Consider the following 72,089-nt stretch of genomic DNA (forward strand, 5'->3'; position numbering starts at 1 on the left):
TCTATCCCAAAAAATAATCTGCCAGAAGCAACAATTTATTGAAACAATTAATGTATTCATGGATATAAATCTAAAATTTTAAAAATAACAAACAGCCTAAATGGAAGGTTGTATAACTTTTAGCACAAAAAAATGAAATGTTACACAATTATTAAAAATGGTAAAACATACAGATAATGCAAAAATAAAAAATATTGTGACAATGTAAATACAAATAATATAGTGAGTTCTATATCATGATTATGACTATTTAAACTGTGTATGTATGTAAGATAAATTTAAATGAGAGAATTATAAGCAATTTTTGCAATCACAATTTTAAAATATATTTTTACCTTTGCTTTTTAATTATTGAGAAGTGAAAATTAAAGTCTGATCTACTTTGTTAAGGTTTCCCAGTGTACTGAAATTATATGCATTTTCTTCTCTTCCTAAAAATAATACAGTGCCATTTAGTTGTAGCGCTTATTCTAGAATTTACATTATATTGTGTGTTTTTTTATCACTGCTACTTACTTCCTGAATGTTAATCTCTTCCCAGAAATCCTCTAAAAGCTTTGAGAACAGAGGTTTGGTAGTTTCCATTTTAAAAATGTCTAGCTATACTAGCCCAGATCAGAAATTCAGTAAAGATAATTTGAAGAGAACTGGCAGAAAATGTGAATGAATCACAATAGTATTACTATTATACAAGTTGATCTTGTCAATTTGAGAACTGTTAATTAAACCAGATTGTTTAGTGAGCACCTTCATTCACTTCCCAATACAGAGTACAGATAGGAAAAGACCTTGGGGCTTGGTTCTCCTGATGGCTCTGAGGTCCACCTTCCTCTCTTTGTTGAAATCTTCTGTCACTAATGCATTGCCTCCTATAGCTGTTCTTTCTGCCCTATTCATGTTCTTATTTCCCCCAAAGACCATTTGTACAGGTCATTCACATGCGTATCAGACTAACTAAAGATTTGGCAAAGCAGATGCACACACACAGTGGAAACTTTTCAAACAGAACATTAGCCATTCCTTGTATCAGTCAGAGTCTAGTCAGTAAAACAAAAGCACACGAGACAGTTTAATGGAGAGAACTTAATGTAGGGAATGAGCTGAACAGGCATTGGGAGAAGAGCAACTGAATATATGAATGAACTATGGCTTGTCCATATACAGCAATAGAACTCTGACCTTCGACCTCTGTAGCAACCAGAACAGAATGGCCAGGACTTAAGCAATGGCTACCAGCTTCCTGATTATTTTCACCACCTGCTTTTGGGAGTGTATCCCAAGCCAAATATGCTCCCCAAAGCAATTATACAAGACACTGTGTTTCTAGCTAGCCTGCCTCCAACTTCTTAACTCCAAAAACCTCCAATTGGAGCACACCTGAAACCTTTCCCTTTTACCACTATGAAGATTTTGTATTCCCCAGTCTGCCTTTGAGTCTGCCAAATGCAAGGGATGGTGGCCGACTCCCTAGCTATAGCAACCTGGGAATAAATAGCTTCTGTTTTATTGTTGGTTCATTTTTTTTTCAATTTGGGTGTTTTTTTGTTATTTTCACAGTGGAATTTAAAAAGAGGGAGGGAGACAAAATGAGGTAATGGAAAGTTAATGAATGCTGGGAGCAGCCACCACACCTAGGGTTAGAGGAAGAAAAAGTAAGGAGGAGGGGACAATATCAGAACCTGAAAGCTCCGCCTCCACAGAGTTGGGAGAGACCTTCAGGTGGGTGTTGCCATCTGGCTGACACCAGCAGATAGGGATGTGGGAAAGAGCAGGGTTTACAGCTGGGGCTGAACCTTCTGAGGGAGGGCTGCTGCCCTCTGGTGTTGGTGCATTGCAGAGGGTGCAATGAGGCTGGCAATAAGTGCCCAAACACACAGAATGAAGCCAGCTGCTGCTACTGGACTGAAGGGCTTTCTCAGGGCAACGGTTATAAGAATAACAAATGGGCTCCAGTGACAGGAATAGCAAACAAAAGGAAAGGAACAAATCCCCAGGCTCATTCTGGCAAAACCTAGCAAAGGCAGCTGACACAGGAAAATGTACTTGACAACATCCAGACATCTGTGTAGCAAAGCAGAGTATGGGAGGGCAACAAAGAAGAGGAACTATTACTTAATAATTAACGCACTTCCGTCCTTAAAAGAATCTAGCCACCCTCACTACCAAAAGTCATTCTTTTGCTTTGACCTTGTTTTCTCCTCATGCCTTCCTGGATCATCTTTATTTTCTGCAGCCTCACAAGAAGCTTGATTATCTCTCTTGCATTGTATCTGTCTCGGCTGTGCCCTGGGAGACTCAACGTTTGCAAGCCAAATCAGCCTGTGGAGGTGTTTTGCTTTACCCAAAGCAAGGGGCTACAGAGGGAGATTATGTCCCTCCCTTGGAGCCCAGGAACAGCTGCTGCCTGTTGGGGTTTTTAAAAGGCGTTTTGTCCTTGTGTACTCTGTTATGCATGTTTCCATGCTATCTGTGCATATGTGCTGGCAGATGTTAGGGTGACTGCACAGGTGAGCTTTCTAGAAGGAGGTGGGCATTTGGCAGTGTCTCACTGTGGGAAAATACATGTTTAACAAAGGTGAGGGCATGAAGATTCAGTGCCTGGGGAGGGGAGATGTATGTAGATACAGAGGATCACGTGAAGGTGGGAAACTCTTAGGGATCCCAAACCTGCAGGAGAATGTTTTCTTCTGTGTACTTTTAAAGCGATATAATTTCAAAAGTAATACATGCTCATTAAAACAACAACAAACCAAAAAAGGCATGATAGTATGTGAGGAAGCAGAAAGCCTTCCTCTTCCATATTCCTATCGCCCAGGTGTACCAGTCTTTATTGCTTAGTGTGTACTCTTTTAGGTTTTTTCCTATGGGTAGGCCCCTGCCACAGAGTCCTGGGATTGTTTAGTCAATGAGATGATAGCAAATCTGACACAACTAGGAGCCAAACAAGCATTTGTGCATTGGGATTTACTCTATCTTGTGGCTGGTAACCTTTTGCCATCCTGTGAACAAGCCTAGCCTGCGTTTCTGGAGGACCAGAGACCCCGTGGAAAGAGGCTGCAGCCACCCTAATGATCCCTGGCATTCCAGCAGAGGCCAAGACATGTGACGGAGGTCCTTGTAGACCACCGTTCTTCAACCGAGTCAAACCGATTTTGGAGTGGTTTGTTACACAGTAAAAGCTCATAGAGGTAGATAGATTGGGATAGAAAGATAAATATAGGGACATAAAAAAATTTGTCCTTATGCACATAGATAATATAGGTCTTTAAAACATTTTTATTTATAACCACCTGTATAATACATGACTACATTCTTTAAAAATTCCAAGACTTACTGGTAAAGTGAAGAAATCCTTCACTCCGTAGCTACCATTCCTATCCCACTAGTACTGTCTATCATCAGTGGGTATGCATTCTTCTGTTCTATTCTGGCTTTGTGAATTAGAAAATAGAAAATTTGACTTCCCTCACTTTACTTTCTCTACTCAACAGCATGTCTTGGAAATAACCCCATGCCAGTGAGGATAAATCTATTCCTATACACACACACCCCAAACTTGCTTTACTTCCTAAATTTTTATGATTCAAAATCTGTTAGATCAAGTTATTGAATTTATTCCTTTTCAAAACTGCCTTTTCCTTTTTTCACATTTTCTTACTTGAATCTTAGACTCAGCAGTCAAGATAGATGTAAAATATTGTGGGGGATTTGGGGGGAAGACATTGAATTCATTAAGTTTGAAACAATTAACTTTATTGTGTTTCATCCTTTCATTTATGAATATGTTATGTTTCTCTTTTACTTAGGTTTTTAAATCACTTTCAAAAACTTTTATAGTTTTCCTCTTATTATCATACATTTATTTCTAGATTTCTTCCACATTACTTTATATTTATTGTATTGCCATCTGGAAAAAGATGTCTAAATCTATTATGTTTCACAGGTGTACAGAAAAGTTTTAGATTTTTTAAAATAACTTACCTTTTATCAGGCCACAATGCTGAGCTTTTATTCATTCTAATAGAAAAACTAAGACAGTCAACTGACAAACTGTATAAATAATCTTATCACATAGAAATAATAACAATTTTGCCTTTCTCTTTCAATATGTATACTTTATATATTTTCCTATTAATTGGGAACTCCAAGGCAATATTGAGTATTAAAAACATTGGCAGGTATCTTTATCTAGTTTCTTACTTGATGGGAGTGTTTTCAGTGATTCACCATTGACCATGAGGTTTGCTATAGGTTACTGATAGAAATCTCATATCAAATTTGAGTTGTTTCATTCTTTTAAATAAAGAATGGATGTTGGATGCTATCAAATGCTTTTTTATTATTACTGAGGTCATCATATAGTTTTCTTTCTTATTTATATACTAAATTCTTAGTAAATTATAATATTAAACTATCTTGCATTCCCCAGATAAACCATGTTGTATTATTTTCTAATATATTGTTGTACTCTATTAGTAGTATTTTGTTTTAGATGTTGCACCTCTGTTGACAAATGAAATCATTCAATAATTTTATATACTTATTCTCTCCTTGTCTAGATTTGATAAAAGATTAATACTGAGTCTTTTATCCTTGATGGGCTAAGTCTGAATATATTTCTAGATAAAAGGTATTGTGTTTGTATGTGTCTGTTTATTTGCGTGTGTTTTGTTCTGCCAATGATATATCTATATTAAATTCAGGCAAAATTCTTCTCTTATTTTCTATCTATCCATGAAATCAATCTATCATTTATCATATATCATGTATTTATTTTATAAATATATATTGTCTATATCAATCATCTACCTATTACTATGTCTGTTTTCATCTTCTAAAACAGCTACTAAAATTTCTAGATCTATGTTCTCTCACTTTTCTTACCTTTTTCTCAGTTTTTGGAATTAGCATTTGATAATGAGAGCAAATACTTATATAGCTCTTTGCATACAGGTCCTCTTCTCTAAGCTCTATATGTACTAACTCAATTAATTTTCATAATCACCCACTTCTGGCTGGATATGATAAACTCTGTCAATCAAAAACACCCAACTATTTCAACAGAAACAACTTACATAGAGAATTAGTTAAGCAGGTATGGAAACAATGAAAAAACAAACTGACAACAGAGTTAAGCTAGACACACATGGAAGTAATTGCAGTAGAAATGGCTACCATCCTTTTGTCTTATGGAAGATCATCAGAACCTAGAAACTCTGTAGAATTGGAGTGCAGAACTGTGAGGAAGGGATGTCCGTCTAGGTCGGGTTGGGTTAGAAGGGGTCTCTGGGAGATGAGGCAGTGCCCACTGCACTGATCCTGGTGAGGGAAGGTAGAGAAGACTGGTCTGGATGCCAAGTGAAGACAGGGACGGGAACCATGACTGCTGTTGCCAGATGACCTCCTGCTGTCAAGACGTGGACAAGAACTGCAAGCAGAAGTTCCTACCCCTGCCTCCTGCCTCTTAGTTGTGATTTTTGTGCCCTCTGTTGGCATAACTTTGTAGGAAACACAGTGACAAAAGAGAAGTAAAGTTTTCAAAGTGCTAGCCTCAGTTTTACAAATAGTAGGATATATTAGGAATTTAGAAAGGAAGAAAAGCTTAATAAGGAGGACAAAAAATGTAAATAATTTTCCCAATGTCACACAGCTAGTTAAGTACAGACCTAGCATTCAGACCCAAGTACTTTGTTCCCAGATTCTTTGCTCTTAAACACCACAAGATGCAGCCTCTCCAAATATTTGAATTCTAGAAAATTCCTTGGTGCTATATCCCAGCTCATTATTTTCTCTTGAACTATTTCCTTTCTTCTGTTTAGCCCAACTACTGAGTTTTATTTCAATGATGATAGGCTTTTTAAAAAAAATTTATGGTGGCAAGAACACTTAACGTGAGATCTGCTCTCTTAAATTTTTAAGTGTATAATACAATTCAGTCACGGGCTACATAATATTACAGTCAATGACAGATCATATATATGATGGTGATACACCATAGAGCCTAGGTGTGCAGTAGGCTATACCATTTAGATTTGTGTAAGAACACTCTATGATGTTCACACAATGACCAAATTGCCTAATGGCACATTTCTCTGAATATATCCACATTGTTCAATGATGTATGACTGTATTGTTGTCTGTAGGCACAATGCTGTAGGGCAGATCACTCAGACTTACTCATCTTGCATAACTGAAACTTTATTCTCTTTGAATAGCAGCTTCCTATATTCTCCTCCACCCACCCACTCCAGCTCCTGGCAACTGCCATGCTACTCTCTGCTTCTCTGAGTTTGACTATTTTGGATACCACATATACGTGGAGTCATGCAGTATATGTCCTTGAAGGTTTATCCATGTTGTGGCATATGACAAGACTTCCTTCTTTTTAAGGCTCAGTAAAATTCTATTTTGTGTGTAGAACACTTTTTCTCTACTCATTCATCTATCAATGGACATTTAGGTTGTTTCTACATCTTGGCTATTTTTGAATAGTGCTGCAATGAACATGGGAATACTAATAACTCTTTTGAGATTCTGATTTCAACTCTTTGGGATAAATACCCAGAAGTGAGATTGCTGGATCATATAATAGTTATATTTTTAATTTTTTGAAGAATCTCCATACTGGTTTTCAGGGCAACTGCAACATTTTACATTCCCATCAACAGTAGGCAAGGGTTCCAGTTTTTTCACAATAGTGACAGCTTTAATGTCCATTATATACTAGATTAATTGTATTATGGGTCAGATCTCTCTTCACATTTCTAAGGATATAAACTATATTTATTTGAAACTTCCTGTTATGTTTATTCTTCTGTGTCCTCAAGATTAAGTTAATCTTTTATTGAGGGGCAACACAGCATTGGCCTTCCTCAAATGATCAGTGACAATTGACGTGCTCTCGTCCTTGTAGCTGAGATACCCTGCTGGGATGACTCATGTGTCCCCTTTTGAAGAGAGGTAAGATGATGCTCTATGGCGTGTGCACTGAGTGCTTTCCTTCAGAGAGAAAGGCTTGCAGTACGTCACTGGTGCAACATTAGAGCTCTTAGCACTATCACAAATCTTTGACCCCAGTGCTCACAGCACATCTCCTCCTATGTCACCTGAAGTCTGACACCCTGTAGCTTCTCTCTGCCCTAAGAAAGTGGGGTTATTCAGATCCTGCTCTGCTTGGTTCCCCTTCTGATTACCCAGTTGGATACTCTTAGGACCTCCAGATCCTAGGATTCACTACTCTTGGTTATAAATCTCCCTTGGTATTGCTCTCAACTTTTGTAGCAAACACACACAAACACACACACATATACACATACACACACACACACACACACACACACACATATATATATATATACACACACACACACATATATATATGTTATATAGTTTAGAAACATTTTTCTAATTTCATTTCTTTCACTTCAATTATTTCAAATCTTTCTAAGAATTTTTCATAGGTTTGGTCCATCCGGGTTGTCCTTGATTTACATACTAGACATGAGTTTTAAAAGGAAAATACATTGTCACCTCTAGACATTTTGTATGGAATGAGGAAGCTATATGAATGTGAAGTTTACCATCTGGAATAAAAATTACTTATCATCTTAGAAACAAAGTAAGATTCTGCTACTCATAATGTTTTGCAAATTGTTTTTTTTTAATGTATCAATAAAACACAGGTACCTTTACATGAAACTTGGTATATGTTATTTTAAAGCTACAGTACTATTCTATACATGAAAAGACCTCATAGCCATTTCCCTATTGATGACCATTTTAATTTGTTTTCATATAAATAGTACTACAATAAGCATTCTCATACACTTTCAAAATTATTTCTAAAGAATAGATTTTTCAATGTAAATTTGTGTTGTCAAATGGAATGTTCATAGGGTGTGGTTTTCAAAAAATAGATAAATCTTTCTTCTCCATGTTTTAGATAATACTCAATTGCATTAGCTGAAGGTTCTCATAATTCTGGCTTTTTTCAGTCCATGTCCATCACTCATAACTTAGAGTCATGTAATAGGACCAGGACAGAGGAGATTATTCAAAGGCATGGAGAAACATAAGGCCACAAGAGAAGTATCACTTATGTATTTCCTTAACATTAAAAATAAAGCTGCAATATATTTTGATAAATAATTTTTTCATAAAAAGATTTACATGGAAATATGTAGAAAAATAAAGATCATGTCCCGAAGTCAAGTAATTTCTAAAACTCCTCAGAAGCTTTGCATATACCAAGAAGCATTTAATTAGTGTCAGCAAAAAGATCTTTCCTTCATATGTTAAATTCCTCTTCTTAATAAGACTCAAGTCCCAACATCTGTCTTCACTCTACTTTTAAATACTTTCCTATCTCTGTATTAGACTTCTGTCCAACAATTAACACTTCCAAATTCTGTTCCCATAATTTATCCTCAAGTATAAATTCCAAAATGCCTGTGTTAGAATGAACATCTGGTAGAACTACCAGAATAACTCTAGGGACAAAAGTTATTAATCTACAATGAGATGATTCAGAGCAAATGACCAAAATATCACTAGAATTTACTAGAAATGTGCTCTCCATGTATGACTTGCTGTTTTCCTTAGAAAGTATAAGAAAGCACAAACAAGACAAAAAGAAAGAGAAAGAATAAGAAAAAGAAACAATTACTGTGATAGTCTGTTTTTCAAAAATGTTCACAGCCATATTTCCAGTCCCGTAATCTCAGAACCTTGATATTTTTCCTATGAAAAAGGTGGATTTTAATTTCCACCTCTAGAATATAGGTCAGCCTTTGTGACTGCCCAATAAATGGAATGAAAAAGAAGAGACACTGTGTGACTTCTGTGGTGAGGACACAAAAGGTGATTGAGCTTCCTTCTGGCTCTTTCCCTCTAGGGACACTCACTTTGGATCCCAGCCACTGTATTTTGAGGAATTCCAGGCCACACGGAGAGGCCACTCACAGGTGATCTGGCGGACAGTCTTAGCTAAGTCCCAGCTGGTAGCCATTATAAATCTTTAGGCCTGTGAGTGAACAGGCTTCAGAAGATTCCAGATCCCAGCCTCCCACAGTATCTTCCAGTTGAGGCTTCAGGCATTTGGTTCAGTGACAAGCCATTTTTCCTGTGCCCTGTTCAAATTCCTGACACAAAGAAACTGCAATAAATGGCTGTTTATACCACTAAATTGGGGGCAAGTCTTTTACACAGTAATAGTGAAAACCACTTATATCCTTAGACAAATGGAAAACTTGCTATGTTTCATTGAAATCAATATTGGGAGATATATTTTTAAAACATTAGGTGTTAGCAGAGTTAGGTAAATGCATAGCCTTCCACTACTGATGCTAGTTCTAGTCTAGAATTAATTCTCATACTAGAGATGAGAATCAATATCGATAGATCTTAAAAGTTTTGTATGGGCACTTTTTCCCTTCCGTTAGCATTTTCTGTAGCCTGTAGTTGGAAATGTTTAAAATTGCAATAGAGTCCATTAATGTTTATTTAAACATTGCCTTCCTATATTTTAAGGCATTAACTTTGAGGTTCCTGTCTTATGACTTTTCAGTCTGGACCCTCCCATTGCATACTATACACTCTGCTGAGATTAATTTCTCTTTCTTGGTGTCTGCAAACACTTTTGGGTTTGGTAGAGTTGGATGAGAATTAATAATTGATTCATTTGTAAGAAATTGATGTTTATTATTTAGCAAGTATATTTCAGAATGCCTTAAGCTCTTCTATTGGTGATTCCTTCTTCTTTAGCTTGTAAACAAACAAACAAACAAACAAACAAACAACAACAGTAAATGTTTTACCCAAGCCACTTATTAGGTCAACTCTTCAAAGAAAAGTGAAATTGGTTAATACCTGATTTTCCTTTTAGTTTGACTGAGCAAGAATTTTTCTTGAACTAAAAGCTTTTTACTAAAAGCTTGATGTAACAGCTAAGGATAAATTCTATTTCTTTCTTATAATGTGCACATAGTTGAGTATGAGGCTTATATTCAATCAAAGATTAAAGCCCATATTCATTTATGGTGTCTTCAAATATGTTTTGATGATGAAATTTAATACTTTAAGAAAACTATAGTTAGCTCTAATACAATTGCTATCTAACTACATTTATAACCCCTGCTGTAGCATTTATGGATAAAATAATAAAATTTCACAGAAGATTAATTTAATGTCCTCAGAGGAATTTTCTGTATCTGCTTTTCCTTTAATTACTCAATATGGCTGCATGAAGGAGGGTGGAAAGACTTCAGAAACTAGATTAATTCCATTGCTGTTAGAAGAAGTCATCAAAAGGATGTGACTATTGGATGACCTAAGAACTGTACTCCAGCAATCTCAGGTTCTTTACCCCTTCCCCTGCCTTTGATATGTACACTCTGCCCACCATTCCTACAGCAGGAGCCTTCTAAAGGATGCAGCCTTAAGAGAGCAATGTGCTGTTGAGACCAACTATACTGAATACATTACTGGACCCAGTTAAGGCCTCTATATAATCTGTTAAGATTCTGGTGAGAAGAGTTTGAGTGACTTCTGGTCAATACAGCAGTGTAGGTAAACACAGCTCATCTCCTCACACAACCACACCGAAATTACAATTAAGCTATAGAACAATCATCATTCAGAACCATCAGAATTGAGCTGAGTTGTGGTCTTATGACTACAGAATTAAAGAAGAAACTAACTACAGAACTAAAGAAGAAACCATATCAAGACTGGTAGGAAAGGTGAAGATGCAGAACAGGCTGATTGCACATGTGGCAGATAAAAATCAGGAGAGATATCTGAGGAGTGGAGGCTTCTAGTCCCACACCAAGCCCCCCAGCCTAGGGTTCCAATACCAGGAAGATTAAGATCCCATGACTTCTGGCTATAAAAACCAATGGTATCTGAGGACAGAAATTTCTGGAGTCACAGGTAGTTCCTCTTAAAGGGCCTGCACACAAATTTACTCAGACTCACTCCCTTTGAGCTCCAGCATGGAAACAACAGATTGAAAGGCATCAGACAGATACAGGGAGGACCTGAGTTATCTGGTATCAGGGCAAGTACTGAGGGGGCAGCATTCTCCCATACAGAAGTGCTGGCAAAGACCCTTATTTTTTTTTCTGAGCCCTACCCACACAAAGCCACAGAACCAGCAGGAAGAGCCATTTTCTGAAACTCTATCAACCTGACTCACACTGTTTGCCCCATTCTGGTGATTCCCTGAGGCCCTACCCTACCCAACTTTCAGGCTCACCCAAGCTATTTCCAGTGGTTTTTCCATATGAATGGCTTGTCCTAGCCCATGCATCAGATTTTCTTAAATTCTCTCAATCAAGCAGTATCTAGCTTCAGAGAGCCCCCTCTTGCTAAGTTGCCCTAGGCCTGGCGCTGGCAACAGCCAGCCTTGGTTCTCAGCTTGGCATCACCTGGGCACCTCCAAGCCAAGTACAAGTGGTAACCATCTGCATATTACTTTGTAGCTTATGCTGTGTGACCCCAGATAGAACACAGTGGCTGGCTGACCTTGGATATGCCAACAGCAATCAAGGCTCAACTACAATGGGAGGATGTACACAATCCACATTGTGGGTGCACACTGAGTACCCAACTTGGGTGATAAGGGAGGCTGTGACACTGTACTCTACAGGACACCTAATACATTAGACCACTTTACCAAGTCTGGGAGATGTAGCAGCTCTAGCTAATACATAGAAACAAACACAGGAAGGCTTCCAAAATGAGGATACAAAGAAATATCGCTCAAACAAAATAACAGAACAAAACTCCAGAAAAAGAACTAAACACAGTAGAGATAAGCAATCTACTAGATGCAGAATTCAATAAGGATGCTCAAGGAACATAATGAGGACCCCAACGGCATAAAAATTCAATCAGAAATGAAGGATATATTAATTGAAACAAAGAAAAATTTACAGGGAATTAACAATAGGATGGATGAAGCCATGAATCAAATCAGTGATTTGGAATATAAGGATGCAAAAAATAACCAATCAGAACAACAAGAAGAAAAAAACATTCAAAATAATGAGGATAGTGAAAGGAACCTTTGGGAGAACTTCAAACATACCAACATTTGCATCATAGGTGTGCCAGGAGAAGAGAGAGAGCAAGAAATTTGAAACCTATTTGAAAAAATGACAGAAAACTTCCTTAATTCGGTGAAAGAAGTAGATATACCAGTCCAGAAAGTGAAGAGAGTCCCAAACAAAATGAACCCAAAGAGGCCCACACTAAGACCCATCAATATTAAAATTCCAAAGGTTAAACACAAAGAGAGAATCTTAAAAGCAGCAAGAGAAAAGCAGTTAGTTACCTCCAACACAGCTCCTATAAGACTGTTGGCTGATTTCTCAGAAGTAACTTTTCAGGCAAGGAGGGATTTGCAAGAAATATTCAAAGTGATAGAAAGCAAGGAATAAACAACCAATATTACTCTACCCAGCAAAGCTATCATTTAGAATTGAAGGAAAGATAAAGAGCTTCCCAGACAAGAAAAAGCTAAAGGAGTTTATCACCACCAAACCAGTATTAAATGAAATGTTAAAGGACCTTCTTTAAGAAGAAGAAAAAAAAATATGAATAACAAAATGGCAATAAACATATATATATAAACAATTGATTCTAAAAAAAAGAACAAAATAAAAAGACAAGCAGAACAGAAACAGAATCATAGATACAAAGAAAGTTTTGATGGTTGCCATGTGGAAGGGGGAGGGTTGGGTGGTAGAAGGAGGAGGGTTGGGTGGTGAAGTGATTAAGAACAATCTGACAGTAACCAGAGGGGAGGTGGGAGGGGATAATGGGAATAAAGGGAGGAAGGGTTTTCAGGAACAACTACAAAAGACATATGGAAAAAACCAAGGTGGGGTGCAATCAGGGGAGGGAGATGGGGATGGCTGGGGTGGGGGGAGAGCAGTGGGAGGTAAATGCAGAAAACTGTATTTGAACAACAATCAAATAGTTTTTTTAGAAAAAAGAAGTATAAATTGGTAGTTGCAGAATAGTCATGGGGATGTAAAGTACAGCATAAGGAATAGAGTGGCCAAAGAACATATATGCAAGACCCATGGACATGGACAATGGTGTGGGGATTGCTTGAGAGAGTGGTGTGGGGAGAGGCTAGGTAGAGAAGGCAAAGGGGGGAAAACTGAGACAACTATAATTGATAAACAATAAAATTTAATTTTTAAAAAAGAAAGAAAAGATTCTGGTGGACTTGTGTGGAAATCTACTGGTCTTGCAGCCACCCAAGACAAGCCTTGTATGTAAGTTCCCTCATTTATTACACCTGCCACCTACCTGTAATGGTCTGCCTCTTCTTTTGTTCTCTCCTTGGCCTCAGTGTATTGGAGCCAGTTTCAGATTTCAAAAGGGAGGCTCCTGAGGTGTTGAACCAACATAACCTTCTCTCTAGTCCATCCACCTCAGGATGTTTCCTTCAGATAGTTGTAGAGCTTAAAGTGTGGGACAGAACCCGTAACAGGATGTTACACCTGCTTCTTCTGCCCCTTCAGAAGTAAAAACCATTGTAAGCTTCATTTGGGGAGAAGGAACTTTCCTCTACGGTACAAAGGTTCTATCAGCTAGTCTAATAATTAAATAAATGTGATTCAGATTAACAGGAGAAAAACAAATTTAATTTTTTATATGCAAGAACCCCACATACATGAGAGGCTCAAAGAAAGAAAGGTGAAGTAAGGTATATAGACTATATTCAGCCAAGGAATGGGATAGGGCCCCAGTGAGAAGGATAATTTACAACATAAGAAGAGCAGGTGTTTAACAATTAGATGTTTGCCCTGACAGACAGGCAGGCCATAAGAATTTATCTTTGGTGATGATTCATTATAGGCAAGGCCATCAGTTTAATTTAAGGGAGATGTAAAAGTTTCTCTGGAGGGTCTCATTTACTGTTAGTTCAAAATAATTCTCCTGCCACAGCAGCACATCTTGAGGAGGCTTGTTCTGAACCCCTTTGCTTCTCGTCTCAACCAGCCTTTCCCTTTGTCAGTTACCAAGCTTTCTCCCACTGCCATGACACAATCATGTCAATAAGAGACTCAGCAGACATTGTTGGACATAGTGGACACGGCTAGAATGTCTTTGTTTACTAGGTGCTAAAATATAAGTGGCTCATACACATACATGGGCTTATATGAAATGTGTTTTTGTATTGGTGTTTAGTTTAAACTAGGTTTCCTGGTTCTGATAGGACTTTATATTCTAGCCCATGTAAGGAATTTTCAAGGTACATGTTTCAGGCAATTAATCTAGTGCTTGCTAGTCATTATGATGGAATTTTTAAGAGGCTATAATTTTTCTTCCTCCTTGTGCACCACCACAAAATACCATCCACCCAGTCAACACTTACCTGTGATCTATGATGTGTGACTAAATCTATTGGTGAAGCTATCTTTCAGGAAGTAAGTGCATGCAGGGTTTGGAGATAATTAGTTTGCACTCCATAGTCGCAGTTTTGTTTTGTTTGGTTTGGTTTTTAAGGAATGCAGTGTATTATTCTCAGACATTCAGAAGGCAGTATTTTCTGACACTTTTTCCTTCGTAGCAATAAGCACCATCAGTACTAATACCATCACACTTTTTGTGGATACCTACCAGATGTCTGACACTGCTCTAGATGATAAGCATATGTTATCTTCTTAATCCTTGTGAAGTGGATATGAGCCCTGCTTTCCAGATGAGGAATTCATAGTCACATGCATAGTGTGAAGAACAAAATTATTGGTGTCGATTAGATTTGGACTCACTCTCTGCCACTTTGGGGCTATATTATGATTTTGTAAGTCATTGGTTGGATTTCTTTGAATCTCAATGCAATAAAAGATAAACATGTTAGCTCTGAGGCAACTGCAAAGCAAAAAGCCAATGAGAAAAAAAACAAAAATCAAAAAAACAAGCATAAAAAACAGTAACCTAACTTTAAGACTTCCCCCCTCCAGGTACCTCAACTGTTGTGAAAATAAACAACAATTATGTTGACCAAGTGAACTTAAAGTTCTGATTTGGGTGGAGGGGAGATTTTATTGTATTGGTCATTCTCACTGATATGCTGAGGCTTTCAACTAATCAAGGAATCAAGGAATGAATTTTATGTGTGTGTTTCTATGTAAATTTAAATTCTTAACTGCCTAAAATGTGATTTATGTTCTCATTTTAAGCTTTCTAGAAGTGATGACTAAATCTTTAGCTAATCAAGAATTTTACTCATTTCACTTCATATTATTCTCTTATTGAAGAAAACCTAAGTATTAAGTGCATTGAAGTTGGTTTTAAGTCATTGAGTCTCTCGACACCCTTCCTTTTCAAATGGAGTTCTTTTAGCTTTTTCACTGACACATTTAACTGACATTAACCAAAAAATAAAAGACACTATGGAAGTATGCAAGGCAATTTTTACATCTCTGCTATGAAAAGACAATATTCATATCCAGTCTTCCAGGATTAATTCATGGTCTGGAAGACATCAGTCCAGATGTTCAATGCTCCGTGGTAAGATTTAAAGCCCTCATGTGGCCCTGGGTGTGAGGAACCATTCAAGCCTCCTCTGGGCAGAAGTACAGGCAATAAAAATATCACCTGTTCTCCCACAAGAACTGCCTAATCTTCTAATTTTGTCAGATCTCTGTGATATCCAGTGTCCAGAAAGGATGAGCTGTGTATTGATACATAATAAACAGCTGACACTACCAAAGAGTCATCTCTTTCCATTTTGTTTTCATCTTCTGTTTTCAGACGATCATAGTAATCCAGGGAGAACATTATTTTGTGCTCAGGGTATCTTTTTTTTCTGAACACTTCAAAGTGAAACACTATCATTAAACCTGCATGGAAGTCATTATTTGCCTCCAAAACCAAAGTGTGCAGATGAGTGGTAACTGTGTAAATGGCAAAGGGCTTGACCACTGATAGAATCTGAAGCTGGATTTTGAACACATCCCTTGTCATGAGTCTAATGAGATGAAGATATATCTCATACTAGGGAGGTTCAGTAAGAGAGATATTCTCTAACTGTGGTCAGGTTCTATTCTTTCAAAGACACTCAACACAAATTTGTTGACTACTTGTGCAATGCTGTCCTGAGCCAAGTCACTCCCTGGGAACTATTCCTTCAAAAGAGACAATAAGCCCACATTCATGAGCAAGTCCTTAACAGCTCTAACTATAAAGGATAGACATATGGCTTCTTCTTCTCCTCTTCCTCCTCCTCCTCCTCCTTCTTCTTCTTGTAATTCTTCTTTGTGATGTTTACTTTTTTTTAAAAAAGATTTTATTTATTTATTTTTAGAGAGGGAAGGGAGGGAGATAGATAGATAGAGAGAGAGAAACATCAATGTGCGGTTGCTGGGGGTTCTGGCCTGCAACCCAGGAATGTACCCTGGCTGGGAATCGAACCTGGGACACTTTGGTTCCCAGCCCGCACTCAACCCACTGAGCTATGCCAGCCAGGGCTGTGATCTTTACTTTTTTAAAGCAATTTTTTAATTGCACAAAATGTCATTGGAAACCTAAATACTGCGCAGAAATTTGGTTATAACTGTTCTATTCTTTTAATCTAGGGAAGGGAAAGCCTTTTGCTGTAGATGAAAGTTATTCCACATGTTAAATAAGAAAATAGAAATGTGTGCAATATTTCTAATTTTTTTTAGAATAACAGAGGCAGCAAGGTTCGTGGAAAGAGTTCTGGATTAGAGATCAAGATATGTAGGTCCTGACCCTGCCACCAACCGAGTGACTTTGGACAGTCCATTTCTCCTAGCTGGGTCTATTTATTCACCTGGAAAATATAAACACTGCATCATCCCCCACCTCCTTTTACTCCAGTATTGCTTTCCATAAAACAGATCTGTTCCCCTGGTATTTAAAATGTATTTTATCACTTTGTGGGGAGTATTAAGAAATGGTTTTAGGTTAAATATTTTTGTCATTGTATGAATAGAAATATATTAAGAAAATTTTAATAAAACCACTAATACCTGAGGTCTGTCCAGAAAGTATCAAGCCATGTACTATGAAAAATAGAGGCAATTATTGAAGAATATACAAGGAACATTGTACATAGGACAATGATGCCTCAGTACCCTCCAAAGTAGGCACCTTGGGGTCTCCCACAGTTCTCATAATTGCCATCAGCTGCCCTGTTGTATTTTCCTGAATCTCACTGGAGTGTGGTTTCACACTAAAGTTTCCCATTTGCAATTAAATTCTGGAAAAGGCATAGGAGTCAAGGACACAGCTAATTCCATACTCTGTAGACAGATATAGAAGACTTAATTAGAAAAGAGTTTAGTATAAACATGGTTCACTCTAGTTTGAAGTGTCTCAAAGGGAAACATTCACCATTTCCCATGGAGGCCCAAATCGACCGTCTGTTAGAAGTCACTATCTTCCTCTTTCCTTGAATGTTAAAGAGAATATTTCTTCTCTCCCTTTTCAAAGAACATTTCACTTCCGTTATTTCCTACTAGGGTAAAGCTCATTCTATTCTATTGTGATTTTCACGTAACTGTGGTTTGGAAGTTGATTCCTAAACAATTCTAAAGAGTTGGCAAAGTACCTTCCTTTCCTTGGAAGGTACCTTGATTATGTCATAGAATGTCTATGATTTATCATATACATATTTAGGATAACCGTTTTTTGAGATAAAATACAGAGCTGAGAAAGCTGTATTTAAATAACCCTGGGTCAGCCTCTTTTGTAATCAATTCTCTAAATTATTTCCTTATTAAAAGTTGAGATAAATGAATGCACCAAGGTTTTCTGCCACTTTGGATCATTAATTATCTGTTTTCCTTTGCTATATAATAAAAGGCAGGTTTTTGCCTTGGTTTCCTTTCATTTATCTATTGAAAGAATATTTTGCCTGCATACCTTTGGCACATTGCATTTCATATCCTGCTTAACCTTTCCTATTCAAGAGACTTTTTTTTCTTAAAATCTACATGTATTTATGTAAGAGACAAATGACATGAAATGATCAACAAATGTGGCCTTGGGTGATTAACATATGCCTGTGTTATTTAGGTTCATGTCCTTCCACCCAGTATGAATTAATTTTTAATCCATCAATTAAATCATTAGTTCTTTAAGTATGGAGAGCACCTCTCTCTCTCTCTCTCTCTCTCTCTCTCTCTCTCTCTCTCTCTCTCTCAGTGCCTTGTAGAGTGCTATATACTTTGTGATTGCACTGGGGGAAATGTGCTGGCTTACTTTGATGACATAGTAATGGAATAATAATAAAATCTTCCATTCTCTTTTTTAGTTTCCTAATCTAAACTCTGTATCTTTCTATCAATCACACTTATGGTTCCCCTCAGCTCCCTTCATTTCAATTGCATTCTTTCCATAAGAAAATGAACAAACCAATGTCAATTTTCAGGTGGCAATCTCATGCATTTCCATGGCTTTATTTACCATGTATGCAGGTGACAGCCAGCTCATTCCATCAATCACAAAGGCAAATTCCCATGAGTCCCCAAGACGCCTCGATTTATTATCCCTGGACTGTTCTCTTTGAGAAATTTATCAAAGAAAGGGTGTTTCAGAGAAACCTAACAATCCTTGCATTGAGGTGTACTCAATCATTCAGACAGTGTAAGGAATCATTTTCGTGAAGACTCTTGATGCATAAAATAATGCAAAGAGAGGAATGGAGCTCACCCTGAACTTGCACTAGTGGGAAAGCCATGACTCAGAGTGATTAAGAACACAGACTTTGAGTTCAGTCAGTCAGGGTTCAAATCACAGCCCACCAATCACTGGCTGTATGATAAGGACCAGTTCTTGAACCTCAATTTCCTTCCTCATATGTAAAAAGAAGTGAGAATGTCTATATTATAAGAGTACAGAGAAAGTCAAATGAAATTATGATTATAAAATACAAAATCGAGTGAATTGTCTGGAATAGGTTGCATTCTCCTAAGACTATACATACAGTGATGTTTAAAGGCTGCAAAATGATTGATCTCATTATGAGAAGGTTTGTCAGTTCAGTTCCAGAGAGTCTTATAGTTAAATCACATCTTCTAAAGTATCTCTGTTGTGCATGGTGGGCCAGCACATGTTATCAGTCACCAGCACCAGCAGTCCTATCTTGTCACCTGCAGCATTATCAAGGGGAGGGGTGCCACCTCATCACATTATTAATTTGGCAGAAGGATTTATACATATACATATATATATATATATATATATATATATATGTATATATATATAGCTTGAAGAAAAGGTAATATTAAAGAAATGAAGTTTCTATGTGGTTACACTGTCATGACAGCCCAGCTGGTCCCTGGAAATCTGTATTTGAGTATAAAAATCCACTGAATATATATATATAGCTTGAAGCATAAGATATGTGTTAATTAGTATAAAAGCCAAAGGAGTACTTTGTTTTAAGTCCAACTTGAAATTTTCGATTTATTTCTCAGTTCAGCAGAATAGTAACATTAATAGATCATATTAATGGTGTGATTACTCTGTGCCAGACACTACATTCTCTAGCACAAATGTTTCTCAATTTAGGGGAATGTTCTATGGAGTCCTTGGGGCGTCAATGCTTGGCTAGGCATTAATTATCATGCTTTCTCTTCAAATGAATCAAAATTCAAATCAAGTTCTCCTTTGACTTTGGATATGCCAACATCTGGCTGTTACTTTGACATCTATGCCTCACCAGATCATTTATAACTTCCTGATTTTCACTTTGCTCTGAAGGCTGCATTTTTCATGAATTCCTCATCAATGTATAAAGGCTTTCAAGTTCAGTGGATTTTTACACTCAAATACAGATTTCCAGGGACCAGCTGGGCTGTCATGACAATGTAACCACATAGAAACTTCATTTCTTTAATATTACCTTTTCTTCTTTTTTCCACGATGATTCAAATGGCATCATCCAGCACCTCTTTTCTCCTGCCTCCTTCTCTCTTGTATGTCCACTTCCTTAATCACTGGGCATTCAGGACAACAAGACCCTGGTCAGAAATAAATAAAGCCTTGATTCTCTCAACCAGAGACAGAGTTTCAGTCAAACTAGAGATAACATCTAGGCCTCAGTTGTGTTTTAGCTCAGGCCCAGAAAAGCAGTGAAAACAGATGAAGCAACACCATGGCCGACATCAGGGCCAGATGCACTGAAGGACTACCCCTCCTCTAGCGCTGACCAATCAGTAGAGACCACGACCCTGACCACAACCCTAAATCCCATAGTCCCCTCTATAACCCATCCCCTCAGAAGCCATTGCAGACACGAGTTCACCTGTGCCTGTAAGTGTGGAGCAATTTTCTCAAAATAAATGTCATTTTCTTGGCTGCAAATTCCTGTTTATGTTCAATTGGGCTTTGATGCACACAGGCAAATAGACCACTTTAGTTCGTTAACAATGATCTTTTGCAACACCACTGGGACATTTTTTACTGTCCAGTTTTTACTTATGCAATAAAAAAGCAGAGGAAATACTGGACAGTTAAAACTGTTGACACTGAATGATAAATCTGAACAGCTTATAAACAAGGTATTGAAAGGGGCTACATGGGCTTGAAGCAGTAATTTCATTGTAAGGAGAATGCTTAAAGGTCTTATTTGAAATTCTGATGATGCAGCAGATCTAGACACCAGAATTTGATAGTAATGCCTGAACTGCCAAACAGTAACCAGAAATCATTGCCTGTGACACAGGTGGCAATCTATCACAGCAAATGTCACTACAGGGAAGATCTTAAAAGCCAAAAAACAAAAAAAGATCAGGCACAAAGCTCATCTAATTGGACTTTGCACTCTAGAGGAATTATAAATTATGATTATAAGTGGGTGGTCTCCGCTTTTACAATTTCTCAAAAATGGCCTCTAGCTCTGGGTGGTGTTGTTTATGGCCTGCATGATTACATATCAAATCCCCTTCTGCAGAGGCAATCTTTGCATGACAAAGAGATTCCCAGGTTCTAATGATGGCCTATGTATTTCAAGCTACATTCAAGTAGATAAATTTTCAAAGTAGCACCACTGATGGAATAAGATCCATCCTTGAAATCACTATTAACAAAATTTAACTCCCAAGTTTATTTTTTTGCAAATAATGATAATAATCTTTCAAATTAGTGAAGTCATCAAATGATGTCAAGTTGAATATATCAGCTTTCCCATTTAGATATGAGATGATTATTTCTACCAATGGTATGACAGAAATCTTCTATTAGTATGTTTTAAGCATAAAACTTAAATACAGCACTCAACTAATTTAAACTTTTCTAGGACACTTGTTTCAGGAAGAAAGCCTAATTCATTGGCAGAATATGAAATCTTTCTAAATGAACCTCAACCTAACTTTCCGGTATTTTCTCCCACCATTTCCACTTAGCTCCAAAATTCTCCTAAATGATTTCTACCTAAGCCATAGCCATATGGCTCTATTGCAGTTTCTTCAATGGGTTGTGGACTTTTACCTCTCTGTTTCTTCTGCTTAAAATGACTCACTTCCCTTTTCTGTGTGAATAGTTCCGAACTAGCCTTCAAACTCTACCTCAGCTACAACCCAGAGCTGATTGCCTCTTCCCTATCTGTGCAGAGTGGCTTCTACGAAAGTACCTGACACATTGTGCTGGCCTCTGACCTATCGCAGGAAGTAATTAACTCTGGTTTGCTTTCATATTTCCAACAGTCAGAATGTCATTTGAGAGTTAGTGGACAGTAAATAATTATTTTTGTTCTGATAAATTATTCCCAGGGCTGCTGGGTGCATCTGTACAGGTTTTACACTGGACGGCTCAGGGGCCACAGTCTAGAGAGACTGTGACACAGCTGGGAGCCCTATAGTTGTGAAGTACACACTATTAACAACCACATGTAGCGGCCTGTCAGTCACTCCATCTGAAATTGTAATACTCCCTCATGCTAAATTTTCATATGTTCTGCTACTCATACTCTCTGCCATCAGCTGCCAAATCCTGATAAATCAAAATAAGCTACATTTTGCTGCAGCAACAAAGAATTCCAGAATCTCATTAGTTTGACACAACAAAAATTAATTTCTCACTCACATTACATGTCAAATACAAGTTGAAAGGGAAAATTTGCACAACATTGTCTTTCAGAGAACCAGACTGACAGAGGTTCTATCTTGATCTATGGATCCGTGATCAGTGAGGCATTAAAATCAGGCTGTGGCAGATCACGCACTGGCTCTTTGAGCTCCTGTTCATAGGTGACACATATCACTTCCCATCTTAGTGGCCAGAGAAAATCACATGTCCAGGACTAACTTTAAAGGAGTCAAAGGAAGTACCTTTCTACCATGTGCTCTAAAGATGAGGAGCATATTTGTAAGTAGGAGGATCTCCTATTTCTGTTCTATATAACTAGTTTAACTACTTCCTACCTTATGTTTGGGCAATTACAATAGTCTACTTTGGTTCTCTGCCTTCTTTTTCTTTCCTCCATGTATTCTCAGCCCTTCTCCCATCATTCAGAGATAACACTCCCTAAAGTACATCTTTTCTTTTTTTAAGAAGAGATTTTTAATTAAACTACCAAATTCAGTCCCAATTTCTTCATTTTTCCTCTTTCATTTATTTTATAAACAATTTTTGAGTACTTAATGGGGGTCAGATATCACCAAATTCAGTCCCAATTTCTTCATTTTTCCTCTTTCATTTATTTTATCAACAATTTTTGAGTACTTAATGGGGGGACAAAGAAAAACAGTTCCTGGACTTACTAGAACTTACAGGTCAGTAGATAAGACAGACACAAAGAGAAAGAGAGAGCATTTCAGAGTGACCGGTGTGATGCTATAGTGGCATAATTCAGTGCTAATACAAAGAAATAACTTCAATGAGAGATCAATTACAGTATCTCTGAGCAGATTTTAAAGGTGGTTCTGGGGTTCTGAGTGAATATTTTCCAGCCAAATATCATTGGTAATGAGAACATGGTGGGGAGTGGGCCCCTTCCTTGAACAGGGACTAGCTTGAATAAAGATAGAAGCATGAAATTTGGTGTGATGTGAAAAACACAATTGTTCTTGTAGGCTAGAATAGAAGCTGCTCAAAGTGGTGGGATAGGAATAGTACTGAGGGGCAAAAGGTACACCTAAAAGAGAGGTTGATTCTAGGTAAGAACAGAGGAGGCTTAAAAGTTGATAGTAAGGAGTTTGGCCTACTGTCTTTTGGGAGCAGGAATTGTGGGAATATTTAATGGCATTTAAGCAGAAAATGATGTAATCTGCTTTGCACTTAGGAAGATTCACTCTAGTGGTAGTGTGGATGCTGAATTGGAAAGTCAGGGAAATCTATTTTGATGAAGCTTTTACTGTGTGTGATGGTTAATTTTGTGTGTCAATATGCCATGAGATGCCCAGATAGTTTTGGTCAAGCACTGTTCTGGATGTTTCTATGGGGATATTTTGGATGAGACTGACATTTAAGTGGGTAGTTAAGTGAAGCAAATTGCCCTTCACAATGTAGGTGAGTCTTGTATAATCAGTTGAGGGCTTAAATTGAAAGAAAAACAAACAAACAAAAAAAAGACTAGCCTCCCCTGAGCAAGAGAGAATTCTCCAGCAGAATGACTTTAGACTTCACCTACAACAGTAGGTCTTCCTGGGTCTAAAGCAGACTGCCTCTGGACTCCGTTGGAACATTGACTCTTTTGAGTCTCCAGCCTGCCAGCTCACCCTGCATATTTTGGATTATCCAGCTTATAATAGTGTGATTTAATTCCTTATAATAATTCAACTTCTCTGTCTAACTATCTATCTACATGTATACAGATATTAACACACATTCTATTTGTTCTGTTTCTTTAGAAAACTCTGAGTAATATAGATTTTGGTACTGAGAGTTGTTCTAGAGGAACAGAATATTAAGAATGAATTTTCTAGCTGGTTCTGGGGTTTTCAGAACTGGTTATTTAATCTGATTAGGTTAAAAACATAACTGACTTTATTTTAAGTAATACAGAGAGCATTGAAAGTCCTTGTGGCTATCTGGCAATAGAGATATGCAAAATATTATCAATGGGACATTTTTATCAAAGTAACAATCTTAAATGTTTAGCATCTGACAAGTCAGGAAATAGTCTAAGAAATGTTCATTGATTTGCCTAAGGCAGCAAAACATGAAGTGGAAGAGGTGTGCCTTAAACACAATTTGCTAGTCCTCTATCATATCCATTTTCCACCCATTACTCCCCAAAGCTGAAAGAAAATCTTAACTTCAGTCCAGAGAATTTACATGTGAATTACAACTTGCTCATTTCTGGAAATAGCTTCTCCTTTTCAGGTTAACCATAATGTAGATGCAGACTAATGATTTGCTAATAGTGAGGGTGGACTTAATCAGATGGGATTAATCAGGTGTGGGTCACGTTGCCCTAAGTAATTTTCATAGACTACACAGAGAACCTAATTATGGAAATCACTCCAGAGATCCCCAACTGACCTTCTTGACAAGAACTAACCAGCAATAATGAATGAATCACTTCCTGAGACAAATCTAGAATTGACTGAGGACCAGGTTGTCTCCTATGACTAACAGTGACATCTACTCCTCCACCTTTAGTGCCTGGGCTGACATTGCCTTCCATGACCATTTTGTCAAGTTCCTTTTCTGGTATGACAATAAATGTGGCTATAGCAACAGGATGGTGGACCTTCTGGCCTCCGAAGAGTAAGAGCCCCCTAGGCCACCAGCCCCAGTGAGAAGAAGAGAGGCCCTCAACTGCTGGGGAGTCCTTGTCCCAGATACCTCCCAGGACACAGAATCTTCTGACCTACAGTTTTCACCCAAGACCGCTGCCCCCCCCTGAAGAAGGGGAGGGGCTTAAGGAGAGGCTTGTCATGCACCACCAAGAAAGTTCACTGTACCCAGTCAAAAAAATTAAAAATAAAATAAAATAAAATAAGATAAAATAAAATAAAATAAAATGCTACTTGAATTTGAGTGCTATAACTGTTGATTGGGGGCTAGACCATATTGATTCAAACTTCCTGAATGGGCTGATACATAGATTCACTAGGAAGCTAACTAAACAGAAAGCTGTTTCTATATAACCAAGCTTTATATTTATTAAAACTTGAAATGTTTCTCAAATCATTGGTAAACAAACTTCCTCAAATGGCAAGAAAAACAAAGTCACTCTGTATTTCCTAATCAAGGAGGATTAAAAGGCTTGTGAAACTATATCCAATGCACAAATGTTGTAATTATGATAAATATTTGTCCTTTCTGTTTTCACTACAAATTCAAAAATCCTGAAGTCTGTGTTTGGCACATTCAGAAGGTTACAGCCATCTGCCAGGAGACAAAGCTGTCAATTATAAAACAATCTGGCTTTCCATTTCATTCCATTTCCAGGTTAAAGGTGGCCCAATTGAGGCAGGATCTTATTATTATTATTCTTAAAATTGAAAATTGTTGATACCCTCTGCCCTGGAAAACTATTCTTGGGATACCTAGAGATTTGAAAATGTTTGAACTTGGAGTTTCAAACTCAAGGTCAACATGTCTTGTATAGGCCATTTAATAAAGTAAACCAACCTAAGGTAGGGTCTGAGCTCTTTATCCAACTTGAACAGAAAAAGATGGTTTGTTTAATTAAAATGCACTTTAGGCTCAGGACAGAAATTTATGGCAAAGAGAAATGATTGAAGGGAGAGAGGGGTGTCTTCTGTCAGCTGAGTAATAAATATTAAAGGGGAGGCTTTGAGGTTAAGAAGAAATAGCCTGATGAAACATGGAAAACAAAATGGCCAATTTAATAACTTAGGATTCAGCAACATTGAGGAAGGATGGTTCAAATTCATAGTAAGACATTTTAATGGAAGAAGCAGTGGCCCTAAAATTGTGGCCATTAAAGACCTAATGGAAGTGAGTTAACCTTTGTTTTGGCCAAATTCCACATTAGAAAATTCACCCTCCTTTCTTGGATTCTTTCTGCTGTTTTATTGGAAACAGTTGTCCTGCGTTTTGTCTTAAGACACTTAAATTGCCTTTTAACGGAGTGTTCAGAAGCGCTCCTGTTCCTCAGCAGCAGTGGAGGAAGAATTGGCTTTTAAACAGACACTTAATAGTAGAGAATAACAATTTTCTGCCTAGATCTCTGTATGGGTCAGAGCAGCCATGGAGAGCCTAGATGAAGGCTCAGTTTACATGATGCTAGTCATAGTATTCTCTGGAAGGATTCTTCCTCAAAAACATTAGTGACCATAAGGAAGTGAACCTGAGTTTGAATTTTCCCAAGAGCATCTGATTTTTCACCTCAATTCAGCAACCCCAGTTTGCACTTCATAAAGATGACAACCTTGGTCAATAATTTCACCTACTTGTTATTGAAATCAAGGCAAAAAGAAAAGAAACGACTATGTTTTATAAATCGAAGAGGCCAATGAAACCTAGTTCATAAATTTGCAAAAGCCTCTCACTTAAATATAAAAATGCTTACCTAAAAGGATTTGGTTTAAAGCAAACTGGGTAACAATCAAGGGCATCTGTCTGTAGCCCACAGAAGCAAATTTGGCTTCCAGGTTCAGGGACAAGGTTAAGCTGGATTTCAAAGTTGCCTTCTACTGTCCAGCTGGCTATGTCTTCTCTTATGGCGATCGATTACCATGGCAGAATTTGCCATGCTAACCTTCCGTGTTCTCTTCTCTCTGCTTCTCCTACCCAGCCATCAGCATTTACGTGTCCTTGGTCTCACTTTGGCAACTGGAATAAACGTAAACCCCACTGTAAAGAACAGTTGGCTCATCTTACTGTCTAGTGCAGCCGGTCTCAGCTGCAGCATCAAACTGTGTTGCTGGGCCATAGTCAACTGTGAGGTTTACTATAATTAATTTAACACCTATACAGAGAGATTCCCCTATCTAAGGACTTCCAACTTCAGAACTTTTAAAAATACAGTATTTCACTATAAAACTGTCAACTTTTCTGTCCTCAACAAATGGTAATATATGGAGGATCCTGCAGTTAGATGTTGAAGGGGGTCAGGATATGCCACCCAAAATATGCCATAGGAATATGGCAATTCCTATTGACATAGGAATTATTTTAAACTCACAGCAATTGAGAATCAACAAATGTAGGAAGCATACTTTTCCTTCCCCTTATCTGCCTAGAAGAAGAGTCTGTCTCCCTTTATGAAGGTGACTCTATTGTGCTATTGCACTATTGACAATCACTGGAGAAGGAGAGAAGAGTCAACACCAATAGGAGTTTCTATAAACAAACCTTAACTAGAGTAACCCTTTTCTCCCACTAGTTCCCCCCTATATTTTCTAGTCATTTCCCCATGATTCATCATCCTTTAAAGCCCAAATTCCCATTCCTTTCTTAAAATGATGTATAATCCCCCTCCACCCACTTCTTTGAGTGTCACTTCTTTTCTATGAGCTCTGGTACATATAACTATTATAAGAATTCTGTATGTTTTATCTTCCCTATCTATCTTTTATTAGTTTAATTCACAGATTTCTCCTGCCAAAACTAAATACAAGAGCACAGAGGAAGAATTTTTTTTCTCCTAAACAGTGTCCAGAAATTAAGTTCCTACACTGTATATGTAAAATTGATACAAGAGGAGAACAGGTATATGTTTGAGAATGTAGATCCTATACACGGTAATGTTGCTACAGATGGAAATTTACCTGGGGACCATGGATGTTGGTTTCTACTCAAAGCAATTTGCATCTGGACATCATCAAGGTCAATGGTAAGAAGGAAAATGAAGATACTCACTAGAATTTGTGGAGTTCATTAATATGTATGTAGCATACACCCACTGCTTGTTAACCTACAATATCTACTTCCCCTTTCTTCTTTATTTATAAGTTGAATTTCTTATTCATAATCCTCAAATCCTTTTAGTTCTGATTTCATTCAAGGTAGCAGTGATTAACTGGTTAGGCCAATTAAAAGGACTTAGTACTTAAAAAAAAAGGAAAAGAACCTACCACCTCAGATCCCCTTGCAACCAGGGGATAATATAGCGCAGTTGTGGAAAATGAGGGGTTTTCCAAGTGGAGATTTTGAGAATACTACTGTTTTCTGTCAAAAAAGGGGTGGATAAACTCAGCCTATACGAACCTCTTGCTATTTATTCTTCTCTTTTCTTGCTGGTGCACTAAAGATGTGGTGTCTTGAGTATAGCAGCCATCCTACAAACATTAATTTAAGACAAAAGCTAAGAATGGTGGACCAGGAGATAGAAGAGGCCTAGCTCTTTGATGACTTCCAAGAGCAACAGCAGTAACTGTGGACTGCCCACCTCTAGAGTTCTAGTTACATGAGAAAAACCTCTACTTGGTTGAGCCATAGTCAGGATTTCTGTTGCATTATGCCACCACAATTCTCAATGACAAATGGTTTCAGCAGATTTTAATATTGATGAAAGTAGTCTATTTTAGGAAAAAATATAGGACTTGGAAGGTCCTATTTAAAGCTTTAAAAACTTTAGGTCATAGTTCTCTACCAGAAAGTGTGTCAGATAAGCAAGTTAAATTTCTCCCTGTAACTACCTATTTATGAAAAGAGAATAAAGAAAAGGACTTACAAATAGACCTTTTGGCTATTCAGTTCCTTTAGTTGTCAAGAAGCTAGCATTAGTAAATTATTTCTCTTTATGCAAATTAAAACGCATTGAATGGCATTCCTACGATAATGCCTCCCTTTCTCACTTGTTCATTTTAGCTCTCTAGTTGTGTTAGGAAGGTGGAAGTAGCACCCCTGGAATTGGGCACAGCCCTGGACACACCCCAGGGTCTGTCCTCTGTGAGAATTTCCTTTGGTGTATTTGTTACAGGGAACTATTTAAAAACTGTTGGAATAATAAATGAAGCTATGATCAGTTTTACAAATTAACACGCTCCTGTTTTAACAATTCTTTTTGAAAGTGCAAAGTCTAAACCCAACCAAGTGATATAAAAGAAGGAGAAGGTGGGTATTCAGGGAATTGGGCCTGTCAGCATTCTTCAAAATTGGTTCTATCTCCATGCATAAGCCCCTTTAGAGTATGAATGCTGGATGAAGGATAAATTGGTGGAAGAACTAAAGGGAGAGAAGAAAGAAATGGCCTCTATCCAGTACTTTGAATATGGCTCACTGAGCTCTTTTCAGCAGGTCTATCTGCATGGTAATCATCCCTTAGGGTTCCTTCCTCCAGGTACAGCTTCCATCATCAGGTTTGCGACTTGCAAAGCTCCCTTGCTACCTCACTTTCACTGCATCAATCACCATCACTTTCCCAAGGCTCTGTTTACAATCAAAGAGGCCAAAGTTTTCCTTCCCTGTTTATAATTATGCCAGCGAAACATCCCTCAAGAGCTAGACCCACACGAAGGTTTGCCAGCATCACATCGTCACCTCAACATCCAACTCATAAAAAATACATACTCCTTTGTGTTGTGCAGAGTGGGGCTCAGCAGCTGTTTAATAGCTACATAGCAACCCTACGCAGCACTGAAGAGCAAAGGTAAAAACCAGATCTGATTGAACTCACAGGGGAAGTTTCAGATGGCAGAATGTAATTACCTGAGTTAGGATACTGAGGTTAAATAACGCCTAGGCTCTCCTATCTAAAAGGCATCCAGGATCTTTACCAGCTGTAAATGACTTGGATCTTAGTTTTATAACCCGTTAGTGGAAAGAGAGGCATTTCTCCAGCAGCACAGCAGCCTCTTGCTTGGATACCCTGTTTCTCATCCGGCACCACCTGCATGGCCTCTTGGCTGCCCAGCAGTGAGGCACTGACACAGCCAAACACAGCGAGCCGGTGAGAGTGGCCAGAAAGGCAGCAGAAGGTGTTGGCTTCCTGTCTCCTCATCTAGGCCATCTGGACTCTCTAACACACCTGTTTGGGAGGGTTTCCATGGCTTGGTTTACGAATATAAGTGTAACTTAAAACATTCCCGTCTGGTGCTGATCATTCACCCTTCTTTTTTGGGAAGTTAATTAGGCAACAGGACCATTTCTGTGCCCATTTTCCTCCTCCATCATAAACTTTAGATGGCAAAAAAAAAATGTGCTCCTCAGTATTTTTTTGGTGGAATGAACAGATGTAAGAGTGTTTTCAATTCTTTAATAAAGGTGACATTAGGCCAGATTTGATATTGTACTAAGTTTCATATAACATTTAAAACTGAGTTTTTTCAACCATAAAATTACTAATTGATCTGTCTTGTAAAAAGATAAAGGAAATGAATGCCTATTTGAGTTTCATTTCTGTCAGGTTCCTGATTCCTTATTTTAGTAGCACAAAATGAATTTTAATGAAGCAGCCTCCAAATTTCAAAATATGCCATTACCCTTTGGAAGTAATTGGCATATTTGACTACTTTTTCCTTTCTTAGAATCTGTCTGACTTTCTAATCTTGAAGTCAATGTTCTATTCAATGTGTTCTTCTGCACAGCATCTGAAAGGAGTAAATTAAAATGAGGGAAGGGGCTGCACCAGAAAGTATTCATTCACTTTGCCATTCAACAAATATTTATGGAATTTCTGATGTATGTCAGGCATTGTTCCAGGTACTGCACAGAGATTAGAGCACAAAATAGTCAAAAATCCCTACTATACTAGAACTTCCATTTTAGTGGAGTGAGACCATGTAATAAATATATATAAATATATGTATGTAATACTCAGGTGATGATCAGTGTAAGGAAGAAAAATAACAAACACTAATGGGGAGGGAGGGACAAGATAAAGAGCATGCATATGCTGCTATTTTATGGGGGAGGCCAGATGAGCCTCTTTAAGAAAACGGCATTTGAGCAGATAGGAATGAAGTAAGAGTGTGAGCTATTTGGAGGCTGAGAATCAGCAGATATGCTGCCTTTCCTTCTTCCTCCCATCTTTTGCCTACTTATATACACAGAGAGAGGAAATTATTTCCTTAAAAAAACACTTCTAGTTGCTTTGTCTAATCTGGGAGGCTACAGAAGGGATAAAGGAGGAAGCCAATTTTGAGTATTATTTATGCAAGAATATATGTATTTCTACATTTTTCATGAATCCGCATGACAACCCTGAGGACCAATGTGATCCTCATTTTACAGTTAGGGAAGCAAAAGTTCAAGCACGTCAGGTAGTTTAATGGTTGAATGTTCTAGTTATTTACTGTTACCTTGCAAATTCCTAAATGTTGTGGCTTAAAATAACAACAATCATTTATTTTACTCATGAATATGCAATTTGGACAAGACTTAAAACTGTGGCATTCGTTGGGGAACACAGTTTAGGGCTGTGAGATCCCTAACCAAGATGACTCACTTGTTATGGCTGGCAAGGTGGTGATATTTACCCAATAATAGATCAGCTGGGTCTGAGGGCCCATGGGCCTACATTTCTCTCCATGCAGACTGGGCTTCCCACACCAATGTACCTGGTTTGTAAGACAAGAGTCCTAAGAAAGAGCACAAGACAAAAGAACATGATGTTATCATGATGCCGCCTTGGATAAACATAAACCCAGGTCTTCATCTCACCAGTGTGGGGTCATCAGCAAACTGATGTCATCCTGACCCCCAGCAAGGACATTTTCCCAAATAAGAGATTTCTCTGCATTTATCCAGTTAGTCAACAAGCATTTTGAGGGCCTCTAGCACAGCAGTTAGGATGCCCTACTCTGGAATACAATTGCTGGAATTTGCACCTCAGCTCTCTCACTTGCTTGCTGACAAAATTTGGGAGATTTTCTCAACCTCTCTGTGCCCAAGTTTAATAAAATGTCAGGGTTTAAGGAAGGTCTAGAGAACTTCTCATGCACCTAATAAAATCACTAATTCTCTACCACTATAATATTATAATCTCAGTCCCATTACCTTAAAAAATCAGTCTTAAGAAGGAAGGTAGAATTAATGACCCACCTTCTCCAAAAAGACTGTCATCCCTTATATCTCCATAAGGGGTCCAAGACCCTGTGATATCCTTCTTTACAAAGATTCCTATTCCCCTGTGGTTCTATATAAACTTGGATCTAACTCAAGCTTTCATTCTTCCCTTGCACACCAAATTCTTCTTCTGCTTTTCCCTTTGCAATTCATGGTCTGTCATCAGAAAAAAAAAAATCTAATTAATCCCCTCACCTTCTTTCTCTAAGAGAAAATGAATGGTTTCCTAATGCTCTCTGCTGTGATAACTATTTCTTTCTACCACAACCACCACTCCACGTCGCATAGGGCTTTGTGGTAGAATAATTGTCCTTCTTGTTCTCTGTTATTATGTATAAATCATTTCTTCTCTCAACATCTCCAAATTCAATGTCCTTAGAAGCAAATGCCAAAAGACTATACTGCCTATTATCCTTTCAAAGGGATGATTTAAAGCAACCAAAAGAAAACTGAAATATTTCCCCATGATCACCTCTCATCATCTGCCTGCACTTTTATGCATATCTCAGCCTCTCTGCTCCTATTTAATTCTCCCTGCTCTAGTTTAACATCAACCTCCCATAGATGCACTCAGTCCCATCCTCTCTTGCTTGTTCTATGACTCTCCTATTGCAATGACACTTTCTCTCCTATATCCTCTTTCTTTCCCTACTGCATTGTTAATATTACCAATATAAATATGTAGAGATACGTCCCATGTTAAAAAAAGAAAACCTTCTCTCGATTTGGTTGTGGTGTGTTGCAATGTGTCTTGGTCTTCTTACCCCGCACTGTGCCAAAACTTACCTGGAAATGCACAAAAACCTAAGAAAGTATCCATGCATTCAATGTTCAATAATTTGAAAATATTAACAGTGACAAGCTGAAATTAAAGTTTTGTAAATGGCTTCTTTTGGGTTTCCACTTCAACTGGTAATCAGTACAGATGTCTCTTCCTGCATCCCCACCAATCTGCTTTTGTTCTTAAATCCCATGAATTCCAGTCCCATTTCTCTCTCATCTTTTCCACAAAACTCCTTAGGAAGTTGTCTATACTTGCTATTTTGCCTCCTTAATAACTATTTTCTCGTCAACCCATCCCAATTGGGCTTTGTCTCTATCATCTACTGATAGGCCACTTCTCAAGGTCACCTTGGACCTTCAATATGCCAAATGCAATGAATAATTTCCAGTTCTCAGAAGCATGAGATACAGCTGATAAAGCCCATGTCCTTAAGTCACTGTCTTTATTTATCTTCTGGGTCACTATACTCTCCATTGTTTTCTTGTATTTATGTCTGTTCTTTTTTAGTTTCCTTTGCATGATTCTCCTTCTAACTGACCTCTAAATATTGGACTTCCTCAGGGCTCAGTCTTCAGCCCTCTTCTCTTTTCTATCATTGTTCTCTCTGTAGTTGAACTTATTAGTCCCCATGTTTTAAATATCTATATGCTAATGACCCCCAATTTTAGATATCTAGTTTGGACCCATCCCCTGAGTATTAAACTCATTTACCGATTGCTTGCTCAACATCTCCACTAGGTCGTCTAGTGTGTTGTTCAAAATTAGCACATCTAAAATAACACTCATATTCGCCTTCATTTCCTCTCTCCCCCTCCCACCACAATTCACTTCTCTGTCTGTCTCTCCCATTTAAGTCAATGTTATAAGCACTCACCTACTTGCTCAGATCAAAACTGTGTTATTAGTCAGGGCTTTCCACAAAGCAGACCAATAGTATCTGTAAACATACAGAAAGATATCTTAAATAATTAACTCATGGAATTTGAGGGCTGGAAAATTGGAAATCTTCAGGGAAGGCCAAAATGTTCAAGATGTAAGGAAGAGTTGATGTTACAGCTTGAGTCCAAACGGTTGGAGGTACAATTTCATATTCCCTGGGAGACCTTGAATCTTTCCTCTTAAGGCCTTCAACTGATTGGATGAGGCCTATCCGCACAATGCAGGGTAATCTGCTTTACTCAATGTCTACTGATTTAAATGTTAACCACATTGTTTAAAGGTATTTATGCAACATCTAGCCAAACTGACATAAAATTAACCATCATGTTCCACCACTTGTCAAACCATATTCATCTCCTTAAACCATATTTAAAGTCCAAGTAAAGGCCATAATAAGTTCATACTTATGGCTTTATGACTCTCTACTTTTATGATCCAAGCTTGACTTTTTTCCTTTGACCTAGAACTTTCTGCTTATACAGATAAAGTAAGAATTTTGGAGACTGACCATCTGTTTCACTCCTAAGAAATACCACATTCACCTAGCCAATCCTGTAGGTCTCTCCTACAAGTCATACTATTCTGATTGCCCACATTGTCCTTGGTGATTTAATGGAACCACTTGATCCCTGACATCCTGGGATCTAATTACTTTTATTGCATTTAGTTTTTCAATTTAGTGAAAGCAGTTCCACTGTAATTTCTGACATACAAAGAAGAGTAATGACAAAGCTCTTCAAAAATGTTGGAGCTCACCTCACAAATTTATTTCTCACAGTCATCATTAAAGGGGTGTCCTCTGAGCCCTCCTAGTTCTCAAAAGATAAATTCATTTTAACTTTTCAATTTCCCTAAGCTTTAGAATCATTTCCCCTGCAGTATATCAAGGCAGTTCTGGTATTTTGGTTCATTTGGTGTTGGCCACTTATTGGTTCCTGTTTCAGCCAACCAACAAAATAAACTATTAGAAATTGTTTTAACCCTCTAAGTTGCCATATTAAATTTATATGTCTTTTTACTGAGCTTATATCAATAATTTTTGGCTGATCCAATTTTAAGTTTCTTCTACCATTATGTCACACCTTTAATATTTACTCCCACACATTTATGTGTGAATTTATATCTATTTAAATTAGAAAAATCATGTAGTTTTGTGAAGTATACAGTACCTCCTCATGGGTTTTACTTCACCTTTAGAGGTCTACAGGAACCTGAGTTCTAGTGATAGGTCTGAAAGCAAAGAGAAGTGGCGGAGGTCGGTCTTAAGGAGGGTCAACAGCATCTTACAAGGCAACTACTTCAGGGGAGGCCATTATAATTTCCTCAAGCAGAATGGGATTGTTCCCCTCAGATGAGGTTGGAGCAGCTGCTACTCCTGGTGAAGAAGGCTCACCAGAATTTAAGGGTTCAATGCCCCCCACTTCATCAGGATCTTCCCATGTGTTCCCATTCTGATTTTCAGGATACCACTCCTTCCTAATCAATGCCCTCAGTATAACGGCAGACACCCTGCAAAGATGGAACTTTAATTTGCAATTTGCATTGTAATTCAATGAGATTCTGGGTTTGTTTTTCAACAATCTCAGCTCTTTGGGTACAGGTGATAAGAGCTTCTTTCAGGACAGACAGAGAAACTTTTACTCATTTATGCTACACAAGAGCTAGGATTTTGAATCCCTGAGTTCATCGTTTTATTTCCCCACTTTGGAGAAACTAACAAATCTCATACTCAATATTTTGACCAAAACATTCTAAGACATCAAATGCATGGTTACTCAGGAACTTACCTCTTATAAGTATTTGATTAGGAGTATTTGATGGTGATATTTTGCAAATTTCTATTGCTAATCACACCATGGACTGTCCATGTTACTTTACTAGTGGAAATAGTCATTAGTGTCTTTAATATAATCAGATTAGAAAACTATTTACAACTGGGTACCATGACAGCCAAATTAACACATAAAGTTAACCATCATAAAAATGTACAAGTCCTCCTTTCACTCTCATCACCCAGATGATCCATCTGCTCCACTTCCAAAATATAGCCTGCTTGTGATCACATTCATCATTATCACCTTCCTAGTCAAAACTACCATGATCTCTCACCTAAATTCTCTAAATAGTCTTTTTTTGCCTTCTCTGTTTCTATTCTGCCTTCTGTCCCACTGTCTTCCTACCATCTGAATTGATTATTTATCCAACAATCAAATTATTTATAGATGTAAATCTAATCATTCCACTCACCGGCCCCAAAACTCCAGTGGCCCCCATCAAACTCAAAATAAAACCCAAACTTTCTATTATTGTCCACAACTTATCTAGAATGGCTTACTCCTCTCTTTATCTGATTTCATTTCTACATTTGCCAGCCTTTTATTAATTTCCTAATGTCCAATTGAATGTGTTTTGTTCCTTTTCCTAAAACCCTCCATGATGCTCCTATGGCTCCACCTGGGTCATGACTCAGAAGTTACCTCTTCAAAGTCCTTTCAGGATTACCCTTTGAATGAACAGCATTTTGTACTATTCTCTTTTACTGATTAACTTTTCTTCATAAAAGTGGTCACTGCCTAACATATTGTGTGTGCCTTTGTTAAATGTCTGCCATCCCAATTAGAATAAAACTTCCAATAGAACACCTTGTTTCCTGCCAATCCCAAGGCCCTAGAACTAGACCTAGTACACAGTAGTATACAGTCATATTTGTCAAGTGAATAAATGGTGAAAATATTAATCTAAGGTTAGTACTCATAAGGTTGTTGAGCAGCTTAAATTTGATAATGCATGTATGCCACATATTACTATTTCCTATTGTTAATTCTTCTTTTCTTACTTCCTAGTGAAATCACCAGTTTTTATGTGAGTACATGGCTACTGAGAAGAAGACTCCATTTTCCACCATGCCTTTTAGTTTAAGATGATCATGTGACTAGTTCCAGCCAGTTAAAGAGTAATCAAAAGTGCCAGATACAACTTCTGAGAACAGATTTTATTTTTATTATTTTTATTATTTTTTAAGTTTCTTTTTTTAAATCCTCACCTGAGGACATATTTTCATTGTTTTTAAAGAGAGAGGAAAAAAGAGAGAAAGAAAGAGAAACATTGATATGAGAGAGAAACATTGATAGGTTGCCTCCTCTTATGCACCCCAACCAGGAATCAAACTTGCAACCTAGGCATGTGCTCTGACTGGGAATCAAACCTTTGACCTTTTCGTCTACTGACAACACTCTAACCAACTGAGCCACACCCACCAGGGCCTGAGAAGAGATTTTAAAAGAAGTGGGTGATAAGAAATTTGCCCCTTTCTCTTTCCCTGATGACCGGAATCAGGGCATGATTGCTGGAGCTCCAAAGTTCCAGCAACTGTGTTGAAGCATAAGATGGCCTGACATGTAGAAATGAACCATGGAAGATAACAAAGTACAAATAGCCTGGGTTCTTGCAGTCACAGAGTGATATGTCATCCCAAGCCTATTACCTCTGAACTTCTGAAATGTGAGAGAAAACATTCATCATTTTAAACTTGTGATTTTGGGGTTTCTGTTCCTTGCACCTATACTTACTCCTAAAAATTTTAACACGTAAATTGACCAAGATAAACTTTGGACCATTACAAGCCTTCAGTAAATACCTTTTACTTTGTATTATTGTCATTGCACAATTTTTTTTCTATTTCTGTGTCTTCTTGTTAATACTGTTGTTATTATATGCTATGTAAGTGCTGCAAATAACGGCAAGAATAAAATAGAGCTTTGATTTAAAGAACATTGTGGTTTGGGGAGAGTAGATATAAAATTACAGTACAATGGGAAATATACTTTAATATTAGCAAGATCTGAATATACATAGCAGACCATGAGGACATAGGGTTGAAGAGGGCAGAGGGAAAAGCAAGAGGAATGATTACATATAGGCTTCCCTGTTAGGTCAGCAGTAATTGCTTAGATTGTACACACAAACAAAACAAAACAAAATAAAACAAACAAACAAAAACACAAGGCTTTATGACCCTAAGCAAGCTGAAGCTTCAGGATATTTAAAAAATCATTAGCACAAAACAGTTTGATTAAAAGATGAGTTGATATTTTAGAAAGTGAAACAGGTGATTTCTAGATGGGATATATATAATCAAATTATCAAAGGCATAGCAATGTATCTTGAGTTTGGGCTTGCTGGGGAGACAGAAGTGGGAAAAGGGAGAGAGGAGATGGTAGGGAAGACTATAGACATATATAAAATTAGAAAGTTCTTCCAAGGGAAAGATACCACTTAGGGGCTTAAGGCAACAGTTTTTAAAGTAGTTTCTAAAAATTAAACTTTAAATATTCCCTACTTTATTCCTTATATTGGCAGGCATTAAGGACCTTAGGATGATATTCAAATGACTTTAATTTTCAGAGCAATGTTTTTGTATAAATTTCAAAATTTGTACCCTACCTCTATTATCTGTTTTTGTAGTGCGAGTCAAAGGACAAGGGAAAAACACTAAGACAGCAAAATAAGGATGGGCAGTTGGGGGTTTCCTCCTCAAGACATCTTGACTGCTTTGACTTCAGTGCTTCTGCTGATTCTTAATTTAGATCCTTGGGACTCTTTGTTCATTTAACCTCCTGAAACTAAATTGACTTTCACATTTGTCCTGAACTTTCCCTTTACCTCTAACACTAGATTTAGCATCTACTTGCATCTTTTCCAATACCTACTTTTGATTTTCTATCTTAATACCTTCTCACATTAGCAATTATTTTAAATGTAATTTCTAGCATGTCTTAGAGCCAAGTACATTTCTATGCAAACCGGCCTCTGAAAATATGATGAAAATCTATTGGGAAATACTATTTGACTTACAAAAATCTAATTTACAGATTTCAAATTTCAAGAAAAACTGTATAATAAAAAAGTAAATAAACAAAATGAACAAAGAAAATTACCCCACAGAGCTACTTCTATATAAATCAATTTCTAGGGCTGAAGAGGAAAGGGAAAATAATATTTGTTTAATATTAATCTATTTTAATGTATCTATCATCAGGTTCTCTTTGCTACATTCTAAGGCAGCCACTCTTCTCACTGACCAAATAATTCAAACATTTCTTTGGAGAAATATGCAATAGTTTGGTAATCTCATGCATTCCAAAGCATCCCATTTTATGCCCCCCAAATGCATGATTTACTTTGAATGATAAATGTGATTATGAAATGGAGTTTTTCCGGCATTCACAGACCAAATGCAATGGGGAGGAATAACTCAGATGCATCTTGATGTTTCAGATTCCCATGCACTAATATTTGCTTCACACCATATGTCACAGCAACACAAGAATGTGATAAATTGGAACAGCCCAGTGGTTTTCTCTTCCAACATCTGGTCTTCTGAGGAAGTCTAGCACTTTAGAGATTCATGTTTAAATCCCCCAGTAGGTGGGATAATCAAATGCCTTGGCGAGAGAAAGCAAGGGAGTGCTGGAAAGTCTTCTTTCTTATCATCAATTTGGCATCACTGAATACTGTGATAATTTTAATAGAATTAAACCAACAGAGATGTAGTAGTCCACAGGACCCTCCACAAAAAGCCACACACAATGTCCATTCTCAGGACAGTAAAGAGATCCAGATGACAACCTTCTAAATGATGGTCATCCATCAAGCCTTCTGACTCTTCCTTCTGTCCAAGGTAGCCAGCCCTGGAGAGACCACAGCTACCTAAGGAACAATGGCAACCTAAAACTAGCTTGGCCAGCCTCCAAAGTAAATGAGCAAGACCACATTAGCTGAATTGATGGGATTTACAAACACATGCTTGTCTTGCTATTCCTTTTTTAAAAAGGGGGGAAGTGCGCTTTTATCCTTCCTATTTTCCTGCAGGAATAAGTTAACTCTATTTGTTCTTCATTTTTTTTGAATTCCCCTTGTTCTTCAAGTTGGTGCAACGTAGCTCCCATCCCTACTATCTCACAGACACAACCCACTGAGTTCCCAAATGGACAACATGTGAGCTATACATCATGTACCATTTTCTGTCTGTATTTTGCTTCACCACAGCATTCAACATTGTGGTATGCTCTCTTCTTAGCACTATTCTTTTGATGCATTAAGTGTTACATTTCTCCGCTTTTCTAATCACCTTTTCTAAATCTTTTTCTCTACTTTTTCTAGACCCTCAAAATATGATGCTTGGCAAAGCTTTGATTCTTGGCAAAGAAGGTATCCCAAATCCCTGGTGGTGTCTCACACATACACAGTAGGTAATCCATAAGTGTTTGTTAGAATTATTAAATTCCTCTAATTGCTGTGAAGTAAAATTACATATTGGGCAGTCACTTTTGATCTATTTGGTGGAGCTTAAGTATTGAACTGTCAAGAATACCTCATGAAAACCTGATCCTAAACTGAAAATAAAGGGATGATATTTTAATCAGGTACCATCACAGTCAATATTAATTAACTGAGCAGAAAAATGGAGTAAATTTTTCATCAGAAAAATAAAATACAGGGACAATTACTCACACAGAAGAAAAAATTCTTGTTAGGATACTGTGTCAGCTTTACCTTATTCCGTTCATAATCCTTTCAGGTTTTACCTACCTAAATAATAAAGATTCCTTATTGTCAACAGGAACTGAAGCACAGGGAGTAGAAGAGTTTGAGTGGATTTGTTGTCATTTTTACTTATATCAGAGGCACCAAGCAAAGGAGATTCTTTAGTTGCCCCTTTTTGAGTTTATCTCTTCATAAGCCAAACCTGAGAGTTTCAACTCCACCAACAGAGTACTTACAGGGTGAAGTGAGAAACCCTGTTAAAATTTCATGAACCAGAATCAAATTCATCGGTTCATTCAGCTTCCTTTAGTGCTCTTAAGGTTGAGGTGGTTCAGCTGAAGTATGGCCTGTGGATTTCCTAATGAATAGTGAATTCTGTAAGTTTGTGTGTACGTTAAAAAACATCCCTTCATCCACTGCACATGTTAAAGTTAGCTAATATCTTGAAAACCAGAACCTCCTTGCCATTTGGGGCATCATAGTTTGCCATTTCATGAATGAATTAGTCCCCTTCAATTAAATAAACACTAGTCATGGTGATAAAGTGGTGAATATAGTTTTCATTAAATTATATTCCTTAGGGTCGTATAATTTAATCCACCAAATAAAAATCACATTGGTGATTTTTAAATCACCTAATAAAACACATTGGTAGTGACTCTATACCTGGTGACATCAATGATCTGGTCCAATCTTGATTATTCAGGTGTAAAGTTACATATATGACATTGGTGTGTGCCTTATGATATGCCACCAAGATGCTGTATTCAGAGAATGAAGAGTACCCTTGAATTTAGCCACCTTTAATAAGATTTCTTTCAAACTGACATTTTCCACACCCAAGTCTTTTGATGCATGCATTTGATGTTTATTGTGCCATTCTAAGATAACTATATAACTGTAGTGAAGTCTTCACTACAAAGGAAACTAAAGAACCAGAACCTTGCACTTTCTTGAAAAAATGAATCTGCCCACACTATGTGGCCAACTCTTAAGCAGGGGAGCCCTCTCACACTGGCATAGAACTCTATCACCTCATCTGAACTGGAATTCCTTTCCCTAATATGTTATTGGAATCATCATTTTCTTGAGCACTCCAGGCCCTTCCTTTGATGACTAACAATGCGTTTCTGCCTCACATGTGGCTGTTACTCTCAGCTGTGCCCTGTACATGGCCTCTTATTCTGTATGACCCTTCCACTAGCCATGCAGATTATACTCTTAGCTTGAGCCATTCAGATTCCTAAATCATATCATGTCATTAGCCCTGTAGCCAGATTTTCACGGTGCATGAAATGGGAAATCAGGTGGTAATGAAAGAAAGAAAGTTTACTGGTCTAGGACTTCCTTTTCTTTATCCATGGTCTCTTAGAATCCTGGTTTCCAAACTCTTGGAGATATGTTGAGCCTATGATGGTTTCTCTTGCTGATTTCTATCTTAGTCAGAGGTGTATATTTTGCAAAAGTTTATAAATGTTATGGAATACTTCATCATCGAACTATTTTATAATTCTCTCCCTGTTTCAGTCTCCTATTACCATAACAATCTGAGGACTAATCAGTGCCACTGCTACTTGGAACACGAACTTAGAGATAATCGTCCTGGAAAAATCTCTTATAGTTCAATTCTTATTTGAGCTGGTAGAAATTTGGTTTTCTGTTACTTGCAAATAAATGATTTCTAGAAAGTCAATGAGCTTTGCACCCCAGAGAACCTATTTTAAGATTTTTAAGAGGCAGGAGAAGGAGACAAAGGCAAGGGATAAAAGTGAAAAGGGAATTTGACTGGCTAACTTAGAATTTATTGTCTGAAACACCAAAGTTGTATCTCACAAGTTTGTCACAGTCAACATCCTCAACTCTTGGTATTTTCAGGTAGCTTGTCCAGGTAGTCATGAAGCAATTAGCAAATCATCACATCTGCTCTGGCTGGGTGGCTCATTTGGTTGGAGTGCTGTTCCATACACCAAAAATGTTGTGGATTCAATTCCTGGTAAGTACACATACATAGGTTGCAGGTTCAGTCCCTGGCCGGGGCGTGTACAAGAGAAGGGGCTAATAATTCAGAGTATTTGGAGCTTTTCAAATAAATATATGCAAAGAATAAGCTGTTCTTGAGTTTTGATATCAGTTAGGAGAAAAGAGACTCTGACACTGACCCACATTGTTAACCAAAAAATTTTAAGTATAAATGAATAAATGTGGAGGGTATAAGGGTGTTTATTGTAGATTTAAAAGGAACACTTTCAACTTATTAATTTTTCTAACCAAAAAAAAAAAATACAGATAATTATCTCTAAAAGAGGGCAAAATTATTTTTTTAAAGATTTTATTTATTTTTTTTAGAGAGGGAAAGGAGGGAGAGAGAGAGAGAGAAACATCATTGTGCTTTTGCTGGGGGTTATGGCCTGCAACCCAGGCATGTACTCTGGCTGGGAATCGAACCTGAGACACTTTGGTTCACAGCCCAAGCTCAATCCAGTGAGTGATGCCAACCAGGGCTAAGAGGGCAAAATTATTAATAATCATGACATTTTGAAGAATTTGAGAGAAAGAAAGCATTTTCTAGTGAAGTGAGTCCTTCAAAATGCAAGTAAACTTGATCTAGCAAAAACATTGTGAATTCAAGCCTTCTATAAATACATAAATATCATTCAATATTTACCTTTTTATAAAATATTGAAGGTCAGAATGACAAAATACACTGTAACTACAGGGATGATAACTACCGTTAGGGGAGAAATGATCATGCTTTTCCATGTCTTCTTTAGATCAACATTGGAATAATTATACATTAGTACATAAATCAATATATTCTATACAAATAAGCCTTGACAGAATATAAAACACCAAAAGTCTGCTTATGGTTTGGATGGCCAACATTTCTCTCAATTAAAAAAAAGCACAAGAAACACAAGCAGTTTTTTCTCTTCAATGTTGACTTTCAAAATAATGTCTGTATGGAGCCTGCAGGGAAACTTGGGAACTGGAACTCTTTTTCAATTAGCAAAGGAAAATCAAAGAGACTTTCCAGTACTGACTCGATTAATGCAAGTACAGCAGGGAGTACATCCTAATAGATGGAGTAAGAAATAGAGAGAAGATGCTTAAAACACATTTCCAGTGCCAGAGCTTGAAACCCAAGTGGCCTAAGGCAACTCTACTTGCCTACCTTTCCTTCAGGTTCCCTCAGAGCAAAAATAAACAAAGGAAATTCAATTTAGTTCCATCGTGTGGCAAATGTTTAGAATACTTACATGCTCTACTAACGGCGCTCATGGAGCAAATCAAAGAGAGGGTCTAGAGACTGACAAGACTATTAATTGCCAATTATGTCCTACATCAAGTCTGCACTCCTCAGGTCCTGCTTGATGTCAAGAATATTTTCACATTTGTCTTCATTCTCAGATAGTTCTAATTTTCTGGATGGGAAGACATTTATCACTGTAGCTGAAACGGCTTTGATAGTATCAATTTCAGTGTTAAATCTCCTGAGAGGCACTCACTTCTTATAGGTTCATCTAGGCTGGTTCCCAGGAATTCTCTTCAGTAACTATCCTCAGGCCATATGCATGCATTTTAGCTTCCATTGAGTTAATCGTTTGCTGAGATTGTTTTAAGAAAAAATGTTCCTGACTGGCAAGGCTCCAGATACAATCTAAATGATCATTTGTGAATAATGAAGGGGAATGTTGCTTTCTCTAGAGCATCCCTCCAGGGCCAAGGCCATCTCTGACAAAGCACAGGGTGAAGCTTTCATCTCCCAGAGAGGACACAATACCCCCTGTAGCTCCGCCCCAGCAGTAATATGGTCACACTCTCCAGGGTAGACACAACTCCTAGTGACAGTGGATTTTTTCTTGCTTCTTCATGACTGATGAAACGGTACCTATTTTTTCCAATCAAAATGCAGATTAGATTTTATCATGCACTACAGGTGCTTTGAAAGTAAAAATGTTCTAAAGAAAATACCCCACTGAGTAAAAGTGTTAATCTATGTTTATGGCCATGTAGGAAGAGTCACACTGCTTTTCTGTTTTTGACTCTTTACTCATAGTTTTTCCACTGTTTGGAATGCTGTTCTCCTGTTCCACTTGGATAACGCTCAGTCCTCAAGGAGGAAAGCCTTTCCTGGGAACCTCGCCACCTCCTGCATAGGTGCGTGCCCAACTCCGAGTACCCAGGCCCTCCTGGCACTCTTTTTTCCTAGGAGTCTTCCATTCTAATATAATGTTTGGTTGCATCTCTTGGTCCCTAGACTGTGACCTCCTTGAAGCAGAGAACAGATGGCATCAATTCGGTATCTCCAGGGTCTTTAAGTTCATTGGCTAATGGCTAGCAAAGAGGTGTATTTTTGTTGAATTAATGTACCTAGTGCTGTCCAGCAGTAAATACCCTCAATAAGTAAAATAATTTAGATTTATGTATCCCATGTATGCTCACTTTTCCTAGGTTGACTTCTGAATCAAATGTGCCTTCTGAAGCTATAATTTGTTCACGTTTGTCTTCTTTAATAGACCACAAGCTCTTTCAAAAAGATACTGTGTCCCACTTCCTGTGACTAGTAAGCACAACAATCAATACTTTTTGAATAAATGAACAATCAAATATGAAGAGATGACTGATAAGGCTCTTGGCTAAACAGAGGGCATGGCAATTATGGATTGATTCAATAGCCATACAGTTCATAACAAGAGGTGATAACTGGAGTTAGGAAGGAGAAAGTAAGGTTGCATCTAGAATAAGGAGAGTTTAGAAAATTAACAATAAATCCTTTCCACAGGCTAAGTAACATTAGCCACAGTGAAAATAAAAGAAACTATTTCCCTACATAAAGATGTTGCCATAGAAATGGATTGTGTGACTGTAACTATAGAAGGGTTAAAACTTTGTTCACTAATAAAAGAGGTATTTTATTCAGCTGAAGATTAGAAAAATAATTTTGAGCTATTGCAATGCAAGGGATAGAAGAGAGCTCAAGTCTGCAATGGGCAGGTTCCCAAGTTTAAAAAAAAAATATGTTGCTTCAACATGGGACAAAAGACAAGGCATTGGGACATGATCAGCTCTATTCATAGGCAACTACCTGAGAATCACAGAGAAATGAGGCTGGAAAATCCCTTTCTACCATACAGGTCTATTCATTTCTAAGCTACTTGGCTTCCTTTCCAATCCTAGTCCATTGCCTATTAGAATAGAGAATGATTTCAGAGGTCCAACGCACTCAGCCCACATGCTTTGATGGTTCTGGCATGCCTCTCCATTTCATCAAAGGGCCCGGACATCAGAGCATTTGTGTCACACCAACTGGAGACCAGCCCCTTTATCCTCATGCTTCTGTATTCTTAGGAAACACAAACCATTATACACAGACACTTGGAAACCAAGTAGGGGAATTACCAGCCAAGGTACCACATAATGCTGCCAGCTATGATTACCAACAGAGCCCTACTAACACCAGTACATGTTTTGTAGAGAAAAATTAAAAAGCCACTCAGTTGTCAAAGCCATTTCCCATTCGACTGTTGCCAGCCGCAAATTACAGTTATGGAGACTCAAGTTAACAGTAACACACACACATACACTCTTCAGTTAAAGCTCTGAAACCACGTGATTTAGTATTGAGTCTTAGCAGGTAACTAGAAATCTTTTTTCTTTCTTCTTCTTCCAGTTGGCCAACAGGCATAAAAAAAACCCCAACCGAGTCTGCAAGCAGCTCCATCAGAGTGTAGATAAGAGTGAAAGGCAGAAAGACTTTTTGTGACTAGCCAACAGAGCATTCCCAGGGAAATCTGCAAAGGTGAAAATCATTTTTCAGAATTATTGCAATATCCTATCTTTCTTCAGGGGTGCTTACGGAGAGGATATATACAAATAAAATTTTGCCTTGAAATGTTGCCATTGGGATTGTAGAGTAGCCTTAGAGCAGGTTTGTAGAAGGTAACAAAGCATCTATGATCTAGACCTTGCTGTCTCAAACACCCCCACACAGGACCCTGTATCACCACATTCTTTTTCTCTACAATCTGTATGAACAGAGAGAAGTTAGGCCAGTCCTATGTCCAGACATCTGCTCTCTAAAATTTCAGGGACACTGTAAAGCCTATGATAGTGTGGTGAGGTGTGGGGGCATTTCAAGGTCATAAAATGGCAGGAAAAAAAAAGGAGCTGTATAGTGGGAATCACTCATAAATCCCTTCCTTATCAATGGGATTTTAGCAATGATGAAGATCAATGAACTATCAAGTAGTATTCTCCATTATTTCTAATGAAGATATCAACTAATATGATTCATTCTTAATAGGTATTTAAGAAAATGGCTATTTTAAGAACATCAAAATCACTTGTTAGTTTTTCTCCTGTCTTAAGAATCTAAACATATGATTTCCTCATCTGTGCCTCAATTTTGATATCAATATTTTCACATGGACATTTTCTATTGCTGTATTTCCTTAGCTCTGTGATGGATTCTGGAGAGATTTGACAGATAGACAGTCCTCTTCTTCATGAGCTCTTCTTGCCCACTTTGACCATCCCTGCCACATTCCACACACCTTCACACTCCCCAGGACCCTTCACCCCACAACACTGCACTCTTGTTGAGACATTCCGCCATATGCCTGCTCCTGCAGGCCCTGACTGGCCTTACTTGGGGATGATGGAACCTGCATCCAAGAAGAAGGTTGTGAAAGTTCCCTAATCAAGAAAAGGGGTGAGCTTTGGTATTATAGTCTCTTCCTTATTTCCTTGACTGTGGCCATTTTTTAACCAATCTCAGTTATTCCCCCTTTTTGCAGCATTCCACCCTTGTGGACCTCCTGCAATTGGGGTGCCAGATGACACTTCTGACTATTCAGAGTATAGATTCTCATGCCAGACAGCTGCGATTAAGTTTAGCTCTAATCATAAATAGCTTTGTGACCCTGGGTAAATCACTTCACCTCTCTCTGCCTCAGTTCCCCTATCTGCAAAATGGAGTTAATACACTATTGGTATTCTGTAAGTTTTAGTATAAGAATTACACTCTCTGGATTTTCTACAAGTCCCACATTTATTTTCGCCTATGACCAAATTCTTACCTCATTGCATGCCTGCTCCCTAAAAATATTTAAATTTACTTCTATGCATTTTCACAGTCTTCATTGCCTACCATAAACCTAAGTCTAAGAAATAAGTATGATGTCATAGAGGACATCTAGATTAAACAGATAACTGAAAGAAATACTTTTTTAATATCAAAGAGTCTTCTCTCCAAGTTTATCATGAGAGGTTTGGAACCAAAACCACCAGATAAATCTTCGCTGCCTGCTCTGTGCTCAGCAAATGAGGCAGCAAAAAAAAAAATGGGGGACTTGTAATTCCATTTTCCCAATGGAGTGTGATAATGCATGCTTTTTTAAAGGACCATAAAGGCTAGATGTTTCAAAACAAATTTTATGTTAGCTTATATGAATAGTGTGAGTTCAAGGTGAGGATAACCAGTGAGAGCTACATTGGTCAGCAAGTCTCATGGCCTTGCCCAAGTTCAAGAAAAAAGACAAGGCACTCCATCAGAACAAGTGTGAGGAAGTCAAGGGCAACATAAACAGTCATGCAAAGTTTTGGTCTAATTATATAAACTTTTGCTTTTTAAAAAAAAGTTTATATTGCCTGTGGGTTTTAAATTTAAATTTGAAGAACTGAGATACCATACACACACATATATTTCAGTTCTTGCTGACACATCCATTATGCATTATTACACAAAACACACAATAAAAATGCCTAAAATTAAAATGTTTCACTTAGCAGTTGGAGACAGATCTATCTTCAGGAGTATCATAGAAGTTGTTTTGTTTATTTTGTTGTTACTGTTTGGTTTTTTAAACTGGCCAATGCTTTACACGCTCATTTACAATTTGGTGCTGCCTGCTCTGTGTCTCTACGTGCTTCTGATTTTGAAGTTTTTCTATCCTTTATGGCTTTAACATTGGCTCTTTCTTTCCTTGAACATTTTCTCTTGTTTCTTTTTTTTCAAATTTTTCAAGCTGAAAAGATTTCACTTCAAATACCTGTGAATCTTTCTGCAAGTCACCAGTAAGACCATTAACTAGTTTAGTCTCTAGTTGGATTGATCTTGATGGCCCCCTAGTGGACAGCTCCACTTCCCTCTTCAAGCCCCTTCCTGCCCCCTAGCCCGTTTCCCGATCCACATTCTCCCACGGGCAGCTCTTCATCCATGACTTTTCTGTAGAAATCTGTCAACTTATCTTTGATCCATATGCTCACATATTTAAAGATAAGATATTATTTTGAAATTACCTTGTAAGACTGAGGATAGGAAGAGAACCAGGGAAAGCCTTCTACCGTTAGATTAAGAGAAACTCCTGAGGGTATGGATGAATATAGATGATATAGATTTGTGAATACCCAGTAGGCATTTTTTTGTGAAACATAAAAACAAAATATATTTTGCTGATTTACTTGTTACTGTCCCTCCTCTCTCTTTGCACTTTCTCTTCCTTTTCATTTTTTTTTGTTTGTTTGTTTATGCAGACTAAAACTCTCTAGACTGGAATCTTCATTGGAATAAACATTCATTATTTATTTCAATAAATTATGAAAGTGCCTATTCTATGTGGCAACTATTCAATGAATTATAGAATTAAACACAAGCAATGTAAGTTAGTCACAATGGGTAGCATTACACTAACTGCTTCTACCACCACTGGGCATATATTGATCTGGCTAGCTACTGGGAATGAAGACAATTACCAACCAGCCAAAAGCTAAATCAAATAAATGTGCTTTGCATTGGGACTCGGTACAGGCAGGTTTCAATAGGAACTGCAAAGATAAAGCATTTTGGTTTTGTTACAAGTGCCAAAACCCCTTTTAAATAGTTGTGGCCATTTACTACCCAAGTATAACTCAAATAAGGGAAATATCTATGTGTCTCTCAGAAACTTAAGTTGTAGCAATCATGTTTTACACCATATAGGAGCAAGGAGAACTATCCAGTTAGTTGCATGTTGTTGAAGGGAAACTTTCCAAAAGAGCACATGAGGATCTGGGCTTCCCAGCCTCACGGAAGTATTATAAGATTTGCTCTCTGATGTAAACAACTAAAAACTTAGGGAAAATAAATGAAACAATTTTCAGATATTGAACAACAGGCTGCACAGGACTGTGATTCCTGAGAGAAGAAAAACAAATAAGGTTTTCTGTGTAGAATCACCATCCAGATTTGGGCAGAGATGGAGATAGTCTAGACAGAGCACAAGGTCTGTAATGCATTCAAGAGCTAGAGATCCGAGTTCAGGGAGCCTGGACAGATGGAACTGTGGACAAAGTACCAGAGAGAAGAGAACTACGTAGAGACAAAGCTTGAAAAATCTACATAGGGTACTTTTGATTTTGCTATTGAATACTAAGCTATACATCATTAAGGGAAGATTCATAATGCCAGACAAGGAATTCTCAAGGAGCTGTAATCAGAACAATTCCCAAAGTTCAAACAAGGCTGAGGGAAATTTAAATTTTGGTCAGCCAGAGCGGGACATTCAGTAGTCAGGTAAAACTCGACTTATAGTAAAGACCACAGCAGACTATTAATAACAAAGTTTAAGAAATGATGGAACTAATCTGCAAGTAATTTTGAAGCCTGCCAAATTTTTTCAGTACATTTTGCTGGAGGACAAAAAAATACCAGACCCTCAATAACAAAATTTATAGTGTTTAAATTCAGCCCTAAAATTAGTAGGCATAAAAAAAATAAAGGAAAATATAAGCAAGAACCAGACAAAAAAATCAGTCAGTAGAAATAGACAACAATGACAGAACTAATAACATAACTAGAGGTTCTAAAACTGCTAGGATGAATATGCTGACTATGTTGAAGAGTGAAAGATTACAAAAAAAAAAATTCTGAGGGGAAAGGAAAGCTGTCATCAGGTTCCAAGTAGTAATTTGAAAGAGGAAAAATATAATGTCTGAAGTGAAAAATTGAGTGCATGGTATTGACTGCAGATTAGAATCTGGCAGGAATAAAACTGGTGAACTTGAAGATATCACAATAGAAACAATCCAAACTGAAACACAGAGAGAAAAGTCTAAATAAATACAACCCCAGTGACCAATGAGACAACATCAAGTGCTCTAGCATAGGTCTGTGCAGAGCCCGAGAAGGAGAGGAAAGGTGTGTGGGGGTGTGAAGAAATAGCGCCCCCCAATTTTCTAAATTTGGTGAAAACTCTAACTCTATAGATTTAAGGAACTCAATAAATGCTAAGCTGGATGTACACAAACATGTACATGCACACACAGACACACAATTAGATCAAAGCACATCATAAGTAAACTCCTAAAAACAATGATAAAACTTAAAATCTGCCAGAGGAAAAAAGACATGGCACAGAGGAATGAAGAAAAGAATTATTATAGACGTGTCGAAAGAAATTAGATAAGCCAAAAGAAAATGAAAAACCACCTATAGTTGGTAGAAAAAACTATCAAATTAGCATTCTAAATCAGTAAAAATATCTTTAAATGTGAAGGCATAATAAAGACAAATTCAGACAAACAAAGACTGAGAACTTCTTGCCAGCAGCCCTGACTGTTAAGACATGATAAGGAAGCTTCTCTGACTGAAAGAAAAATGATTCCAGATTGGAACTTGGATCTCAAGTTAATGAATATTAAATGGTACTAAAAATGACAAATATGTGGCAAATATGAAAGGCTTTTTAAAGTTGATGTTCAACGTTCTGTACAAGTTATTGATTTTTAAAGCAAAAATGATAACATCGAGAGGTAGGGTTCATAACATTTAGAACTTAAATATTTCACAACACTAGTACAAACGATGAAGAGAAGGAAATGGGAAACCACTGTCATAAGTTTCATGTTATATGCAAAGTGGTATTATATTATTTGAAAGTAGACTGAGGGAAGGAAAAGATACACATTGTAAATCCTGAAGCAATCATTAAAATCAAACACACAAACACAAACAAAAACGGTATAGCTAATAAACCTGCCAAGGACAAACATTCTCAGTCATTCTCCCTGTGCTATCAGGTCTTCGGATTCCCCGAGCTCTCTCCCTCTGTCATTAACTTGAGTAATGTAAAGCCTATGTGATGAAGGCCCCTAGTGATAAAAAGCAAGACAGGTGATGACTTTTAGATTGAAAATCCATGACACTTTAGACACCAAAGCATTTGGAAATAAAAAGGTGTATCAGGATTAGTCTAAAAAAGTAAGTGAAATCTGTCTTTTGTTATTGTTATTACTACTACAGAGAAGTTGTTTTTACTTTTAAAAATTTTTAATTAAACATCTTTGAACTTCTACTGACACACTGGGGTCCTCACCCAGTTCTTCTCCTAAACTTTAAACTCCTTCATCCAGAAACCTGGAGCTTTATGCTGTAGTAATGCAGTAGGTATCTCTCCACTGAACCAAATTGTTGAGCTCCTGATTTTTACAATACAGGGTTATTACAGGGAGGGTTTTCCCTTCTCCATGTAGGCATTTTACATTCATTCCTCAATGTAAAACTTTTTTTCTGGTCACACAAATCCTCTCCTATAGAATTATAATATATGTAATATTTTGAGATTGGCTTTTTTCCCCTCTCAGCATAATGCACCTGGTATCTATTCAAGTTGTTGTGTGAACAAGTAGCCAGTTATTTTTAATAGCTGTGTAGTATTCCATTGTATGAATATAACAGTTTATCTCTTCACTCACTGAAGAACATTGGGTGTTCACAGCTGCTATGGACATGCATGTGAATGTGTGGTAAAAGGCTTCATTTTTCTGGGATAAATACTTACACTTGATCTTAGCCAAAAGGCCAAGAGGCAGTTGGGAGAAATACTTAGAAGTGCTATTTCTGAATTGTTTGGCATGTATGAAATTTTACAAAGCATCTTTCCATTAATTTTCCCACACTCCTTTTTTTAAACTACAAGCCATGTTTCCTAAATAATACCATGTCTTTGTGTGGTATGCAACAATACCACGTCTTTATTTCCCAACAGAATAGGAGTTTTCCAAGGTCTGGGTCCTGTAGGGTAAACATTGCACACCCAGTACCACATCCACCACAGGGGATATATAAACTAACGTTGCTTGATTTTTTCTCTCACCATAATCAAAGCTGGTCAAAGTCATACTGATGGATCAATCACTCATGGTTTTTTTTTTTAAAGTCAATCCCTAACCTTTACAAAGAAGGTACACAGTGAAGGCAGCCTGTGTGATGCTGTCCTGAGCAGCAATTACCTGGGATGAGAATTCCATGCCTAAAAGCCACACTTTCTGCTCAGCAGAACCACCATCTTGATTTCTGGCCATTCTTCCTTATCAAGTATAGTCACCAGGTGGGGGTAAGTTGATTTTGAAACCCTTGTATTGTAAAAGGCAAGTATTTAACCAAATCACAAAAGAAGTAAAGGACATGTAAGCACAAATGACAACATTCTTAATAACACTAAAAATGTTTGCAGAGAATTCAACTCCTAGAAATGTGCCAATTTAATGAATTATTTTAATTAATAAAGGCAACTAATAATTTAATCTTCCTCTTGACCTTTCAACTGGCTGAATAGATATTATTGTTCTTGTTAGCAAAGTGTTATCTTTTGATTTTGCCAAATCAGAAATTATATAGAGGGGCACCCTAACCCCTAATTTGAACATCAGTTTTTGGACCCAAGAGTTCCTCAGAAGAGATGCTTCATGTACCCCATGTTATAGATGCACCAATGTATGCCACAGACATCAGGGAATGCAGTCATGCCTGCCTTAGAGCCAGGAAGAAACTTCATGTGCCAGACAAGATGATCTTGGAAATATTGCCAATATGGGATCAGCTAACATGTCTCAAACATTTCTTTTTATAATCCTCATTTTTCATTTTTTCATTGCTTTTAGGGAAAGAAGAAGGGAATGATAGAAATATTGATGAGAGAGAAGCATTGATTGGTTGTCTTCCATATGCACCCAGACCTGGGAATCTTATTTGCCTGGACCAGGGATCTGGACTGGGGAATCCAACTGACAACCTAGGTATTTATGGGCCCTGACTGGGAATCAAACCCTCAACCTTTAGGTTTTGGGAAAACACTCCAACCATCTGAGTCACACCAGCACCAGGGCAAATGTCTCAATATTTTGTATCCATCATCCTTGTGTAGGAACTGGGGGAATAAAGTGGGTGAAGGAATCCAGGGAAGGAAAATAATGGGCAGGGACAGTGCTTGGAATGAGCACCTTGCTATTCTTTCACAGAAAAAAAAATGCATCTCCTTCTCTCTTTTTCTTTGAAATTGCAGGTCACATTTCAGTGCTTTTTCACTTGAAATGGGTATTATGGAAGTGATGCTATTGTCAAAAAGTTATACAAAGGCAGTTTCAACTAGATTAAATGGAAAGCAAATAAAAAACTGAAAGTGACTCAAATCTTTTTATTTATGAAAGTGGTAATTTTCTCTCCATGTGTGAGTCCCGTTGACTCAGTGGATTCAGACATAGAAAACCAGACTTAAACTTCAACTGAAATCAGTTTTATTTCCATATGAATACTCCAAAACTTGGGCATGGTGTTAGGGAAGACTAGTTTCAGCTGCAAGTCATAGAGATGCTCAGATAAGCATGGCTTCACATTTATTGCTCTCAGACATAAATGATTCTGGTGATAAGCATTTCAGAACTCAAACAGTAGTAGTTCTATGATTATTAAGAGACCCAGGGTCCTTATATTTTATTGGTCTGCCATCAACATGTAACTTCTACTCCATGGTCTCAGATGGCTTAAACACCATGATGTCCACAATTCAGCAGCAGGATGGAGAAAAATTTCTCAGTCCCATCTTTTAAAAACAATCTCTAGAAGCCTCAAATGATGCTTATATTTATATGTAATTGGACAGAAATCAGTTACTTGGTCATATCTAGTTTCAAGGAAAGCTGAGGAATGTAGCTCATGTTTTGGTTGGTCCCATACTCCGCTAATACAAAGTGGTTCTATTATAAAAGAAGGAGGATGACTGAGTCTTGAGAGATCAATAGCTGTTTCTGTTACAGGTTCCATCCAGTAGTGAGCTGTCCTTTATGGCTGCTCCAAATCTTTTCAACATGCTGTCATTTTTTCCCATCATTCCAATTCCTACTCAGAATGATTGAGAGGCAAGAAATGAAGCTGGAGATAGGGCAGAACCCCGAATGTGGAGGACCTCACACATCATGTCAGAGTTTGGATTTTAGAGGGATTAGATTTAGGTTTATCTGGACCTTACATGCAATGGATGACAAAAAGAAAGAGAGAAACAAAGTTTTTGATTATCAGCTATGTTTAAAGCTCTTTTAGCTTGGAGGATAGGACAAAAATAAAACTGACATCCATTGCTCTTAAAGAGTTTATCATTTTGTATACAAAATATGCCCATAACTAAAATCCAATGCCAAGTAATATAAGTTTTTAACTCCTTTTAATTTACAGAAAACTTCTACATAAATGATTGAGTAAATGATTAAAGCCAAGAAATAGAGTCTGAAAAGGAAAGGATTTTTTGGGAAAATAAGTAGTTCGTTTTGACTGAATGGGAATATATATAGGAGAATAGCAGGAGACACCTAACAAAAGAAATGGAGAATATGCTGAGGCATATATACTCCCCATTTTGGATCATTCATAAACAAGAAACACTAAGACCTGAGGGTTTCTGAGTGTGTACATTAACACTTACCAGCCCTTTACTAAACTAGATACCATATCAGATGCTGGAGGGTATCTTCAAAAGACTCGCTAAACTCTAGGCATATACGTCCCCAGGAGATCAACTGTGTGAGGTTATAGAAAGCCATGTCCACATGGCTCTGACCGTTCCACTGGCTCCCAAGTAGTGAGCTGGGATATTTGCAGTCTGTCTCCAAACATGTTTATTGTTTCTGTTATCTATTATTTTGTAATAAACCCCCCAAGTTAGCAGCTTAAAACGATAGCAATGCATTATTTACCAAGATTCGGTGGGTCCTTCTGATTCACTTGGTAAGAACTGAGGGATTAAGAAGATTAGAAGATCCAAAATGATCTCACTTATATTGTTGAAAGTTGATACTGAGTGCTGACTGGGAGCTCAGCATGCGCTGTTAGCCCACAGCTCATATTTTGATCCTCTTGAGCCTCTCTATGGGGATTCTTGAACATTCTTACAGGTTTCCTATGACTCTTATTGGGGTTAATATCCTTGGACAAAAGGCCCACACACTTATTAGGGTTAGCATCTGTGGACCAAAGCCATACATACTCTAAAAAATAGGGTCCTTCTGGCACTGAGGTGAAAATTATATACAGTGCTGTCCAACACTGCCCCTAAAAATGTTGCAAGTCCTTTACCTGAAAGAGTCTATAAATGATGGCTTTCAAAAATTTAGAAGCTTTTTTTGTCTAGCTGAGAGCATCCAGGAGGAACAAGCTTTAGGTTTTATGAGGTCTTAATAAGCTTATAGACACATCCTTGGGTTGGCCTTGACCAGAGACCACATTATACAGGGGTGAGCGATGGTAGGTCCACAGTTGTTTGTACAGAAGAGGATATGCAGGCTATGGTGATTACAATGACTTTATTAACTCACAAGAATGCTACAGTACAATTGTAAATCTACTTCTGCCAACCCCTGTACTAGCATCACCCTGGGTTTCATCTTTTCCGCGTGTCATTTTTTACTTTGCCAACTTTTTGCCATCTGGAGAGGTTTGTAATGAGAATCAGTTTTATCGCTCAACCTTGAAACTGACATTGGGAAAATTTTCTCTAAATTCTGCTTGACCCTTTCAGCATTCTGCCTGGAACTGCTTTTGTCAAATCCATGAGTTCATTATTTATATTTTCTGTTATCTGCATTAAAGTGAATGACAATGTCAAATCCTCTATCACTATATGACACTGATTGCTTTTCCTCTAGCTTCCAATACTAACCTCCCATTGCTTTTTCAGCTTCTACTAAGTCTCCTTACCCTTCTTCCCTCCTCTACCCACAGTCCAATCTCAAAACCCATGCCACATATTTTTGGTTTCTATTGTAGCCGTAATGTAATATACCCTACTTCTATGCTGCTCTAAAACTCAGTTGCTTAAAGCAATAACAATTATGTATCAAGGTTCTGTCCGTTGACTATGTAGTTCTTGGTTTCCTGTGGAGTTAGTTGGCATGCCAGGATAAATGGCCCAAATGCTGTCACCACATGGCTGGAGCTGCTCCTGGCTGCTGGGTGATGGCTCATCTGATGATGTCAGCTGGGGGTCATACATGGGCCCTTCCACATATCTATTTGGGCTTCCTGACATGTTTTATCACACTTAATTTATCTCTTACTACAGCTTGTAAGGTAGATATGATCCACCCTTGTTCATTTACTTATTTAGCAAATGGCACTAAGTGGCAGCCATGTGCCGGGAACTATGGTTGATTTCTGAGAATAAAAAGTCAAGTAAGACATAATTTTTCCCCTAACAGAGTTTAAATCCACTGGATAAGTTAATCAATGATTATAAGGGAAGTCATTATGTGAGGAAACTGAAGTTCAAAATGGTTAAAATATACAGCTCTTCATCTATCAGCTGACTCAAGATATGAACCTAGATCTGCCTGACTTCAGTATTACATTTTCTCTGCAGCGCAGCTGAGTATTTCCCAACAAAGATTTGGAACTTGGAAATAAAAGAAGAGTCAAATGCAAAAATATTGCCTTCTGGAATAGATAGACTTGATGACTGTTTAACTGAGGTTGATCAGTCAAACGGAAGAATCAAAGGTGATGCCTATGAGACTGAGCTTGGGAAGTCAGAAGGAAGGATTGGTAGGAAAAATTGATTCCATTTGTTCTAACCTTGTCTACTTTGAGGGACTAACTAAACATACAGATGTTACCCAGCAAGCAGGATAAATATAGAAAACTTTTACTTATTAATTTAGAAGTTTTGGAGCATTTACTATGTGTCTGGTACTGGCTAATGAATAAGAAACCAGATCCCTAATTTTAATGATCAGAGTCCTGTAGACAAATAATTAGAGTCTGATGTGGTAAGAGCCATGAGAAAAGTAAATACACGCTCTGGTTAGTGTCACTCAGTGGGCTGAGTGATATCCTGTGAACCATAAGGTCACTGGTTCAATTCCCAGTCAGATCACAGGCCTGGGTTGTGGGCCAGGTTTCCAGTTGAGGCGGTGTGAGAGGCAACTGATCTCACACCACAATACTTCTCTCCTTCCTTATCTCCTCCCTTTTTCCTCTCTCTAGAAGTAAATGAATAAAATCTTTTTAAAAAAAAGTAAAGAACCAGTAGGCGTAAAGGAACAAAGAGCAAAGTAAAGATGACACTAAGGGAATTAACTCTATACGGGTGGCCATTACACCAGGGTATGGATGCAACTGATAAGGGAAAGAAAGGAAAAAATGATGGCCAAGGACACTACTCAGATGAGGATTCAAAGAAGTAAATAGAAAGAAAATCCAAGAATGGGAAAGAGAACCAGCCACAGAAGTCAAGGGAAGAGAAAATTTCCAGAAAGCCACTCTAATTCTGGAAGAGTCAGAGGCAGCTCAGGGGAATGAGATGTGGTCGGGAGCTTTGATGTGCAATCGATGCAGGGCAGTCAGAGAGGATGAAGGCCAAGGACAGATTGTTTTATTGGGCTTGAATGAAGTTCTTTCTTTCTGTTTATATGGAAATCAGATAAACTATGATAATTCAATCTTTCAAAGACATTAAAGTGACTTCCAGACAAACAAGTATATTGGTTATATAGCTCTATCATAATGACTCATATCCCAGGAAGGGATAAATGAACTATAAGCTGAATGAGAAAGGAACATTTAGCTGAGATAATTAAGTTAGCTAGGCTTAATTGAGGGTTCAGAAGCTCCAGGTTTTGGAATGAAATGGTAGAGGAAAAGCTTATTTTGAAATATGGGAGGATAATTTCAGGTTAAAAACTATACAGAGGCCTAAGGATTTAGTATCTGAACTGTCCCATTTCAGCTTCTTGTTCTGCCTGAAGAAAATTCGTCATAAAAATAAAAATACCTAGATGTTTCAAAAGTACAGGGCAACTATTCATTTTCAAACTTTCTGTTCTTTATAAGAACCATTTAACTAAAACATAAAAGCATTTATAACAGGATGTTGAAATGGGGCTTTTCTGCCTCAGTTTCAGCTCAAATCCCAAAGACTGAGAATAAAACAATAGGTGGCAAATACCTTCACAATCTAAAGTGAGAAGGCGAGCTGTATACGCAAGACTTGTGACATTCTGGAAACTAGCTTTGAAAACACAGCATAATGACGGCCTCAGGGATAGTCAGAAGGTTGGATAGGCCGAGAAAGAAGACTCTTTTTAGAGAGAACTTCTTTGGAGAGAGTTATTGGAATGCCTAGAGTTCACCATCACTTCTGACTCACACACACACACACACCTCACCACCACGAGGGACAAGAGAGGCGTTTATACCCCTTACCTCAAGCTGAGTAAGTGGAAATGAGGCAAACTGCTCAGAGTGTCCAGTCTTTGTCCCCAGAAGTCTGTGAAATCCATGCACTGATACCATCTCCATTTCAAAATATGTCCCAATTTGGGAAATGGTGGAGGCTGCCTTGGTAAATAGCAGCACTCAAACCCATGTTCCCCATGGATTAGTTGCAGGGCTCCAATGGGAATCAAGCATGGAACCCCAGAGGGCTGTATAAAAGGAAGATGAGACTGCAACAGAACAGACCCCTGGATGTCCATGGTCTCAGGGGGAGTTAGAAACAGACACCAAGAAAAGATGCATTGCCCCAATCTCAGAAATGTAGCTGGAGATTTCCAGCGGGAAAATCACTGAGAAACACACAAAGGCTCCCTAAGAGACAAAGAGATGGCTTTGCCAGCTCACAAAGTGAGCTCAGGAGTAATGACAGTACTAGCCATGTTAAACTTTTCCCACCCCTAATATCGTCTTCCTCTCACTCTTCCCCTGCCCCTCCCTCACAAGCTACTCCCAAATTGGACTAGTCAGAGGTAACCTATTGCACTAGGGAATGGGAGCTTTGACCTCAAGGGAGGCTTGAGATCTTGACTATGGCCACGGGTGGGCCATTTTAATTCTGAAATGAGATTGTTACTGCATTTAGAAGTAGTAGAGTTGTTTTATCAGCTAAGATCTACATGACTTGCCCCAGGTTTTATTGAAGGTTCCAGGCAAGAAAATAGTCAACACAGATATTTTAAAGGGGCAGTGGGTGTTTTGTTTTGTTTGTTTGTTTGTTTGTTTGTTGCTTTCTTTTCATACTCTAAGGAGTCTCACTTGTTTATTGTAATTATTACACCCAGATAGTGTTCTTTCTAGTGTAGCACATGTACTGTATGACTGAAGTGCCACTTGTGAAGTAAGACCTTCTGGATTCAAATGCCAGCTCCACCATTCCCAAGTTTTGTGAAGCTGAGCAAGTGACCTAGCCACTGCAACTTTCTCTCCTGGAAATGTGGGATGTTAATTATTCCTACATCCTAGGGCTGACATGAGGGCTACATAAAATTATGTAGGTAAATCACTTAATGCTGTGCCTACCACACTACCATTAGTATTCTGTAAGTAGTAGCATTTTTTTTTACCAACAGTTGTAGTTAACCTCTTTGTCTTTGTACCTAGAGCTTATTAGTCGACATTCATCTGTATAGACTATTACTAATTTCCCTACTAATCAATGAATTCATCTTTTGATATAAATTTCTAGCTGCCTCTGGTAATAAGAGTATGCAGTCATCCTAAGCCCCTCAGCAACACTTTAGGATGGGGAATGAAAAGTACCACATCCAATTGAAAACTGCAGGCAGGACTTGAGCAAGCAGAAAGCGATTACTTTGTCTGGCATCTCCCCAGTTCCCCGCAGTGAAAAATCCTCTGCACTCTTGGTAGGAATGGCTCAGGATTTTGGAAGGCTTCTGAGCTCATCATAGTGATTTGTCATCTCTTTTGAAAGAACCATTTTACTGAAATTCTAGTTGCATGGGGCACATGGCATTCTGATATTTTAAAATATTTCCCCTTCTTTTATAAAAATCATTGTCATATTTCTTGCTTATGAGTGGGGAGGGAAAGAATCAATATAATTTAAGCTGAACATTCTTGAAAATTGAAAGTCACTCATCTTAAAGAGCATTAGGAGATCACTGTTAGGTATTTACTCTCTTTTCCAAAATTTTAAGAGACAATTGCTCATTAAAACTAACATGCAATAATAAATAGCCTGGGGTACTTACCAAAAATTAAAAAAGAAAAATTAGCATACTGGGAATAAATAGTATGCATATCAAACAGTTATTGTTTCTGTCTAGCTATTTCTAGGCATCATTGTGTTACAGGATCTTATCATTAATGAGTAAGAAAATTATTTAGTTATTAAAGAATAAATGCTATAGGAAAAAAACAAGCCTAGATAAGGGGAACTGATTACACTGGGGACTATGATTTTAAATAGGGTATTTGGGATTGACCATTTTTCATTGGTTTACTATTTTATTTCATTACTGCTTTCTCAGTCTTGAGCTTCCCAGGTCTTGTGTTCCATCCAGGTCTCTGTGAAGGGAGTTTCTAGGATCTGGTCCAGACTTAACAGTTCTTCATAGGGTGGTATATTAGTATCCTTGGGCTGCTATAACAAATCATCACAAACTGGGTAGCTTAAAGCAATAGAAATTTATTCTGTCTTAGTTCTGGGGGCTAGAGTCCAAAATCAAGGGATGGAGGGTCGTTTTGTTCTGGGGGTTCTGAGAGAGAAACTGATCTCTGCTTCTCCCTTGGCTTCTGTGGCTGCCCGCAGTCCTTGGCATCCCCTGACTTGTGGAGCCTTCACAGAAACCTCTGCCTCCATCCTCACATCACTTTCTCCCCTGGGTTTCTCTGTATGTCTTCTCCTTTTCTTGTAAGGAACTTCTCATTGGATTTAGGGCCCACCCAGATAATTCTGGATGATCTCATTTAGAGAGCCTTAACTAAATAACATCTGCAAAGACTCTTTTTCCAGATAAGGTCACATCCACAGATCCTAAGTGTACATATCTTTTAGGGGGTCCACCATCCAACCCAGTGGGTGGGATTTCCAGTTATGTGATAGCTCCCTGCCTGCAGTAATCCATACTGGTAGTCAGTAGTTGTTACTAATTTGGGGACAAAATTGGGACTTCAAGATTAGGTCAAAGAGGACAATTCAACAGTAACCTGTGACTTGATACAAAAGTAAAGATAAAAGATTCATCCTTTCCATGTGGGTATCTCTTTTTTTAGCACTTATTCTAAAAAGATTATTACCTCCTTCTTCCATTGAATTATTTTGGTTCCTTGTTGATTGACCACACATGTGTTTTGCTTTCTGAACTTTTTATTCTGTTCTACTGATTTATATGACTATTCTTATACCAATACCACACTGTGTTGATTACTTTACCTTTACTGTAAGTCTTACGCTTTTTGTTTTTTTGTTTACAATGAGTTTCTCACTCTCCTAGATCCTCACCTTCTGTATAAATTTTACAATTAGATTCTAATTTGTCCAACAACAACAAAAAAGCCTCCTGGGATTCTGATTGGAATATTTTTCAATCCATAAGCATGTTTGAGGAGAAACATCTTACTAAAGTTAAGTTTCCATTCTTTCATTAGGTCATTAAGAGATTTTTTTTTAATTTCTACTATTATATTTTTTAATTCTAAAGTTTCCATTTGGTTCTTTTCTTTAATTTTTGTTTTCATGTCATTTTTCATTCCCTATAAGCACATTTGCCTTTATTTTATTGAACATGGTTTTGAGAAACACTTAAAATACTTTCCAGTATATACTTTCTAATATCTGAGTCAATCATCATGGGGTCAGTCTTCATTCACATTTTCTGTCACCTTCTTATGTCAAGTAGTTTTGGGTTGTATCCCATACATTATACAAGTTGTGTTGTAGAGGCTCTGGAGTTTGTTTCCTTAACCTAAGTTGACAGCTCCATGTGTTTTATTTTTATTGTTTTTGTTTTTTTAAGTATATTTTATTGATTATGCCATTACAGTTGTCCCATTTTGTTCTCCCCTTTATTCCCTTCCTCACTGAACCTTCCTTCCCACCAGCATCCTGCCCCCCTTAGTTCATGTCCATGGGTTGTACATATAAGTTCTTTGGCTTCTCCATTTCCTATACTATTCTTAACCTCCCCATGTCTATTTTTTACCTACTAATTATACTTTTTATTCCCTGTACCTTTTACCCCATTCTTCCCCTCCTTTTCCCCACTGATAACCCTCCATGTGATCTCCACTTCTGTGACTCTGTTCCTATTCTAGTTGTTTCCTTAGTTTGTTTTTGTTTTAGGTTCAGTTGTTGATAGTTGTGAGTTTATTGTCATTTTACTGTTCATAATTTTGATTTTCTTTTTTTTTCTTAGATAAGTTCCTTTAACACTTCGTGTAATAAGGGCTTGGTGATGATGAACTCCTTTAACTTGACCTTATCTGGGGAGCACTTTATCTGCCCTTCCATTCTAAATGATAGCTTTGCTGGATACAGTAATCTTGGATGTAGGTCTTTGTCTTTCATGACTTTGAATACAGCCCCTTCTTGCCTGTATGGTTTCTTTTGAGAAATCAGCTGACAGTCTTATGGGCACTCCTTTGTAGGTAACTGTCTCCTTTTCTCTTGCTGATTTTAAGATTCTCTCCTTTTTAATACTGGATAATGTAATTATGATGTACCTTGGAATGTACTTCCTAGGGTCCAACTTCTTTGGGACTCTTTGAGCTTCCTGGACTTCATGGAAGTCTATTTCCTTTGCCAGATTGGGGTAGATTTTCTTCATTAGTTTTTCAAAACACATTTTCAATTTCTTGTTCTTTCTCTTCTTCTTCTGGCACTCCTATGATTCAGATGTTGGAATGTTTAAAGTCATCCCGGAGGTTCCTAAGCCTCTCCTCAGTTTCTTCAATTCTTGTTTCTTCATTCTGTTCAGGTTACATGTTTATTTTTTCTTTATGCTCCAAGTCATTGATTTGAGTCCTGGTTTCCTTCCTTCACTGTTGGTTCTCTGCATATTTTTTTTTATTTCACTTTGCATAGCCTTCACTCTTTTCCCTATTTTGCAACCATACTCAACCATTTCTGTGAGCATCCTGATTACCAGTGTTTTGAACTCTGCATTTGATAGGTTGGCTATCTCTTCATTGCTTAGTTCTTTTACTGGAGTTTTCATCTGTTCTTTCATTTTGGCCATATTTCATTTTCTTGGTGGACTTGTTACATTGTAAGGGGCAGAGCCTTCAGTATTTGCTAGGGTGCAGCAAGCTACTTCTCAGGTTTGTGTCACTGTCTGTGGGAGAGGAGTCAGAGAGGGAACAATGCCTCTTGCTCAGCTCTCATCCCCCTGCTACCCACAAGGAAATTGGGCCATTCTGGTGCTGATTCCCAGGTGGGTGGGTTTGTGTATATTCCCGGACCTTGTGGGTCTTTCCAATGAACTCTCCTGTGAGACTGGGAGTTTCTCCCACTGCCACAACCCCTACAGGATTTTATAGTCAGAGGTTTTTGAGACTTTCTTTCTCCTATGCCAGAACCCTGATTGTGTGGTCTGTCTCACTCCCCAGTTGTTCCTCCTGGTTTGTCCACATGGAAATGTGGGACCACTCAGTCTACCAGTTGCCACCTTGCCCACCTGGTTCTCCAGCCACTGATTTGCCATGCATCCTCTCCAACCCAGCTACCTATCTCCACCCCTCCTGCCAGTCTGGATGAATGTTCTTCTTTAACTCCTTGATTATTAGACTTCCATATAGTTTGATTTTCTAGCAGTTCTGCTTATTTTTTGTTTTTAAATTTGTTGTTGTCCTTCTTTTGGTTATGCAAGGAGGCAAAGTATATCTATCTGTCCCTCTATCTTGGCCAGCAGCCTCACTTGTTTGTTTTTATAGGCAATAAACTTTCTTAGATTTTGTCAGCATTGATTATCCTTTGGATGCTAATTCAAATTTCAATTCTATTCTTTTATTCTTATTTGATTTTATAGAATCTGCCCCATACATACATTGTTCATGTATCAGGACTTTTTTAGGCAAAGCTTATGCTCAGAATTTGCAGCCCTGCCTCTCTGTCTCTCTCCTTTCTGGAATTCTATCTACCCACCTGCCCCCCTACACCACCAGTTGGTTAACTTTTGAGAGGGTGAAATTCCCCAACTCTGTCTTCTAGTTTTTAAGCCAGAAAGACTGTGGACTTTCTGTTAGATTTTTACCTGTACTGCCTGGCTCTGTCTGCCACCTGTCTTAACCTAAAAACTGGTTTTAAAAAAAGGAAGAGGTAGAAAGAAAAGGAGGAAGAGGACTGAGCAGAGGAGGAAAAATTTGAGATTTACCCAGTATGGTGTGTTTCCCCCAAATGTCAGCTCTCTTCCAGGATCTGTTTATGTTAATCCTCCAGTGTTTTCAGGTACTTAGTTGTGTTTTGTCCAGAGTTTGTAGTTATTTGTGGGAGGACACTGTAGGTAGGAGATTACTTGGTTTTCGTAGAAACAGTGAAAAACAGAATTTAAAAGATGCTTTTAATTAGAGCCTATTGATAAAAGAGGGCAACATTTCTCTTAAGGAAAGAACTCTTGGAAACACTTTAATGGCTCCTTTGCTTCTGTAAATGGTAATCCCAGGGCAAGAAGGGATAAGAAGTAGTACAACAAATAGAAGGCAAAAATTGTTATGCATAATAAAATAACAGGACTATAGGTCCCTGGGGTGGGCTAAAACAAGAAAAGGATAGGAAAGAAGTGTGACAGTAGAGTATTTGAACTTGGCTAGAGGCAGGGTACTAAGCAATGAAACAGCTGCTAAGAAATAAAGGAATTCCAATGTGGAAAAAATTTAGTGTTAGGACAGTCTGATACTCAGGTTAAATTGTATCTCTCTCTATTTTGTTTTAATCCTCTTTTTACCCCAAACCTGCAATATATCCTACTAATCATAAACCAGAAAAGGGAGAGTATATTCTACTTCTCACCTGATTACTTTTCCATATTGATTGCATACCACTTCTCTAGCAGGTATATTATTTGAAAAAAAAAAAATCATCACTAAATTAACTCTAGGACAAGAGCTTCCAGGAAAGATTAATGATATATAATGTACCTTTATGAAAGAAGCAAGAGTCCAATAAATTAGGAAATGCATACCATTGTCTAAGTAAATTGTTAAATATCTGAGGAGCTTCCCTTATTGAGTATTTGACAAATGGATTTCACATTCATTCAATTACATCAGTACTATTTCCATGTCACTTGCTCTATTGTTTGTTTAAATGTATACCTTTTCACTGACAATGTTATGTGTTAGTGACTGAACTAACTTCATTTATACTGTGTCTTGGAAGGATACTCAGCAAGGATGCTCATTTTGGCACATTAAATAGGTCCTAATCATGTGTCTCTGGAACTACAGCTCCAATTCCTAGATTTCCATGATAGTCTCCCTCTACCTATCTAGGATACTAAATATTTAAATTGCTTTATACAAAAAAACTTTATTTTTTCTTAACACCCCATGATTCCATAGTTGGAAATATTTGTTTCCAAGTAATTTCCTTTGTCATTTAATTAGGAAAGAAATGCATAATTGGCAAGCAGTTTCTGCCCTGGTAAGAATGACAATTAGATTGAGAGAACTGATTAAAACACAAATATTTGTGGTTTAGTTAGTATGATCATAGTTTCATAGATAAATATATATATAATCTTTGTTTTATTTAAAAATAATGAAAATAGAGGCTTCTGGTCAAGATGGCAACGTAGGCAAACCTGGCTCACCTCTCTGCACAACCACATCAAAATTACAGCTAAAATACAGAACGACCATCACTCAGGAACATCAGAAATCGAGTTGAATGGAAGTCTGACAACCACAAAATCAAGTTGAATGGAAGTCTGACAATTATAGAATTGAAACCTATACCAAGATATTTGTTCCTATGTCCCCCCTCCATAAACTTCTATTCTTCTTGTAACCATACTTTTCTATTCCTTTAGTAAACAACCTCTCTGCCTGCATTAGTTTTCTAGGGTGACTGTAATAAAGTACCACAGATGGGGTGCCTTCAAAAAACAGAAATGTATTGTCTCGCAGTTCTGGAGGCTAGAAGTCCACAACCTAGATGTTAGTAAGGATATGCTTCTTCTGAGAGCTGAAGGGGAGGATCCTTGCTTGCCTTTTCCTAGCTCCAGTGGTTTACTGGCATTCTGTGGTGTTCCTTGGCTTGCAGCTGCCTGATTCCAATCTCTGCCTCCATCATCATGTGACGTTCACCACTTTCCTCTTCACATTGTCTTCTTATACTAACACCAGCAGTGTTGCTTTAAGGACCCACCCTACCTCACTATAACCTAATCCTAATTACATCTCTAATCACCTTATTTCCAGACAAGATCACATTCCGAGTTATGGGAAGGTAAGATTTCAACTTTGTTTTTCCCTGCAGCACAATACAACCCATTCAACCACAATTATTTTGGATGGATTTGACTCCACATTTGGCTCCAGAGATGCGCCTGTGACTGAGACTTCATCAGTCAGAGCATCACTGTCCTGTCCAGCTGCTCAGTTCAGGTCTATGCATATCTATGAATCAGAGTGAACAAAACACAGTGGTGATTGTGCTGGCTTATTTAGTTTTGTTCAATTTTTTGTCTATTGAATGGAAACCTGGGACTGTAGGGCCTAGACTAACTACTAGCAGCACTCTTGCCATAAATGGGCAACCATGCATGCAGGAGGGTGGAGCTGATATTAGCCAGGGTTCTCACAGAACAGGACTAATTAGAGAGAGACAGAGACAGAAACAGAGAGAGAGAGAGAGAGAGAATCCATACAACAACATCTATCTATAGATTCATTGTAAGGAATTGGCTCATGCAATTATGGAGGCTAAGTAGTCAGAGTTCTGCAGTCAATAAGCTAGAGACTCAGTAAAGCTGATGGTGTAGCTCCAGCTTGAGTTGGAAGGACTGAAAACTGAGCCAGTAGATGGTTTAAGTTCCAGTTTGAAAGTTGGTAGATACCCAGTCCAAAGGCAGGAAAATATTGATTTCCAGCTCAAGCAGGCAAGCAAAAGTAGTTTCCTTTTACTTATGAGAGGTCAATGCATATGTTCTATTCAGGCCTTCAACTAATTAGATGAGGACCACCTTGATGGGGTGGGTGGGGAAAAGAATCTGCTTTACTCATTCAGTCTACCAATCCAATGTTAATGTCACTCAGAAACACCCTCACAGACACATCCAGAATAATGTTTGACCAATTATGTGGGCACTCTGTGACCCAGTAAAGCTGACACATAAAATTAATCATCAAAGAGAGAAAGATTGTCCCTGACTGGTGTTGCTCAGTGGGTTGGGTGTAGTACTGCAAACTGCAAGGTTCCCAGTAGGATTCCCGGTCACGGCACATGCCCGGGTTGCAGGCCAGGTCCCTGGTTAGAAGCATGCGAGAGACAACCAATGTCTCTCTCTCTCTCTCCCCACTCTCTAAAAAATAAATAAATAAAATCTTTTAAAAAGACAGAGAGAGAGATCAGTTTCCTTTGCCCTGGCTTGTGCTCCTCAATTCAGCCAGGCATGCGTAAAGCTGTACGCTGGAGCCTTTCAAGTACTGACCAATGCGTTCCCTTATTTTCTTAGTTGTTTCAGTTGTCCTCTCTAATTGAAATCTCCATTATTATCTTCATAATGCCATAGAACCCCTATGGCTCCAAGTGCAAATCGTTGGCAAATGCCATAGCTGAGATTACACTCTCCATCTGTCAGCATCCTCAGGCTTTGGGCGGGGGGGGGGCAAACTATAGCTCTAAGTTCCCCTGGCTATGGGCCAGAGCCACTTATTCCTCATGCACACAGAAATAAAATGCTGTAGTGTTGCTTTGCCTCACTAAGGAAAGAAGCTCTTTCTTTTGCTTAGAATATGCTCACTATTTCTGCTTTTCCAGAACTTCCCTGTTATTCATAGGTGTCCCCCCAAATCAAAATATTTCATTGAAATATTAAAAACACAATCAACTAACAGGCCAGGAGAGCAGGTAACCTTATGTCTTAGAATAGTACTTTGAGGATTTATACAGCCCAAGCACAGATTCAGAATTCTCCACAATTTCATGCAGTCCACAAGCTGATATTTTTCCAGCCCTTGAGATGTGTGCATTTACGACTGGAGACAGAGAGAACTCAATCAACCAAGCAATATAATCAGACTGTTTGCTTTAACACATGCTTCCTGTAAAGTTTTTTGATTGCAACAACACACAAACATAAAAAAAAATTGCTCCTCACAAGACAGACACTACACCAACTCAAGGATAAAATAAATCATCTAAAGGTGGTAAGAGTGCCAACCGTTACTAAAATGATTCTTTTTACCCAGGGGATATCTGAAATAAAATTTGCACCAGCTCTTTTGGCTTTGTTCTGGGTCCCGCTTCTGTTCCTTCATGTTAATATCAGTCGTCAAGTATGGACTTGAGTTCCCGTATCATGTGATCAGTGCATAGCCAGACATATATAGATTTTTCTGGAAAGTTACTCATAAATTGAATCACATCAGAGTCTCACTAAAGTGTTATCTAATGCAATTACACATGAAACTCTTTTTTTAAAAGCAAGCACCTATTTGGTAAAATAAAATGTCCTTTGATTTGATGTGCATGTGTAGATTTACTTTTTTCTTATTTTGTTTTAAGGAAGATGTGTCTAAAGTTCTCAGTTCTGAAATTCCTCACACACCAGATGAAACTGAGTGGTCAGGCTACACAGAAACAAGCAAGAGCCCGCAGAGGGTGAACTAAGTAACTAAGAATTGTGCAAAAGTGAAATTAGTTTTGCCTTATCCTCCCTTTGAGCCAAATTTAAAATAATTGGATTGAAATTTTGAATATGGATGAGGATAATATATTTTCATTTTGGGAAAGCTATAAGAAAAGTTATAAAAATAAAGGAAAAATCTTACATGGGGAGTTTTGTACTTATTCTATTGTAATGACAGAAACTCAATTCAAACTAATTTGAGAAAAAACAATTTTTAATGTACTGATTCTTGGGGTCCTTAGTAGGATAGTAATATCTAGTTCCTCAAACCCTTGCTGATGGTAAGAACTGCCAACTTTTCATCAATGTAAAACATAAAATAAAAAAATTTCCTTCCTTTGATTATTTATAATACTGGAGGCTTTCATAACTTATTATTAACTGATTCATTTTCTTTTGCTAATTGCCCATTTGCTCTTCTTAATCAAAATGTTTTAAAATTACAGATATTGATCATTTTGTTGTCTAAGTTTTCCTATTATCTTTTGACTTTAATATATGGCTTGTATTTTGCTTATCATTTAAAATGTTTACGTAGACAGTCCCAACAATCTTTTCCAATGTGGAATCAGGGGTTACTGGACACATTTAAAATCTACCTCTTCAACATTATTTTTTTCTCTGTTTATAGTTTCATTTTCACATTTAAATATTTTATCTGAAATTATGTTGTAAGTAGCTACCTAGAAAACATTTCATGCTTTGCATCTTTGGTGCTGCTGTCATTGATCATACAAAGTGCAGGGGGGACAGAGTCAAAGAAATGCGTAATTTGACTTATGAGAAATGGTACATTTGCTCATTTTGTTTGGTTTCATTAACTGTTTTAGTCAGCATTCTTTTGGCGTAAATATAGTAGCTATCTGTCGCTATGTTGAAAACAAAACATAAAACCTACCCCATACAACATAAAGAGTTAAAATAAAACTGAGCATCTGTTATCCTGAGGTCTCTGTGGGCCATGAATCTCAGAGTGACTTGACTGAGTGGCTCTGCCTCCGGGTCCCTCATGAAGTTGAAGGGAAGGTGCATCTGGAGTTACGGTCAGTCATCTGCAAGTTTGACTGGGGCTTCGCCTTCTGCTCCCGAGGTGCTGAGGTAACTCCACTGGCAAAGCGGTGCTGATGAGACCCCAGTTTCGCCCTACAGGGGTCTCTCCGCAGGACTATTGGAGCATCCTTCCAAAGGGTACCGATTTTCCCCAGGTGAGTGATCTAAAGGAGCAAGCTAAGGGAAAGACATCCGTTCTGTGACCTAGCCTCAAAAGCCAAACAGCATCACTTTTGCCATATCCAATCTATTAGAAGAAAGAAAGTTACTAAAGACTCAAGTAATGTGTTCAGGATTGGGGGTCTCTCCTCTTCCACGTTCAGCTTTTTCTGTGCTGATTTTAGTATCAGACAGGCTCTTCTCTTCCGTCGTAAGATGATACCAGCTTTGGTGACCATGTTCTATCATTTCAGCATGCCGTTTGTTTAGCTCTGAATCGCATGTTCCACCCGTGAAACTGGTGGTAAAGCCAGACTCAGACCTAAATAATAAGAGTAGAGAAGAACGGACCTTTGCACAGAAAACAGATATTCCTGGAAGAAGGTAGAATTAATGGTATGAGGTAAACAACCACTCCTACTATACCATCCATGTGTACATACACCTGATTGACATATTACTATGTCTTAGGTTATATTTCCTATGGGGCAGGTATCATGTGCCTCAAATTAACTTTACATAGTGATAATTCCTGTATCATACAAAAAATGTATTTAGCCAGTGCATCTGGGTGATCATTGATGATTTAAGATTATTTTTCCATTGGCCTCCTGACCAGGAGTCACACTGAAGTACTGAACATTAGAAGTTAGAGCGTGGCTAAAGGCAGCCTGGGTTTAATGGGCGTGGAGGCGGGAGTCACGCACTTCTCCGACCTTCACAGCAGCAGTTGAAACAGCAAACTGAATAAGTGACAAAGCCTAATAATGCCTGTTGTTCCTGTAACCACTGAAGAGAAATGATACCAAATCCCACCACAAACTCATGCCTGATTTTAATTTTAAACATTGAAAATACATGATCAATTATGCACTTTTCATAGCATATGTTCCTTTATGTTTCTGTAATTTTGATGGTAATATGTCACAAACTGACACCGCCGTTTCCCCAAAGCTGACAGATATGACAGAGATTTGCTAATGCTCCAGGGCCGTCAAACTCCTCCCTGCTTCAGAGGTCTCATGAGGACCGTGCGGCAGGGATCTCTCCACTCACACCGTTGATGGAAGCATCTGTTTAGCTGAGTGGCAACTGGGAAGAGATGCAGCCGAAGGGCCCCAAGTAGGGAAGAGAAAGTGGTCCTGCTGGTTTCCCACAAGAGTCCTTAAGGCACAGGGGGTGCTTGTGTCAACAGCAGCCCCAGCCATAAGGTTAAGGTGCCCAGGGGGATCCAAGATTTGGTACAGTTCCTGTTAGTTCACACTGTTTCTTTACAAACAGCTTCCCCACCCTGTAGCCCGCCTTCTCAGGCTCCATACAACTGATTTTGTGTTCAGCCACATCTTTGGCAAACGCCCCCTTAACTTTATACACAGGCTGAAATCCCATAAGGGTGATGCCTCCAGGTCAGGTTTCTGTCACAAGGCTAAGGAAAACAATGAAGAGTAAACACTCCCACAATGGGTTCTCAAGCACACCTCATTGCCTAGGAAACGAGCTTAGTAGTCCCTTTCTGAGCTGCTACCTGCTCCATAGGGAGAGGCAGCCCCACGGCATTTTAAATGTCTGCCTGGTCCCGGATGGAGTGCCCTGAGAACAAAAGGATACAGGAGCTCAGAAGAGGATAGATAGTGAGAAGGATGGGACTGATGACAAACTTTTTGGTCAGGGGAAGCCCCTACTCATTTGGTAGAAGGTCCAAATTGAAGCTTTAGCCTATGATCTCAGGTGGGCTTGTTAGCTGTGGCCTCTGAACTCATCTTCCATAATAATACAATATTAGTCGGGGCTCTCCAGAGGT

The sequence above is a fragment of the Phyllostomus discolor genome, chromosome 1 (genome assembly GCF_004126475.2).
Source record: "Phyllostomus discolor isolate MPI-MPIP mPhyDis1 chromosome 1, mPhyDis1.pri.v3, whole genome shotgun sequence".
Taxonomy (NCBI): domain Eukaryota; kingdom Metazoa; phylum Chordata; class Mammalia; order Chiroptera; family Phyllostomidae; genus Phyllostomus; species Phyllostomus discolor.